The sequence below is a fragment of the Rhinoderma darwinii genome, chromosome 3, assembly GCF_050947455.1.
Source record: "Rhinoderma darwinii isolate aRhiDar2 chromosome 3, aRhiDar2.hap1, whole genome shotgun sequence".
Taxonomy (NCBI): domain Eukaryota; kingdom Metazoa; phylum Chordata; class Amphibia; order Anura; family Rhinodermatidae; genus Rhinoderma; species Rhinoderma darwinii.
The window spans coordinates 328,752,914-328,825,002 of NC_134689.1; the positions used below are offsets into that span (position 1 = coordinate 328,752,914).

The window sequence follows — 72,089 nt, forward strand, 5'->3', positions numbered from 1 at the left end:
GTATGGAAGTGCTTCAGTGTGCCGTGCGTTGTTTTCACGCACCCATTGACTTCAATGGGTGCGTGATGCGTGGAAAACGCCCAAAGAACGGACATGTCGTGACTTTTTCGCAACGGACCAACGCTGCGTAAAAATCACGCACATGTCTGCAAGGCCCCATAGACTAATATAGGTCCGTGCGACGCGCGTGAAAAGCACGCGCGTTGTACGGACGTGATTCCCGTTTGTCTGAATAAAGCCTAACTGTGACATTTGTATAAGCAATTCTATGGCTGGCACATCTGAATGGGATTGTTTTAGCCGTCACAACGCTGTGGGCACTGCTATGTGATCACATTGGCCAGTTTGCGCAATATTCTGGGTAATATAGGTAACTCTGCATGATCCATATTATGTCCACAAGACACAGATCTCCCGCAGATGAATTGAATTTTATTAACAGCTTTTATGTATCCTGTACACATAGAAGCTGTATTGTTCCGTCAAAGCCGATTCCATCAGGCCAGCTGAACTGACGGCTTGGCTAAAAGCCAGCCTGCGTGTCTCTGAGACACAGGATCCAGCTAATATCCATCGAAACTAAGTTCAGATCTTAGATGTGATCATTATTAGCTGGATCCTGTGTGTCAGAGATACGCAATACCAGCTTTCAGCTGAGCCGTAAAGTAAAAGAGGAGCAGTTGCCCATAGCAACCTGACAGACTCCAACTCTGTAGAGGCCTAATTGTAAATAAAATAATGAATCAGATAAGTTGCTATGGGCAACTGCTCCACATTTCCTTGACACTATTTTTAATAAATCTCCCCTAGTGTCTTGCTCTCTAATGGGCAACGAGCTCTCCAAATAGAGATTTTGGGACTGGGTAGTACCTGTTTTTGATTTCCAGCTGGTGGTGGGTAAGACTCTGCTGCGTTTCCAAATTTGTTGCTGAAATAACACTTTTTAAAATAGAGCCATCGGGAATTTGTGCATTTATTTGAAGGTATTCACCATATCCACTCACACTTTCTGAAAACCCTTCCTTTTAATATTCTGATTTGTACAATTTGTATACCTGACTCCAATAGTATTTAGACAATTCTGTCTTTGAAAATGAAAAAACATGTGTTTAAGTAGGCATTTAATAATCAAATTAAATTTAAATATATTATGGAGATTGTATCAACAAAATTCTGTCTTTATAATGAAGGAAAAAAAAAACATTAGGTTCCACCGAGATTTGAACTCGGATCGCTGGATTCAGAGTCCAGAGTGCTAACCATTACACCATGGAACCGCTTAAGTTTTACTGTTAGTTTTCCACTAACGTCTCTGACGTGACATCCCTAACTATGATGTATGAATTCCTATGAAATGCACGGATTATCATTTTCAATTCCCTTTGTGGAACAGCGCGCAACGCGGTGCAGCTCATGTATCTGCCTGCAGTGTCATAGCGGACTGCCCACACCCCGCTATAGTGCAACACCCTCTGCAGAACAAAGCGCCGCCATTTTGCACCTCTTGCAACGCTCTGTGCTATCGCCGTTGCGGCCACTGTAGGTTATTAATTTTACAAACTAAACATGTAAACGAACTCTATCCCATAATAAACCGACAAAATAAACGGTACACCAGAACAAAGCCTAAATTGACTCCGTCACGAGGTGTACCAAGATGGCGTCGCTTTGCTCCATTGAACCCGGAAGTGCTGCATCCCTGTTTCCGGTTGGGACTGGGCGGAAGCGTTGTTCCTGTTTCAGGGAGGGGTTCGGTCACAGCCGGGCTTCCTGGAGATTTGTCGGTTGTTGCCGATAGCTGCAGATCCGGAGCACTACAAGAAGCGCCAGCATGGGAACCAGGGACGACGAATATGACTATCTGTTCAAAGGTAGTAGCGGGAGGGGCGGCAGACAGTCGCGGGGGATCTTGGTTTATAATGGCGTCGGGTATGGGGTGCAGATGACGGATTCTTGGCCGCGGGGATATAACGACGAATGCGGGGGTTATGGATGTGGTTTGAAGCAGAGACCCCTGTCACTGTACAGAATAGGGGTTGACGGGGGGTGGATTGCGTCAGGGCGAGGTATGATGAGACGTCGGGGTGCAGGCAGCGAGAGGAGATCGGTGTAAATGTAGAGGATGCAGCTCACTAGAGGGAAGATCCGCAGCCTGGGCCGGGTGTCAGCGGCAATGGCTACTACACAGCAGCGCAATATATCATATACATTGTGGAGAAATGTTATATATGTGTATGAGAGAGAGATTATTGTAATAAATACATATTCAGATGCAGCAGGGCTGAGTTTGTCATTTGGCTCAACTTATTGTCAGATTCTGATGTGATATGTGTGGTGTTATACAGGACTGCAGGTAAACCTACTTCATTAGTGTTCAAAATGAACAGGTGAATGACAAATTGAGCTCTGCTACATCTGTATACATACGGTTTGGATGCCGTAGTGCCTGCGCTGTCTCGTACAATGCAGCAATGTCAGTCAGAGTAGGCCTCAGCTGAACGCAGTAGAGCGCCTAGGAAATCCACCATACCTGGAGCACACTGCACTGCTGGTTATTAACCCCATGTTACACTGGTAATTCTCTGCTAGGTTATCCTGGTCATCCACGGGGTTAATCAATCACTTGAAGTCTGATGTCACATCCTAGAGCAGTGGCCTGTGGCTCTCCAGCTGTGGTCAAACTACAACCCAGCACGTGACCTGATAGCCGCAGGCTGGGAGCTGTACTGTAGTAGCTGGCGGGTTGTAGGTCACTTCTTTAGAACAGTGGACTTCAATCCGTGGCTCTTCGGCTGTTGGGAAACTGTGACTGCCATCATGTGTTGTAGTTTTACACAATATATTTATATAATGTGTGTGTGCACACCCTATTCATACTAGTATGTATTAGTGTCCTCACTTCCTATGAAACATAACCCGTATCTGATGACCTTTCTATCTGGTTTCCTCCCAGGAACTTTTTGGTGTTATTCACTGGTATACTCTTCAGTTACCCACAATGCCGATTCCTGTCAGGCTTTTTTCCTATTTCCTCTGAAAAAAATAATGAGGAATGAATGGGATCTGAATGCATAAAATTCATATTCCTGCACAAAAGTGAATGGATAAGCGGCTAACCGAAGCTGACGTTTTAGAAAACCTAATTTTCTCTCCGATTCCTAGTCTAACATCTACAATGCACTTAAAAATAAATAATCGTCTCCATTCCAGCACCAAAAGGCCCCATTCACACGAGCATGGACAACTTTCAATGGGGCCGTTCACACATGCGTGAGTTTTCACGCAGCGACAGTCCGCTGCGTGAAACTCACTCCTTTTTCAATATTGGTGCGTTTTTCCGCATCTACGCGCCCATTGATGTCTATGGGTGTGTGAAAACCACGTACTGCACAGGGATGTACATCCGTGCGTGATTTGCGCACCAATTCGATTGAAAATAAAATAAGATGTGCTTTGCGAGTGCGTTAATAACGCATGCCACTCGCACAGCAGACTGATGCATAACTCAACACACGGACCAGATTCACAGGAGTTTTTTTTACGAGCGTGAATCTGATATGCCTGTGTGAATGAGGCCTAATGCAGGTGAATAGTACAAGTGAAGTTGGCATGTCCGCAATACATGCTACCAGCTCTTGTTATATAGAAGGTGACCATCTAATCTCAAGAGGAAAGTGGAAGTCCAGGTGGTCACCTATGGCGGCCGGGCCGGTTACTAGGCTACCACATGCATAGGTTTGGGGATCATCCTAACATGCTCGGCACTTGCATAGATTATTTCTTACGGATAGTGGATGACTCAGTAAGAAGTATTGTAGGATACGCTGGGTGTCATTTAAGTTTGCCTTTAGGACCAAATGGAACTTTAAAATACGTTGGTCTCCATACTCGTTTTCCCACCTGTAATATTTTTCTTTTCCTTCAGGGCCATTAAGGCCTAGAACCTTTTATTGTTCCCTGTTATCAGTCATTTGAGGCTGACTAGTGGGATTACTGCCAGAAAGAAACACGCCAGGGACTGTGAGCACTACATTATATCACCCGTGATTTCAGTTTCGTCAACCGGAAGATGCATTTCTTTACATATGTGTGAATAATATTAACTTGTATTATAAGCTGTCATCTTTAGGTATAGCGCTCCTTCAAATACCAGGTCTTTTGGGGGGAACAAACAAGTTTACATGTCTACTTTGTGTCTATATTACATATTAACGCTGACATACTGTACGTTTTGCCTGTCAGCCACTAAATGGGGCACTGAACCGAAGGCCTGCGATTCACAGAGCTGCTAATAAATGTATGTGGAGGTTCCCCTAACTGGAGATGAAGTAGTGATCATGGGGCACACGTTGTTCTGGACTTCCTGTTCCTAATCCCATTATAGAACACCACAGTCATCCTCTACCCACTCTGAAATGGCTGATAACAGGGATAATAGATTGCATATACTTGCAGATAAGAGCCGTTACATCTAGTGTCCCTTTTAGTGAGTAAATGTCCTATTGTCTGTCACGCAGGATCAGTGCAGCGTTGTGCTGCCGTGTCACCCGTCACCTCCAGTGCGGCTTAATAATCGGAGAAGTTTGCCTGTAAGGGGACTTTGAGCTGAGTTGTGTTCAGGGTCAGTAGTCGGAGCGCAGTGTGACCTCTCAGGAGTCAGGAATGTTGGGTGGGGAGTGGGGGGTGAGTACAGACTTGTACCAGACTGCTATTTATTTCTTATCACTGTGCAGTCCTCCAGACCTCCCAGGTCTTCTGTTCTATACATATAGATGTCTGGTGAGTGGCAGGTTATGTATTACATACTCTCTGCTGATTGACGCCATGTCTTAAAAAAACTCCACAAAAAAACTCTTCTAAATGTGGCGCTGCAGGAAACGTCTTCAGTGCATTTGCGATGTATTGGAAACTAATTGGGCCTAGTATGTGGTCAGCCTTGGTGCTGCTTCTGGTAATGTACATTGCTCTTATAAAGCCCTGTTCACATTCATCAGATTTGACGGAAAGAAAAGCTTTGCATGCAGCGCTACTCTTCTTGTAAAAATGACAGGCCTTATTTTAATACAATGTCATCCGTCGTATAACAGAGCCAGGACTGCATTGTGGTTTCTGTTCTAAACGTAAACACCACACCACAGATATGGAGAGAACCGTATATACTTATGCAAAATGATCTGTGGCCAAGCATGCGTTATGTGCTAATACCCTGTATGGTGATATCCAGGTAGTCCGTTAGTGACATCACTAGTCATTCACCTATACAGTTCAGTATGAGCACTCAATGTAGTGGTGTTTCACTTTAACGCCCGTTCACACGTTCCGGATTTGACAAGGATTCCGGTGGCGATTCCTTGCCGAAATCCACATTAAATCTGTCTCCAATGCAAGTGAATTAGGTTTCCGTAACCCTGTTCACACAGAATAAAAAATATCTGCAAATTTCTTTCCACGCTACAGAACAAAATAAGTGGCACGAAATGCCTCTATTTGAATTCGCCTCATTGACTGGGGCTGATCGGAGTGCGGATCTGTGGCAGATACCCAAGTGTCAGCCTCGCAATTCTGCCTCCGATCCTCTAGTATATTCCTGACACGTGTGGACAGTCTCAATTCACTTTTAGGCCTTATTTACACAAACGTATAATATGTACGTGCTACGCGTGTGTTTTTCACGTGCGTCGCACCGACTTATGTTAATGAATGGGGCCGTTCAGACTGTCAGTGAATTTCACGCAGTGTATGTGCGTTGCGTGAAACTCATGACATGTCCTGTCCTATATTTGCCCGTGTTTCGCGCTGCACGCACCCATTTAAGTCAATGGGTGCGTGCAAATCGCGCTCGGCACATGGAAGCACTTCCGGGTGATGCGCGCTACAGTAGTAAAAACGAATGAAAACATAAAAGCACCACGTGCTTTTCTGTTTTGTAAACATAAAACCAGAGTGTCATCATGATGCCGGCTGCGCGAAAATCACGCAGCCGCGCACCATATGCTGATGACACACGGACCTTTTGCGCGCGCAAAACGGACATGTCCTTGTGAATAAGGCCTTAGGGTAAGTCCACACGTATCGTAAACACTTCGGATTTCATTGCGGAAAATCGGCAGCATAATACAGTAGCAACAAAGTGGATGAGATTTGAACAAATCTTATCCACAAGCTGCGTAACAAACCCGCCGGAAAAAAACGGTCATAAATTGACCTGCGGTGCGTCTTTATAAACCGTAGCATGTCCATTTATGCTGCGGAATCGCTGCTTTTCTGTTGCGGGTTTTCCCCATTGAATTCAATGGGGAGATAAAACCCACAACAAATAGCGGATGTTGAGCTATTTGCGGGGTAAAGCTGCGATTCCACCGCGAAAATCTCAGCTCAGAAAAAAAATAAAATAAATCTACGCTTACTCAGATCTCTATACTTCTGCATCCAGCCCAGGGATGCAGCGGTCACATGGGATGAAGCATCACCCTAGGATGCCGGGCTGCAGGATGTCAAGAGGGATGTGTCGTCATGACTACGGGTAAGTATGTGGGTTTTTTTTTACACGCTGTTTTCCGTAGCTGGCATTCCGGACGAAAAACTGCATCACAATTTGGTGCGGTTTTTTGGCCGGAATTCCCTTCGGGGACCAGGGCGGATGCGCTGTGTACTTTTATGCAGCGTATCTGCCCTGCGTGAACATAGCTAATTGCTTGTCCACACGTAACGGAATTGCTGCATATTTTCCACCCAGAATGGCAGGAAATACGCAACGGAATACGGTAGCAGCAAAGTGGGTGCGATTTAACAAATGTCATCCACACGCTGCGGAAATATTCTGTCCAGAAATTCACCTGCTGTGCATAATTTTTATTCCGCATCATGTCAATTATTGCTGCAGAACGTGGTCTGATTTCCTGCGTTTTTCCCCATAGAAATCAATGAGGAAAAAGAATTCCGCAGTGAACTACAATGTACTGCGACATTTTCTCTGGAAACGCTGCAGAATTTCTTATGGGGGGGGGGGGGTCGAAATTATATCACAGAACAGATCTCACCATCACACAGCCCTTGAAAAAACGCACCAAAAAACTGCACCAAAAATCCACAATATTTTCTGCAGTAAAAAATACGCATGAAATGGTGTGGACTTCTTGCAGCGGGTCGTCTGCTAGTTGATGCGTAGGTGCTGTGGATATTTTCCGCAGCGAATCCGTTACATATGGACAAGCCCTTAAAGGGAACTCCCCAGAAAATACAGAGGTCAGTAGATGTCCAGCAGCAGGGAACCCCGCTAATCATAAGCCAAACCCCTCTACTCTCGTACACTAGGTAAAGTGGTGGCTGTTGCAGTCCTTATGACCCCCATTCATTTTAAGGCTGGATTCAAACATCCAGTTTTTATTGCCGCCTTTAGCCAAATGCAGGAGGGGATAGAAAAGAGAGGAGACATTCATTTGTACCTAAAAGGGAAGGGGTTGCCCACGACCGGATAACTCATGACCTATCCACAGGATAGGACATCAATATATGATCGGTGATGGTCCGACACCTGCGCCGATTAGCTGATCCGGATGTTTTGAACGGTAGGCAGTAGTTGGACCTTGAAGCAGATGGCGCCGTACACTGCATAGTGTCCGTTCTGCAGCTCTGCTCCTATTCTGCTCCGCTATGCAGTTGTTGCCATCTGCTTCCATCTGCACCCCTTGCTTTGGGTAACAAAAAACAAAACAAAAACATGCATCGAAAACTATGTATTAGGCTGGATTCGCACGCTGCGTTTTGCTGCCTTTTTCAAGGTGTTTTAACAGCGTTTTTTAGGTGGTTTTCGGTGCGCCCAAATGTTACCCTTTAAGTCTGTAGTGAAATATAAAATGCATTGCACACAAACTGCGTTTTGGTTTGCAGCTTTTTTTGAGGCAATTTTGTGGTCAGTGGAATTTTTTCCCGAACCTCAGCATTCTCTGGTTATGGTATTTTTCCTATAGGCTTCTCTATAGGACTTCATAAACGCCTTAAAATGCAACAAGAGTTTTTTAAGAACGCTGGCATTTTTAAGCATGTTTTTCTTGCAGTTTAAATTGCCAGAAAAATTCTTGGTGTGACGGAGGCATTAAGGGTATGTGCACACACACTAATTACGTCCGTAATTGACGGACGTATTTCGGCCGCAAGTACTGGACCGAACACAGTGCAGGGAGCCGGGCTCCTAGCATCATAGTTATGTACGACGCTAGGAGTCCCTGCCTCTCTGTGGAACTACTGTCCCGTACTGAAAACATGATTACAGTACGGGACAGTTGTCCTGCAGAGAGGCAGGGACTCCTAGCATCGTACATAACTATGATTATAGGAGCCCGGCTCCCTGCACTGTGTTCGGTCCGGGACTTGCGGCCGAATTACGTCCGTAAATTACGGACGTAATTAGTGTGTGTGCACATACCCTAAAGGGAACCTATCAGCGGTTTTGAGGCATTATAACTGCTGACACGGTGCTTTTCCCATAATCATTACTTATCATCTATCTGCAGAATAGGTGATAATATCTGATTGGTCGATCATGAGAACGGGCTTACCTTGCCGTTTCTGGGAACCCCGTAGGAATGGATGGTCAACCAAGCTTCCATGGGGCTGCTGAGCGCCATGTTTGACTTCCCCCATAGTAATGAATGGAGCAGTTGCAGGGCATGTACCCTGCTGCTACATTCCTATGGGGCTCCCAGGAGCAGCAAGGAGTCAGGATTCAGCGTAAGATAAACACTGGGATAGAGAGAGAGATTTTCATAGCCTTTAAACTTCGGTTTCTCTTCGTAATGCAAGTTGCATGGCTGAGACATTTGATTTCCCCCGACAAATAGTCGCAGTTTTGCAATGAGATTATTGGCCACACGGTTTTTACAAGTGGAACAAATATTTTTAACGAGTTTCACCTGTAAAAACCATGTGACCAAAAACCGTATAGCAAAACTGATGCGGCAAACTAGCGGCCCATGTGATTAAACCCTATTCACACCTGTTCAGTGTTTCTAATACTTGCTATATATTCTTTAGTTTATCATCTTGGCTAGTTTCAGAGTTTTGTTTCCTTTCTGCTGCAGTTTGCATGTCATGGTTTTATGTGTTATTTATGCTTGAAGAACTATTTGTTTCTATATTTGTCTCATGAGCTGTTTTTTTATTTAATTTAACTCTGGTCAAAAAGTCACCAGTAAATATAGAACCTTGAATTATCAAATTGTTCAGCCACCTCCTAAGTGGACCACACGTGCCTCAATTCCGACTATCAAACCGCGGAGGGATGAAGCGAAGCAGAGTTTCCATTACATGTTGTAGATCTTTGACGATATAAACTGACCTTATTCTCTCGTTCCCATACAAGTCGCCAGGACTATTCACACATCCGTTATTGTGTGAGCCTGAGCCTGTTGCTAGGAACTTACAGCAGGCCCTATTCTGGTTTGTTTTTGACATCTGTGTGCTCTCCGTTTTTCACTGATCAGTTGCTAAGAAATACAGCGAAAGAAAAGTGAAACCAGGCAGTGCTTGCAGAGGAGAAAAACGGATGACACACGGACGCAACAGACAATTATATGCATGAAAAAAACATTTTTTTTGCGGCCTAGAATCGGACACGCTCGTTGTAAGGCCTTGTAGAGATTGGTCATTCAGGGCTCTACCACTTGGTGACAACCCCTCTTGGATTTATATCTGGTGTCCTTCTTGGTTGTCACTCCAGAAAAGGTGACCGTAGAGGACAAGGGAAGCGCTTGTGTTTACTGGTGAATTTTTCAGTTAAAGCGGATTTTCTCTGTAATATTGATTTAGGTGTAGCCCTCTCTGGAATAGATACGACGGGTAATAATATTTTTTTATGTCCCCCTCCCCCACCCCCTTCTACTGTATGGAATGTGGGGCAAGTTGTTTCCTTGTGCTAAGATGTGACTGGAGCTCTGAGCTCATAGCCGCGCTGCACCTTTCTGTGTGGGTGTCATCACACTGTTACTTAAGGGATTCACGCAACACGCCCTGTGAAATCCCTGAAGTCTTTTGTAGCCGGTATATTGCGTCACAGAAAACTTTCACCGCAAGCTATGGAGAGTGATACGTGTAAAACCCAGTGTTAAGGGCAAGAGTCGGGTGGCTCTCCTTATACTATACTACATTATACTATATTATACTACAGTAAGCTCTTGGCGGCGCCATGTTCTTTAGGACGTCTTCCTTTGATGCAGTGAGGGTAGAATTGTGTACGTCCTTGTCTAGGAGATCTCCGCACACCTCTGTAATCTGTTTACGTGTACACTATTCTCCATACATGACTTCCTCCCATTATTGAATGGAATGTCTGACTCTTGGCAGGACAACGCACTTCACTGCTCTGTACAGCACGGGCCGTATAACGAGCAGCCCTAGGGGTAAAATGAGCGAGCTCCCTCTAGATTGTCTCTACTTGTCCTGGCATGCTTGAATTTCTGTTGTGGGCTCACTCACTCTTATCTTTTCTTCTTGGCTACCCTGTGGTGTAACTGTAGGTTTGTCTCCGGACCTAAAATCAATCCCTTTGTAGGAGAGAGAGAATGCTGCGGTACTAAAGTCGGCTGCTACTGCATACCTTTATCATGAGTAGGTCCAAGATTGGGGGGAGGGGAACTGGAATGAAAATTCCTCTCTAAATCTACCCTGATAACCCAAAATATGCCGGGTTGTTTATCGTCTAAATTTCGTCTATTGCTCAGACTCAAAGCCCTTTTACAGGGGCCAATGATCGGCCAAACGAGCGTTCATATCAACACTCGTTTTCCATCATTGCCCTTTAAACTGTGCAGCGATCAGTCAATGAATGGGAATACGCTCGTTTATCTGCTGATTGCATCTTTAATGCAGCAATACATTTTATTGTTGTCCCTGTGTACACAGGGAGATGTGATGCAAATGCATGGGGTCAAGCGATCGTAGGAACCATCGCTCGTCCCCATACAAGACAGACCATTGCGCCTTGTGAAAGGAGCAAACGAGCGCCCATCCATGAGCTGTCTCGTTGATCTGCCCTCGTTTTTAAGACCCATATGGGCCAGTGTAATAGGACCTTCAGTCTTCTGTACTATTTTCGCACCTGCAAGTCCACAGGAGGTTAATCCCAAGGCTGCTCCGACTACTGGAATTGTGGAAAAGGTTCAGATTGAGCAATACTGTCAGTGATGCAGACTTTGGTGCAATGTAAAAACTGTCGTTGATTTGATCGATGTCTGCAACAGATTTTTTAAAAGTCTCACAGCTCATAATAAATGTCTTCAATATTAACAACTGTTGTGAAACGGGCTCTGCGCTAGGTCTGACTTGTCGTACATGTTCTCTTGTTTTATACATTGACAAATCTGTCTGATAGCTTCTACTAACAAGCCACGCCAATGCCACACCCCTGAAATTTAGTGTCGGCTCTTTGATCAACATTGGGACCCACGTTTGTGGTTTTTAAAGTGGTATATCTGCCCCTCTGTTTTTGATGTTAACATATGCCTGGCAGTGGGTGTAATAAATGTACTTTTTAATTGCGGTTTGTGCGTTGGATTCAGGTGTCCAGTCAGGTAAAGGTTAAACACTGTGCTGACATAGACCTCTCCCTTTTCCTCCCTTTTTGAAAGCATTCAAGCTTGCTGAAGGGCAGGTCTCTTTCAGACGTCATCTTATTAGGAAGTGTCCCAAGAGTAAGGAGACCTGTCGGACGGGTACACCTGGGTGTATGTAATGACTTCTGATCATGATGCAATGCTGATTCACCATCGGGCAAAACTATTCCCACCCTTCTCTCTGCAAGTTCTCTTTTAGGCTAAGTGTACAGAACTGGAATGTGTGCAGATGTGACTATCCTTTCCCTTTAAGACAGTATCAGAGTTTGTAGAACTGCTTCTTTACTGGAATCCATATGTAGAAACGGGACATGAGATTACAGTTGGTTTTCGTCACCGTTGAAGCCAATGGGCAAAATGTCCCTGAAGAACCAGAGACAGGGCAGAGGGTGAAAAGAAAAAACCAACATACGTTCAGATTCATTCACACCACGTCTGCGGTGCCCGGTCAACCTATACGCTAACAAAAATCTTCAAACCTATACACTGGCATGCCCGTAGACTTTTAGGCCTCATTCACACGAGCGTATCAGATTCACACGCATGAATCTGGTCCGTGTGCGTCGCGTTATTCACGCACTGGCAAAGCACTCACGCATGTGTGAATAGCCCCATTTAAAACAATGGGTCTGTGTGCTGTGCGTTGTTTCAACTCACAGCACCAGCACAGGGACATGATTCAAGCTTGTGTGAATGGGGCATTACTGACGAGAGGGTTCCCTTGTGGAATACATTTGTCCAGTATACGCCAGGATTTTGCAGCCCCAACTGTGACAAAAAAAATCAGTGTACTGTACTTTCCAATACAACTGTATACAGTTCTATACTTTTTATTATACACTCAGTGGCAGACATATTCAACTGTATGAGTAAACAGTTGTACAAATCTGGCCATAGGTTCAGCACTACCCTTAAAATATAAACTCCAATTGTAGTATAAATTAAAGAGGCTCTGTCTCCAGATTATAAGTGTCCTATCTCCTACATAATCTGATCGGCGCTATAATGTAGATAACAGTGGTTTTTATTTTGAAAAACGATCATTTTTGAGCAATTTATGAACCATTTATATTTATGCTAATTAGTTTCTTAATAGAAAACTGGGTGTGTTTTTACTTTTTACCAACTGGGCCAATCGGGGTCATACACTTCTCATTGTTACAGCCCAGCTTCTTTCACTGCACAATCACACTGGAACAATGAGAAGTGTATGATGCTGATTGGTCACTGATTGGTCAGCGTCTTACACTCCTCTGTACAACGCCCAGTTGGTAAAAAGTAAAAATACACCCAGTTGTCTAATTTATAACATTTCCATGTGCTGGCCACTAGAGGGAGCAGTTCCCAAAACTGCAGCATGGTCAATGTGGTAAAGCAACCTCATTGCTTTATGCTGCAAATTTGGGGTAGACACACTCGCTCTAGTGTCCACACAGAATCCCCCCTCCCTTATTCTGGCTAGTGCCAGGAGAAGGAGGGGTTTGAATCTTCAAACCTCCTACACTGTGTGCCGCCATTTTCTGAGCGACTGCACAATGTAGGAGGATTAGATACAGGGCTCAGCAGACCGTATAACACGAACATAATTACCTGCTCCTGCCGCCTCTGCTCCTATTCCTTGCGCCTGAGCATATGGTCGGAAGCTGCGGCCGGAAGTCGTCATCTTACTGTCTGGCAGCGGCTTCCGGTACACGTGAAAATGGCGCCGGATTTCGCTCTGCGAACGAGCTTAGTTTTGGTATGCGTGGAAGCGGCGCATGCGGCGTTCCCACACAGACGGTGTACGCTTCGTAGAATGGAACGGCTCCCGTTCACATTCTCTATGGGGTTGTATGTGCCGTATTCCATCTCTGTATGTGTCGTTAATTGACACATACAGAGATGGAAAAAAAATAATGGCAGCCCCCATAGAGAAGTAAAAGTAAGAACAATGTAAAAAGTAGAACATGAGAACACAAATAAATAAAATTTATGTTCTCATATTAAAAGCAATATGATAAAAAAAAAAAAATCATGACACCTTCCCTTTAAGTTTTACCAGTGCTGGATTTTTGGCCATGTTCACATGGGGCTTTTCCTGATTTTTTTTTTTTTTTTTTTAAAGGGGGGGGGGGGGGCTTTCATGTGTTACTATGGTATACATCACTTTGTTTAGCTGTCACCAGCAACTTGTAATTTAGTGATCTCCCGTCTCATTTCCTCATCATAAAGAATTATACTGTAAGTGTTAATATAATTAGAGTTTTTTTTAATAGTCGCCTTTAATTTCACATTCTAGTTTCTAGTTTTCGAGTATCTGCACTTTCCAAAAACTTTTGATATGTCGTAGAGACATTTAGAAGTTTTGATCGGTGGGGGTCCAGGTGCTGAGACTGCCAACATTGCTGAGCTCTTCTCTTTCAGAGATAGTGGGGTCTTAGCACCCGGACCCCACCGATCAAAACATTTTTTAATGTCTCTGCCATATTTATTTATTTTTTCTTATAGTACAATCATTTATTGTTAAAACATTTTTCCTCCTTCCTACAGTGGTGCTCATTGGAGATTCTGGAGTTGGAAAAAGTAACTTGCTGTCTCGATTCACTCGCAATGAGTTTAACTTAGAGAGTAAAAGCACCATTGGGGTGGAGTTTGCCACAAGAAGCATCCAGGTGGATGGGAAAACAATCAAAGCTCAAATATGGGACACGGCTGGACAGGAACGATACCGTGCAATCACCTCCGCGTAAGTCATCCATATGTAATAGGGTTGCATAAAACCTGACTGTATATGAGTCCGAGCCCCTTCAGGGAAAAAACAGCCACAGGCAATTTTCACTAAGGAGCAGTAGGGGGGGAACAGAATATATTAAGAAGCTTATTAAAGAAGTTGTCCCAATTGCATTAGGACAAATGGATGTTTTAGAAGGGGAGAGTGTCTATGACCACCCATTGTCTTTAATGGGAGCTGTATAATACCACATTCCCTCTTCAGCGTCACTGCGGTGGAAATGCGTACAGGCTGGCAGCATCCCTTAGTGATAACCAATGACTATCTGGGGTTTCACCAGCTGGACCTCAGGCGATCAGCTCAATTTATGAGGAGCTCTTGGCCTAAAGTTTGTTGTCCTGATGAAGCTTGCTTCTGAGATAGTGTCATGCGCATAGTTTTGAATGCTGTAATGTGTTCTCTCTCGTTCTCGTCTTCACCCATGTCTGATTTTTTTTTTTTTCTTCCTACAGGTATTATCGAGGCGCTGTGGGTGCTTTGCTGGTGTATGATATTGCCAAGCACCTCACCTATGAGAATGTTGAAAGGTGGCTAAAAGAGTTGAGGGACCATGCAGACAACAACATAGTCATCATGCTTGTGGGCAACAAGAGCGACTTGCGTCACCTGAGAGCTGTGCCCACCGATGAAGCCCGAGCTTTTGCAGGTTATTATCATTGTAGCATGTTACCTGTCTTCCCATGAAGTAGTTATGTCATTGTGTTCCCTCAAACTTACAAGAAGATAAATAGATGTGAGGTGTTGCTGGGTTCTACACACCATAGTGATGGGCATGTAGCCATGTGATTTCATATACATCTGTTAAAAATGAAAGGCTCCCGTCCCCTGACCATTACATGCATATAAAACCCTTTCTCCTACCATGCGTATAGGGTCTAATAACGTCCGGAGCTCTGGATCTATTAGTAAACCGTCCATACAGTACATTTCAGGCATGCCATGTCTGCAGAGCCCACTTCCTGTAAACTTACACAACATAACTGGCATTTTACATAAATATATTTCTAGGCTTCTGCTCTGCTGCTAGCACTTCCATGGAAATCGCTTGTTTTATTTGTCATGTGGCTTCACTTGCTTTTTGACCTACATGTGATCATATTCTTCAGTCCGTAGCTTTACAACAGAAGATCTTTGTGTCAAACTATAGAAAAGTTTAATTCAAGTAAACAGTGAAGTTTTACATATATACATTCATCCATACGTACTCTTACACTCCTATTTCAAAGCCATTTACAAGCCTCCATTTAATTCTTGTTAAAGCGGTAATCCGGGTTATTCGATTTGATGGCCTGTCCTTAGGACCGGCCATGAATATTGGGTCAGTAGGGGTCCAGCTGTCGATCAGTTGTCGGCAAACCCCACTGATCAGCTGTTTGGAGGGGCCACGTCGCTTGCATGAGCGCTGCAGCCTCTTCATTGTTTACATGGTTCTCCTTCCCAATCTTACTTGCATGCGCCGTTACATTTGTAGCGGCCGTGCAAGGTATTGCACAATTCACGGCTGCTACAAAGAGAACGACGCATGCAAGTACGAACGGAGGGGAGAAACGTGAACAATGAAGAGTCGGGCCCCCACAGATCTAATATTGATGGCCTATCTTAAGAATAGGCCATCAATTTTAACCCAGATAACCCTATTAATGCTTACATTTCAATACTATTTTACAGTATGTTTGTCGATATGGTAGGTTCACAAAGGTCATATTATTGTAAAGCCTCATTCACATGATCGTGTCCGATTTATGTGCATAAAAAGCACAGCATATTTCTTGCATTTCAGGTCAGTGTACGTTGCGTATGGCATCGGTGTGCTTTGCGTGCGAGCACTTCCTCTTTTTTTTTTTTTCTTCTCTGCATTTGATGTGTGAAACATGGACCTCACACGGATGTCGTCTGTGTGCTGTCAGTGTTTTTCACGCACCCATAGACTTCAATTGGCAACGATGTGCGCAAAAAACGCACCAATATAGGACATACAGTGAGTTTCACGCAACGGGCAATTGCTGCCTGAAAACGCACGCGTGTCAGAATAGCCCCATTGAAATTAATGGGTCCGTATGTTGTCCATTGTTTTAACGGACAGCACATGGACAAGGATTGCGCTCATCTGAATGAGCCATAACTGTTCTAGTAATGTTTTTGCAGTACGAAGCAATTTCTCATGGATATTATCGTTTTACATTATTTAATGCTGAGCAGGTTATGTTGTTGTACATATGTTGAAGGGGTTGTCCAGTGTTTATTTGTTTGTAGAATAGGAAATCATAAGTTTTTCTAATATACATGCATTAGGGAGTCTGTTCTCATATCTTTAATTTACCAGTGCGATAACGTCTGTCTAAATTATGGATGCACGGTGCATCGAAACTTCGATAGTGTTTCGATACTGTGTATCCCCAAACGGTTCATTACCATTGTTTCATGTATTTTGATACTAAGCTCTGCAGTCGCACAGCTCAGTATAGTAACACATGAATGTATGAGAGCGGGGCTGCCGCTATGTAATACAGTCATTGCCCCGCTCCTGAGTCCTGACAAGTGTGCGGCGTCAGGATGATGTGATGCGGCCAGCGCTGCACTATTGAGCGGTGGCACTGAAAACCGAACATGGCGGGCGCACTGCAAAACACCCAAATGGTCTGTCTTCAGTGCCTGCGCCGCCGCTCATTAGTGCAGCGCCAGCCGCATCACCTCATGCTGACCGCGCACTTCCTGTCAGGAGCGGGGCAATGGCAGTATTAGACAACCGCAGCCCCGCTCTATAACGGCCGAGATCAGAGAAACCTCTCATCTCCACCGCTATTCTCCTGAATGCTGCGATCAAAGCTGACTGGAGCATTCAGGGGAAAATGAGAAGGGGGATGCCCCTGGATTGCGTGTCAGGGAATTCCTGTGATGTGATTGCAGGACACACCATATATGGGCAGACAGCCCAGGGTCTATTAAAGGACCCCAGGGCTGTCTTACCATATTTCCTGTTAGGGCATACTTAGGTATGTCCTAACAACTGCCTATGTACTAGACATACACAGGCTAATCTGATATATGCCAGTACATTAAAGTTTAAAAATACAGTAAAAACAAAGTAATATTAAATGTAAAAAAAATACACATACACCTTTTTTTACAATAAAGATTAAAATAAGTCTCAATACATAAAACATACACATATTCGGTATTGGTGCGGCCGTAGTAACCTTCACAACAATTGTTTTGCGTCTTATGATGTGTACGCTGTAAAAAACAAAAACAAACTTCTTTCACTTATTAATGTGGGGCACGAGGTGTTATGAATTTAACCTCCATGTGCCTCACACTAATAGTAATTAACCCCATCATGTACCTCCCACATTAACACATTATGACTGAGAAACATGATGGGGTTAATTACTATTAATGTGAGGCACGTGGAGGTTAAATTCATCATCACACCTCGCGCCTCACATCAGAAAATGGAAGAACTTTTTTTTAATTATTATTATTACTGTTGGCAAAGTATCGTTTTGGCCTCAAAATCGCAATACTACACAAAGTATCAGTATCAAAGTCCAAATTCTGGTATCGTGACAACCCTGGCGTAAATCATGTGACCCCTGGCATTAAGGTAACAATGTCCAGGTATCTAACAGGTTAATAGTATTTTACTATGAGGTATTTCTACCTACAGCAGAATATTGTCAGTATCTGTGTATGAGCAACTCTTCCATTATCTCCTCTGTGTGTGTTGTGTTTTGCTTTTTTTTCCCCACAGATAACTTTTGGCCCTGTTCACATCTGCGTTGAAGGCTTCTCTAGTGGCCTCTGTCGCATATCCGGCAGGGATTACTAGAACCATTGGTTCCGTTATTACCTAACACACGAAGCAGATGGGAACATAGCCATAGAGACAGGCAGACATTTTATACAAGTAAATAAACGCACAGTGAAGAAGATGTTCATCATTATTTCACCATTAGCCCTATTCACATGGCCCATCGATGTGTTCTCTATGTGGCCCCGACACGTGTCATGTAACCCTATTTCTAACTGCATGTTAGGGGTCGTGTGTGTTCACGTGACTGACTATGTTTAGTCCTGGTTAGTCCTTGGATGCATAACACAGGACTAATCTGTGGGCTATATAATTCTACTGTGGAGAGACAGGACCCTACCACACTGGTATAAGAAATATACGTGGGCAGAATTTATAATGCATGTATATTAGATAGCTGTATGACTTCTTATTCTATAAATACATATAAAAAGGCGGGCGAACCCTTGAACTCTATTCCCACACTTTGCAGGGACAACTATGATGATTCCCGCTGGGCATTGTCTCATTCTGTATTAGTTCTGGTATTCTCCGTTTCCCAGTGATGCAATAACCAGTAGTCTGAAAAGTGATCATTCCTCTTCATTGTTAATCTAGTCTGAAGCTAGAAAGGAAGAACACGTTATACGTTCGGCATCAAGACATTTAGGTGGAATGACCATTAGATTTTCCTCCTTCCAGGTTGACCGATGTTGAACCCTATGCAGGAGCAGAATTTAGTGTACAGGTTTTTCAATATTTTGACAAGTGATGTCTTGATAGGGTTGTAAGGGAAAAAGTGGATAATCTTTAAGGCCTCTTGCACACGCCGTAGCTGTGTCTCTGGTCCGTGATTACGGCACGGACGGGCCACGGTGTGTCTTCCGCAGGCCGTCCGCAATCATTGACCATGCACACACAAGATGCTCATTCATTTCAATGAGCCCGGACCGCAATTGCGGACCATATAATGACGTGTCCTATTTATTTATTTTTTGAGGTCCAGTCTTCGGGCAATGCACGAACTCTGGAAACACGGTCGTGTGCATTGGCCTATAGGTTAGCATGTGTTTTATACTTTCCGCAATTGCGGATAGTATGTGGCCACAAAACCACGGTCGTGCGCATGACGCCTTGGAGCATCTGTGCTCGCTTGCTCCACAAATCCATCTGGTCTCCGATGCTTACGTGAAATGCAGGTACACCTGTACATCCATATTTAGAGGGGTTATACCTACATAGGACCTAACCAACTAAGACCAGATGGGTTACTGCACAGCAATGGCCACAACTCCGGCTCATAAGTAACCCCTTAATCTGTCATATTTACTGCAGTTGTGATTGTAATGGATATTGCAGATATGGACAACAAACAGCAGGGCTGGATTATATAATGAACAGATATCCAGGGGGTGCACCAAACTCCCCATCCCTACCTATGAAGTCTCATTAGCTACCCGCAGGCAGAAAAGCTTAACATAATTGTGCCATCTGTGTCTGCCCTGTTTTGGGGGCATCTATGTTTCTTATGCATTCCTCCTATATAGCACTTCTGTATTTGCTTTATCATTTAGGCTCTTATATTTGGGAATTGTATGTCGCTATTATTTAGGCACCGTGTGGTGGTATTAGGCAATGTAGCACTTTTATTTGGGCACTGTTATGGCACGATGTCCTCCACCAACCTTAGCCATACTAAAGAACATTTAGACTGTGATTTGTCCATGTCACGGTATTTCTAGCATCGTCGCAAAATACAGAGTGGGTGACCGATACAGAATTCTTGTCGTCATTTATGGAAATATTTCTTAAATCTTACTGCAATGTATTCTTGAGTAAATCTAGATTTTACATTCTCTCATAAAGAGGAAGTGCTGGTTTATGTAAATCAGGAGGGCATGTCCCTCCTATAGAAAGCTTCAGCGAGGCAAAAATATATGGCCTGATGTCTGCTTTAAAACCAGGGAGGTGTGTAAATGAAGAGCTCACCGTATATACAGAGCAATGGTGTATAGAAATGGCTATTTGTGCTGGTTTGTAGCCCGGTGAGCTCGGTGTTGTTTCTACAGAGGCTTTTTACTTCATTTATTCGGGTGCTAGATTTCATTCACTGATGAAGCGTCTTTAGTCTGGGCCCATACATCGGATTAACCCCTTAGTGACCAGCCCATTTTAGGCCCTAATGACCAAGCTATTTTATTTGTTTTTCTATAGTCGCATTCAAAGAGCTATAACGTTTTTATTTTTTCGTCTACATAGCTGTATGAGGACTTGTTTTTTGCGGGATTAGTTGTGCTTTTTAATGACACCATTTTTGGGTACATATAATTTTTATATTAACTTTTATTAACCTTTTTGGGGGGGATTATAAAAAAAAAACTGAAATTCCGCCATTGTTCTATGCGTTTTTAAATTGACGCCGTTCACTGTGCGACGTAATTAACATGTGACCTTTATTCTATGGGTCGGTACGATTACGGCGATACCACATATGTGGAGGTTTTTTTATGTTTTACGACTTTTGCACAATAAAAACACTTTTGAACTAAAATTATTTGTTTTTGCATCGTCTCTTTCCAAGAGCCGTAATTTTTTTATTTTTCCATCAATGTAGTGATTTTTTGGGCTTGTTTTCTGCGGGACGAGACGTAGTTTTGAATGGTACTGTTTTGGGGTGCATGGGACTTATTGATTCATTTTTATTATGACTTTTTTGGGGGGCAATGGAAAAAAATTGCAATTTCGCCATAGTTTTTTGCGTTTTTTTTTTACGGTGTTCACTGCGGTTTAAATTACATATTAACTTTATTAATGGAGTCATTACGGTCGCGGCGATACCACATATGTGTACTTTTTTTTTTTTTTACACTTTTACTAAATAAAACCACTTTTTATGGAAAAAAATGGTTTTATTTATTTTTTTACTGTACTTTTTATTAATAATCTTTATTTCACTTTGATGACTGATTTTATTAGTCCCACTAGGGGACTTTACTGTGCGATGTTCCGATCGCTGCTATAATGCTCTGGTATACTTCGTATACCAGAGCATTATTGCCTGTCAGTGTAAATCTGACAGGCAATCTGTTAGGACGTGCCTCCGGCGCGTCCTAACAGGCATATGTCCAGGGCAGACCTGGGGGCTTTTATCAAGCCCCCGGCTGCCATGACACCCCATCGGAGACCCGCGATTGCATTCGCGGGCTGCCGATGGGTGACAGAGGGAGCGCACTCCCTCTGTAAACAAAGTTAAATGCCGCGGTCGCTATTGACGGCGGCATTTAACGGGTTAAACGGCCGCGATCGAAGTAAACTTCGATCGCGGGCGTTGGAGCAGGAGCTCAGCTGTCATCAGACAGCAGAGCCCCGGCTCCTGCCTGCACGGGAGACCCGTGCAGGACTTAGACTATGCTGACGTGAAAAGGCGTCAGCCTAGCCTAAAGCCCATTAGTGAATCACGTAAAAAGGCGTATTGGTGGTCACTAAGGGGTTAATGCCATAGTTTTGCCATAAGCGGATGGATAGGCAATGTTCGTTTAACTGATATAGGAACATTTCCTATTCCTCTTCCACACAATCGCAGCAAAAAGCTCACGTCACATACTAGACTCTTGGTTCATAAAGGGAGTCTGTCACCAGAATGTCCGTATTAAACTAGTAACAGTGTATTGTAGGGAAGACTAACCTGTTTCTAAAGTTTCTTTTCAATTTCTGCTTACTTCCTTCTTTGTAGAGAAATACGTTTATTAACTTTATGCTAATGATTATTTAGGTGCAACGAGGGCATCACCGTTGCTCCTAAATGCTCTTACGTCGCTCCCCAATTCAGCCACCCTCCTTCCCTTCTTACATTGATTTACAGGGGCCAGGCAGCTTAATCGGCGCGTTCATGCCCGGCCCCGTACTGTCTGTAACGCGCGTGTCCCTGCTCTTTATACACACACAGTAATTGGATATACGTATATATCGTATGTATGTATGTATGTATGGACACACAGATGTATTTGAGAATTTGGATAAAACACAACGTCTCAATGACTTACTGTACTTGACAAAATCCAAAGTGGGCATACTGACATCAGAAACGTATCTTAAAGTGGAGCTAAACGTTTGACAAACTTTTGACATGTCCTAGTGTCATGTCAGAAGTTTTGATTGGTGGGGGTCCGAGCACTGAGACCCCCACCAATCGCTATAACGAAGCAGCTGAAGCACTCATGTGAGCGCTCAGCCGCTTCGTGTCTGTTCGGCTTTTTCCGGAAATCTGATGTATCGGAGTACTGGCTCATAGACTTTATATTGAGTCCGTACAGATACATTTATTTCCGGAATAAGCCGAACAGACATGAAGCGGCTGAGCGATCACACGAGTGCTTCAGCTGCTTCGTTATAGCGATTGGTGGGGGTCTCAGCGCTCGGACCCCCACCAATCCAAATTTCTGACATGTCACTATGACGTGACAGAAGATTGTCAAACAGCTACACGTTAAGCTTTATTATTATTACTTTATGCAGGCGTGAAAACGTGTCAAATGCTCCAGCAATTTTGTGAAGCGCTATTTAAAATACAGGTGTTTGACGCATTTTACACATTTTGTGAGCGATTTTTGCACGTTTTTTACTTGAGAAAGGTCCTGTTGAGAGGACTGAAACGTAGCATTTGACATGGATCAATAAACCACATTTTCTATTTTGGAACTACTTTTTGAGTGCTGCGATTATTTAGTTGTTGGTATATCTGAAGGACCGTGTGGATTATGGTCAAGTTCGCATGGCACCCTATGCTTTATCTTTTTGAAGTGCTGATTTTTTTCTACCTACTATATACACAGTGGATATAAAAAGTCTAAACACCCCTGTTAAAATGCCAGGTTTTTGTCACGTTACAAAAACAGTTCAAGATGAATAATTTCAGAACTTTTTCCAGCTTTAATGTGACCCATAATCGGTACAATTCCATTGAAACATAAAGTGAAATCATTTAGAGGGTAAAAATTAAATTAATTAAATATGCACACCCTTACCTTTTTGGGTAGAAGTCTATCAGCATGGCACAACTTGACTTGGCAATTGTTGTCCACTCTTTGCAAAAGCGCTCCAAATCTGTCAGTTTGCGAGGGCATCTCCTGTGTACAACCCTCTTCAGGTCACCCCACAGATTGTCAATGGGATTCAGGTCTGGGCTTTGACTGGGCCATTCCAAAACATTGATTTTCTTCTGGTGAAGCCATTCTTTTGTTGATTTGGTGGTATGCTTTGGGTTGTTCAGTGCTCCAAAGTCCTGTTTTCCTATGAAAGTAAATGTTGCCTTACATTTGGAAATCTCGGTCCCAGAGTCTGGGGGAAGAGTGGAGAGGCATCAATCCAAGTTGCTTGCGGTCCAGTGTGAAGTTTCCACAGTCAGTGATGGTTTCGGGGGCCATGTCATCTGCTGGTGTTGGTTCACTGTGTTACATAAAGTCCAGAGTCAACGCAGCCGTCTACCGGGAAATTTTATAGCACTTTGTGTGTTTTTGTTAGGGCCGGACAGGAAGTAGATGTATTTCGTGATTTGGATCCACTAAAGCTCTCTATGATGGATATCAGAAGTGCAGTCTCGGATGATGGATCATTCTGCTTGGATGCACAAAATAACAAGGGACTAAATGGGAAGTACTTCAAGGATCTGTGGAGTCACATGATGCGTCACATGCCTCTCAGCCAGTCAGAATCTCTGAAAAGTATCATGTTGTGACGGTTTCTGAGTTTTGAAGTGTCATGTGATCATTTCTAAACGGCTAACTGGCTGAAGACTGACTCCACACAAAACTAAAAGGCTTTTTTTTTTTTTGCTTTCTCCCGCTCCCACTCAAAAACATAGCTGTACTAGTACATGACATTAAAGAGGCCTGTCCTAGTGACAAGTCCTCTTTATGCCTTATGCACATGGCTATATTAGCGGTCTGTGTTGTAAGAAGATGTAATACGAAGCATACAGCCTGTTAGGACCAACATGGAGGCACTACGGGTCTGTAATACGGACCCATAGGGATACTGCGTTCCGCCGTATAGGGTCTGTGTGGACAGATTTGAGACCACTCTATACTCCTGGAGGACTGTACTTCCATCAGTATGCACCCATTGATTTTAATGGGTGTTTATTGCTGTAGGAAAAATAAACCTATTGCTGTGCTTTCTTCTGGCAGTAACTGCTGATCGGGTGGATGGGGATCACCAGTGGGACCCTTCACATTCGGCTAAACACCAGGGAACCTGCAGTCTAAAAACTGGTGAATTTAAAGCTACCTTATGTGGAATCCCACTTTTCAGAGACCTCGCCTCACACAACTTCCCGTTTAAGCATCTTTTCTGGAGATCACTTCAATAATGCCTCAGTTTACATGAAGGAAACTGCCAGCAAGCAGTAATAAACCTGCTGATGAATCACATTGACAGAGCAGAAAGGAAGAACCCTTACACCTCTCTATCCACTGTGCACGCTCCATATCCGGTGACTTTTCACAGTAACTATGCGTCATGTTGTATTCGTGCTCCCCGTAGGTAATTTCTTATTCGTCCGCGTGGCTATCTATCGTCATTCATTCTGGTGGCTGCAGTCTGATAAATATTATTCACCTCTCCCCTTTTATAGATCCGGTTTGCTCTTTGTCCCCAGTTTAGACATAGAGGAGAATATTTATCAGTGTGTTAACAGTCATCGATTTGTAGCAATTTCTGTGACGTATCATAAACTCTACTTCACAGGACCTGCACACCTCGCCATAGTCTTCTGCGGTGTCAAAAGCCGTGTGGTTAAACCATGGTTTTACAACAAATTGCCCCAGTTTTTGTTCACTGTTTTTACAGGCAACACAGTTGTTTGTAATGTTTTATCTTTACAACCCATGCATCAAAAACCCGCTGTAAGGGCCCTTTTACACGGGTAGACTTCCTGCCCAGTGAACGAGTGCCAAACGACAATACATCATGGTGATCGGCGCTCGTGCTCCATTTAAACATAGCAATGATCAGAATGTATGGGGACGATCGGTTGTTAATCTGAGCCTTTGTCCCCATATATTTGCATCTTGTCGGCAGCATATCAGGGAGGACTGATACCTCATGTGGAGCAGAAGGGCAAACAAGCGACCATATTTTTTGGGATTTGCATGAAAGATCCAATCAGCCCGCACACAAGCTTATTTGCTGACTGATAGATGCCCTGTTTACACATCGGGAACAGGCGTACGTACAATCATTGGCCTGCGTAAAAGGGCCTTCATTCACCACATGGGTATTGACAACATGGTTATTGACTGTGAGGCACACATAATTTTTCCTTTGTTGCATACACATAGAAAATCTCCTGGCATATATATACACCTAATGTATACCCCCGATGTGTGCAACAGTTGCATACAAGACTATACTTTTTTTTTTTTTTTTTTTTTATCCGCTTCATTTTTTTTTTTTATTATTAAAAAGCAAAACATACAAAAATTTAACATCCCTCAATTACCCCCTCACCCAGGGACAAAATAGAGTACAGAACCACAATGTAGGTACAAAATACAATTGTGGATATTTACAATGAAGACTGGAGCTAAAAGGCATAGGCAAGATAGGCCAAAATACATTCTCTGCACATAACAGTAATCGTAACCGTTTTATCTCTGTCTAGGCAATATGCACCATAAATAATAAAAATCTTCTAATAGTTCAAATATCATCAAATAGAGTTCTTTGGAGAGGGGAGACCAGGGGTATCTCTTCATGGACCCCAGATATTTTAAAAAATATTTCTTTTTTTACATGTTTTGTATAACCCCCTTTAGAGTCTAATTATAGTATTCATTATTGTAATAAATTCTGATGTAGTAGGGTTCGTGGATCGAAGCCATTGCAGGGCAATTCACTTTCTGTCCTGGTAACTCTTTTAAATGTAGAAAATGTCAATTTTTGTAAAAAAAATGTTTGCAAAAAATGTTGCAGCTCGTAGGTTTTCAGAGCCCTCTTACGTCCGTTTTGAAGATGCAACACATTGGTACAGCTCCTCTTTAGTGTGTACACAATTTGGTGTTTTAAATGAGTTATCCAGGATTTTAATATTGATGACCTATCCTTAGAATAGGCCATCAATAGTAAATCGGTGAGGGTCTGACTCTGAGCACCCCGCCGATCAGCTGTCTGCAGGGCCGCGGTGCTTGTATGAGCGCTGCAGCCTCTTCATTGTGTACATAGGTTTCATTCCTGTTCGTACCTTCACTCGAAAGGGACAACACTGCAATACCAGGCACAGCCGCTACGAGAGTAACAGCGTCCGCTAGTAAGAACAGCCTAAAACCCGATGTAAACCATGCAGAGGCTGCAGCAATCTTACGAGCACCGCAGCCCCTTCAAACAGCTGATCGGTGGGGACGCCGAGACAATCTTACGATGATGGTCTAAGGATAAGCCATCAATTTTAAAATCGTGGTTAACTCCTTTAATTGTCCAAAGCATGTATCCATGTATTAGCTGTAACCCCTTGTTTAATGCTGTTTTAAATCTCTTGTTACAGAAAAGAATGGTTTGTCCTTCATTGAGACATCAGCCCTGGACTCTACAAATGTGGAGGCTGCTTTTCAGACTATCCTGACAGGTGAGAAATGGCTGCAGTTTATCTGACCTAAAGTTTTGTGTGGTAACCGGTCCTTATGGTCTCTGATAGAACAGCGGCTGCATTCACTGTACCCACTTCTGTAACATGGCGGCTATGAGCACTACTTTTCCCTGTGATGTAGGCCAAAGACTTTCACTATGGTTTTTCATGAAAGAAATGGCAATGTCTTGGGGTATAGTGATTGGATGTGCCTGAAATACTATCAGCGTCTTTCCAAGTATTGCAAAATCTTGTCTCTAATTGAATGAATTTGTTCCACTCCTACATTCCTACCTAAAATAAGTTGGCTCTGTCCACCGCCAATATTTCCAAGGTCATAAGATAATGATAACAATATCGAGGTTGCTGGCGTCACGCTGTGTATGCCGGATACTGGCTCTGCTTGTGTGGATTTTCTGATTCCTCATAAATCCTACGCTAATGGATGTTCGATACCACTGAGATGATATGCTAAAGACGTCTTGGTGTTATGGATCAGTTTTATACATCTTCCCTGGATACTTGTAAAAGTTCCTAGTTGTCTCTTTAAATATAAATGTCTGCACCTACAAGATTACCACAAGTAGGCTAATGTGGCTGACGGCAATACAGTGATCACCTATTAAAAATAGGACTTTTTGACTGATGGAAATCTGGGCCGTGAGTTGGACATTTTACCAGGCCATTTGTCTTTGCACCGGTTTGTTATTGGAGTCAACGTCTCCCATGTATATAATGCAAGTGCTGCAATGGGAAGGGGTTTTATGAAGTGTATATGGCTTCCTATACTATTGTGCTTCGAGGAGATGTCATAGCTTTACTGAAACTTTGCACCAGGGTCACAACCACCTCTCTGGCAGTTGATACCAAGCCAAGAACCATATCACTGGCACTTGGCTCCTGAGTCCGTATCATATAACAGTCACTTGGCACTACAGTCTGCTATGTAGAAAGCGACTTCACTCAAGCACAATATCATTGCTACTTGGCATTTGAGCTTGAGATCCATATTCTTATAAGTGTTTAGAATAATTTTGTAAAAAAAAAGATAAGAAACATTCTGCACTATGTATTGGTAAAAACGTCCCCATAATGCCACTGACCTACCCACTCCGGGCACTGTTTGTTTGGTCTCAAAGTAATACAGGCCATAGACCGCTCTTGTCCCTCTCCCCCATAAATATGCATGTTCAGATCATCCAAGTGTATATGTTTAATTCACTAGGTAGAGATGGCCGAGCGGCTGCCGGGCACCTCTGGCATTGTTCTTACAGGGAAATAATGAATCGAACGTGTTAATATCCAACCCGCCTTATCCTTCTTTCCCAGATTATTTGGCAGGCGGCATAGACATGGGATTGTCTGTGGATTTAGCCAAGAAACATCTCATGTCTAAGTCCATCTTGATGCTTTTCAGTTGTTGCTTGTCATTGGTCCACCATAGTAACCTCTTGGAGCCACATGAGGCGTACGATCCATGATCGGGAAACTCTGACGTAATATGTTCACACTGTGACATGCACTGTATCCTTTCCGTCCTCCCCTTATTCTATCTGTAGCCACGTGTCCTGTGCTGCTGTTCTTCCACCATTCTTATCTGCCTCCATTTCTTTTTCAGAGATTTACCGCATTGTTTCTCAGAAGCAGATGTCTGACAGACGTGAGAATGACATGTCCCCCAGTAACAACGTAGTTCCCATACATGTCCCACCCACCACTGAAAATAAACCAAAGATGCAATGCTGTCAGAACATATAACGGCTGCTGCCTGCAATGTGTCAGGCCTTGAATCCCTGTGTCCAGCTCTGGAGGGGCCAGGCTCTGTACCTGTCCAGTTCTAGAGGTGCCAGGCTCTGTATATTCCCCACGTCCTGCACTGGACTCTTTGGAATTCTTCTTTTTTTTTTTTTTTTTTTTTTCTCCCCCTTTTTTTTTTTGTTAATATATTTTTTTTGAGTGTATGTGTGTAAGAACTTTAATTTTACTATTCCATCTGGATTTTTACATGTCTTAAATTCTTATGATTTTCCAAATTCCTATATATTAAAGAAACAATCTAATTCTTTCTCCTTCTCTCTAACTTTGCTCTGCCTCCTTCTTCCTCCTTTCTTCTCTAAAGATAAGATGATTCCAGGTCTGCCCTATTCCCCACCTCCTCCTCTTCTCCACTCAGAGATGTCTGTATAATATATGAAATAAAAGCATGTTGTCTGCTGGAGGCGTATTCTCCTCATACCTTGTGACTCAACAGATCTTTTTTCTGTTTATGGGTTGTTTTTCTCACTCTAATCTAGTAATAGGTAATGTCACTTGTATGTCACTCATTGCTAGAACTGCTGTTTTGATCTATAGAAGCTACATGGAAAAAAACAGGTGTGATGTGTAATAAAGTGTTTATACTGTTAAACCTTCCGTCCGTTTTTCTCTTCGCGCTCTGCTCTCAATCTGAAGACATTTGACAGTGGTAATGAAACGACATGTTTTATAAACATTTCTATATACATGGAGGTTTTGATAAATTTCCTGACCTTAAGCTGAACACAACCAATGTAAAATGTGTAGGAACCTGTAGCATCTTAAATAGGCACACCCTCTATTAAGAGGCTCTGTACCACATTATAAGTGGCCTATCTTGTACATGATGTGATCGGCGCTGTAATGTAGATTACAGCAGTGTTTTTTTTTATTTAGAAAAACGATCATTTTTGACGGAGTTATGACCTATATTAGCTTTATGATGAGTTTCTCAATGGACAACTGGACGTGTTTTACTATATGACCAAGTGGGCGTTGTACAGAGGAGTGTATGACGCTGACCAATCAGTGACCAATCGGCGTCATACACTTCTCTCCATTCATTTACACTGCAGATAGCAATATAGCTATATCGCTATCTGCAGCCTCATACACACACACACTAACATTACTGCAGTGTCCTGACAGTGAATATACATTACCACCAGCCAGGACGTGATGTGTATTCAGAATCCTGACCACTTTTCTATGATTTACAGCATAGCAGGCGTAGTCTCGCGAGATTACGCTGTAAACTGTCATTTACAGCGAGATCTCGCTGTGCTGTAAATCACAGAGAAGTAGTCAGGATTCTGAATACACATCACGTCCTGGCTGGAGGTAATGTATATTCATGGTCAGGACACATGAGTAGCGTTAGTGTGTTTATGTGGCTGCACATAGCAATATAGCTATATCGCTATCTGCAGTGTAAATGAATGGAGAGAAGTGTATGACGCTGATTGGTCAGCGTCATACACTCCTCTGTACAACGCCCACTTGGTCATATAGTAAAACACGCCCAGTTGTCCATTGAGAAACTCATCATAAAGCTAATATAGGTCATAACTCCGTCAAAAATGATCGTTTTTCTAAATAAAAAAACACTGCTGTAATCTACATTACAACGCTGATCACATCATGTACAATATAGGCCACTTATAATGTGGTACAGAGCCTCTTTAATAGACGGTGTGCCTATTTAAGATGCTACAGGTTCCTACACATTTTACATTGGTTGTGTTCAGCTTATGGTAATGTATATTCATGGTCAGGACACATGAGTAGCGTTAGTGTGTTTATGTGGCTGCACATAGCGATATAGCAATATCGCTATCTGCAGAGTAAATGAATGGAGAGAAGTGTATGACGCTGATTGGTCAGCGTCATACACTCCTCTGTACAACGCCCACTTGGCCATATAGTAAAACACGCCCAGTTGTCCATAGAGAAACTCATTAGCATAAAGCTAATATAGGTCATAACTCCGTCAAAAATGATCGCTTTTCTAAATAAAAAACACTGCTGTAATCTACATTACAGCGCCGATCACATCATGTACAAGATAGGCCACTTATAATGTGGTACAGAGCCTTTTTAACTAAGAATTTCCTAAGTCCCATCTGCTGCAGACATTTGGTTGATTTTGGTGTATCCTTTTGTTTTTTAGTAGATCTGTCAATGATTTACTTTGTATAAATGGCTGACAGGAGTGATGAATTAAAGGGTGTCCACTACTGGACAACTGATGACCTATCCATGTCATCAGTACATGATCTGTGGGGGTCCGACACCCAGACCCCGCACCGTTAAGCCGCTCTGGCTACATCGGACGTACATGCCGGAAGCAGTTGGCTCCGGCCATGAAATAGCGGCCGAGCTGCAATAATGCAGCTCTGCTCCTATTCAAATGAAGAGTAGCAGAGCTGCGGTTCGGCAACACGGCCACTATGCATTGTACGGAGCCAACTGCTTCCGGGCTCCGTACATCGTATAATGGGCCATAACATCCGGTGCCCGGAGGCAGCTGGAGCAGCTTAACGGTGTGGGCTCCGGGTGTTGGACCCGCACCAATGATATACTGATTATCTATCCGGTGAATAGTTCATCAGTAGTGAACAATCCCTTTAATTGTCTTTTTTTGTTAACCTCTTTTGATTCTGTTGTGTTCCTGAACTTGTCGTTACTCTTGCCTTACCCACCCTCCTAAGGCAAAGTGACAACCGCTTCTCTCTACTGGTTTAGGCTACATTCGAGACAGATTCTGTCACATTTGACAGAAAAACATAGAGCAGCACGCAGGGCTATTTTTTTCCGATAAACCGACGGACCCCAATATAAGTCAAATGGGTCTGTTGGGCGCTGCTGGCGCCAATTATGCGAAAAATCCATCAGAGCTTCAATTTAATTTTTCTGCTATAATGGAACTGAGAAACGGAATTCACAACACTGATGCGTGTAGAGGCGTTTGTAACGTGAGACCGAGGAGGGTGGGGGAAGTGCTGGGCTAATTTATGCAGTGGGCTCCAAAGCAAGAGTTTTCCATTGTCAGAAAAAAATAAAGTCTGCCTTTTTCCCCCAAAAAAACAGCCCTACATGTGTCCACGGGCTGTCTGGTATTGAAGTTCTGCCCCATTCACTTGGGGACCCTCTGTAACACCAATATGCCCCGATGGAAAATATGGAAACTGTCCATTAGGAACTCCAGGCTAATGGGTCTAAGTACTGTAAGCTCTGCATTGAGACGGGTTGCACATGTATTTGTTTTTTGTACCTTTTAAGATAGCCCCATTAAAAACAATTCAACCAAAAGCATATACAGATCGGATTATCCAGTGTTCATAAAGAGACAGAAATAATGTTATATAGCCGCAGTCAAGCAAATTGGAAACCCTTTTTTAATGAAAGTGCATTTATTGTGTACACGGCAGACGTCCTTGATACAATCATAAAATTCTCCCTGCTGAAAAAACAGTAACATTTTAGAGGTCTCATGGAAGTACATTGTCTGCTATGCAGAATGCTGTGACAACTTGTTTCCTGTCCCTTTAAGTTCCTTATATGGACAGTTCTGAACATGGAGCTGATATCTGCCGCTATTCACATGGCCACGTGTGTGTGTGTGTGTATATATATATATAATCAATATTTCAAGTTTCAGACCGTTCTATGGTCGTCCAGATTGTATCGTATTTTCCCTGTAGAAGTCAATGGACCCGGATAATATATGCATCCACTTTATATAGGCCCATATAGACACCGGTTTGTGGCTGGACAATGGGAAAAAATATGAATGATAAAATACAGACACAACATTGAGCTTCAAATTCATTGCGGACATAAACATTGAGGTGAATGACAATATGATCTGCATCCGTATTTTCTCCTTTTAATAAGGTTGCGCGAATGAGTCAAGCAGTGTAAAGCAGTCGTCTCCAACGTGTGGCTCCCCCGCTCTTGCAGAGGTAGCTGGGAGTTGTTGTCTTGCAATAGCTGGAGAACTAGAGATTGGGAGACCCCTGCTGTGAAGGGGAACTGTGTGAGAAGCCCCCCACTTACATGTTGCCCGCCGGTTTTGTTGCTAATCTTTTTTTTACTAGTTGACTTTATAAATAGTAGGTTTTTCACTGATGATCTTGAAGGACTCACTAGACTTGCTCCTCTAATTGGCGGGTGTTACTTGTCAACAATATCATTTGTTCTTCAATAATACGAGCTATATGATATTTGTTTCTAATTTGCAATTGCATTATTCTAGATATTGTAATGGAGTAGGTGTATTGTGCTTTTAAATACAGGCTGTGTAAAAAAAAAAAAAAAAGTCACACTAATTTTCTGCCATTTTGCCTGCCATTTTTTTTTAGATCCGTGTTTGCAGTCAGTGAATGTTTATATCCTAGTGCTTCCCACAATTGTGTTAGTGTTGCGGTTTCTTACGCAGACGTGTACTTTTAGCACCAATGATGGGATTGGGCAACTAAGAGTGCAGTTTACCTTTCCCAATCCCAGCCTTTGGATATAAACAAGAATGTTTCAATTAACTGACAGCAAGCAGAGAATTTAAGTGCAAAGTCGCAGAACTTTTCATTGTACAAGCTTTGACAATCTTAAATTTAAAGCTTTAATCTTGCTGATTTTTACAGGTAAACTAGTGAAATTGTTGTAGATAGAGGTGTTAACTTGCACTAACTGCATGGGGCTGCATTGTTGGACCGAGAAACGACATGATGATAAAAGATGGGCACTCACTAAGACCAAGGGGGACATGTATTTAGACACTGCCATTCTTAATGAAACAACCAGCTGCAGTAAGATGCGACAAACTTCTAAAGAGGCACACCAATACGGGTCCATTGTCATCCGTATTCCACCCTTATTTGCGGACCCGTAAAAAAAGGCTGGAAATGTCACAGGATCGCTCAGACGCCGTTTTCTCTGCTTCACTATACAAAAATTGAAATCCCCTGACGTCGCTTAGCAACGCTCCCGTAATTACGGGTGCACACACGTAGCACCATGTTCTATTTTTTTCAACGGCCCGGGCGCCTTCCCGTACGCAAACGGGAAGGTACCCGTGGGCCAATAGAAGTCTATGGGCCTGTAATGGGTGTTTTTACGGTCGTTTCATGGGGCCTAAGACTGCTTGAATGTCCCAAAGTCTTTTCATATGGCTGTATATTTATTTCCAAAACGGGATTGAACCCTACCCCCCCCCCAACCCCCCCGAAAAAAGAAAAATAACTGAAAAAAACACCAACTTTTGGTAATGGTTTTTCTTTTGTTTCCTTGATGGGGACCAGTCCAGTTTTTGGTGCTAAATGCTAGTCCTCAATGAATTAGAATATCATCAAAAAGTTAATTTCAGTAATTCAATTCAAAAAGTGAAACTCATATATTATATAGATTCATTACACACAGAGTGATCTATTTCCAGCATCTTTTTCTTGTAATGTTGATGATTATGGTAACCGTTAATGAAAACCCAAAATTTAGTCTCAGGAAATTAGAATATCAAATAGACCCAATTTCAAAAATGATTTTTGATACCGAAATGTTGGTCTACTGAAAAGTATGTACAGTATGTGTCCTCAATACTTGGTCGGGGTCCGACTCTGCATGAATTACTGCATCAATGCGGCGTGGCATGGAAGCGATCAGCCTGTGGCACTGCTGAGGCGTTATCAATGCGGCGTGGCATGGAGCCGATCAGCCTGTGGCACTGCTGAGGTGTTATAAATGCGGCGTGGCATGGAGGCGATCAGCCTGTGGCACTGCTGAGTTATCAATGCGGCGTGGCATGGAAGCGATCAGCCTGTGGCACTGCTGAGGTGTTATCAATGCGGCGTGGCATGGAGGCGATCAGCTTGTGGCACTGCTGAGGTGTTATCAATGCGGCGTGGCATGGAGGCGATCAGCCTGTGGCACTGCTGAGGTGTTATGGCAGCCCAGGTTGCTTTGATAGCGGCCTTCAGCTCGTCTGCATTGTTGGGTCTGGTGTTTCTCATCTTCCTCTTGACAATACCCTACAGATTCTTCATGGGGTTTAGGTCAGGCGAGTTTGCTGGCCAATCAAGCGCAGTGATACTGTGGTTAGTAAACCAGGTATTGGTACTTTTGGCAGTGTGGGCAGGTGCCAAGTCCTGCAGGAAAATGAAATCAGCATCTCCATAAAGCTTGTCAGCAGAGGGAAGCATGTAGTGCTATAAAATTTCCCGGTAGACGGCTGCGTTGACTCTGGACTTGATATAACACAGTGGACCAACACCAGCAGATGACATGGCTCCTCAAACCATCACTGACTGTGGAAACTTCACACTGGACCGCAAGCAACTTGGATTGATGCCTCTCCACTCTTCCTCCAGACTCTGGGACCAAGATTTCCAAATGAAATGCAACATTTACTTTCATCTGAAAACAGGACTTTGCACCACTGAGCAGCAGACCAGTCCTTTTAAAGGAACAGTGTCACCCCAAAAAATTTTTTTATATCAGTTTGATTTTAGTGTTTTATTAAAAACTTTTATATTTATTTGTGTGTTGTGTTTTACTTTTTTTTATTTTTTTACTTTTTCTTCCCTATGGGGGCTGCCATTTTTTTTTTCCATTTCTGTATGTGTCGATTAACGACACATACAGACATGGAATACGGCACATACAGTCCCATAGTGAATGCGAACGGGGCCCGTTCCATTCACTATGCTGTACGCCGCCTGTGTGGGAACGGCGCATGCGCCGCTCCCACACAGTCCAAGTTGAACTGTGCGCCGTCCGGCGCCATTTTCCTGTGGACCGGAAGTCGCGGCCGGACAGTAAGATTACTACTTCCGGTCGCGGCTTCCGGACTTGTGCACTTGGAGCAGCGGCAGCAGACGGAGCGGACGGACTGGAGGGAGCGGCGGCGGCAGCAGGAGCAGGTTAGTTATTTCTATGTATGTTCGTGTTTCAGTGTGTGTTTACTACTGTATGCAAACCTACTACACTGCGTGTTAGCTCAAAAAATGGCGACACACAGTGTAGGAGGTTTGACCGTTCAATCCCCTCGTTTCTCCCGGCACTAGCCAGGATAAAGGAGGGGGGGATTCTGTGAGCTCACTAAAGCGAGTGAGTTTTTTCCAATTTTGCAGCATAAAGCAATGTCGTTGCTTTACCACATGCAATGCTGCAATTTTGGGAATTGCTCCATCTAGTGACCAGCACTGGGAAATATTATAAATTAGAATCTAATTTATAATATTTCGTGACTCGTGAAAAAAAATTAGAACAATGTTTAATCACCTATACACTAATTGTTTAACTAAAAAAAAAAAAAAATTTTTTGCTAGCAACACATTCCCTTTAACCCCTTTAGGACGCAGCCTGTTTTGGCCTTGTGGACACAGACGACGTGTTGCTTTATGGTAATAACTTTGGAATGCTTTACCTATCCAAGCGATTCTGAGCTTGTTTTCTCGTTACATATTGTACTTTATCTTAGTGAAAAAGCTTGGTCGATAAATTCAGTATTGATTTGTGAAAAACGTCACATTTTAGAGAAAATTTGCAAAAATTTGCATTTTTCTCAATTTAAATGTATACTTGTAAAACAGATAGTAATACCACACAAAATACTTACTAGTTAACATTTCCCATAGGTCTACTTTATCTTTGCATCGTTTTTTGAACATCCTTTTATTTTTCTAGGACGTTACAAGGTTTAGAACTTTAGCAGCAATTTCTCACATTTTCAAGAACATTTCAAAAGGCTATTTTTTCAGGGACCAGTTCAGTTCTGAAGTGGCTTTGAGGGCCTTATATATTAGAAAGTTTCCATAAATATTTTTTTGCACCCCATCATTTGTAAAGCAATTTCTCCCGATTACGGCAATACCCCATATGTGGTCATAAACTGATGTTTGGACCCACAGCAAGGCTCAAAAGGGAGGGAGCACCTTTTGGAGTGAGGATTTTGCTGGAATGGTTTTTGGTGCCATGTCACGTTTGCAACACCCTGGAGGTACCAAAACAGTGGAAACTCCCCAAAAGTGACCCCATTTTGGAAACTACACCCCTCAAGGAATTTTTCTAGGGGTATAGTTAGCCTTTTGACCCCACACGTTTTTTGTAGAACTTAGTGGAATTAGGCAGTGAAAATTAATATCAACATTTTTGTCCACTAAAATGTGGGGAATTTTTCATTTTCACAAGGGATAAAAGAGATAAATCCTCCGAATATTTGTAAAGCAACTTCTCCCGAGTACGACAACACCCCACATGTGGTCATAAATGGTTTTTTATTTGAAATTAATTAACTCTTTCAGGACTGACCCTTTTTTGCTTTTTCATTTTCGTTTTTCACTCCACGCCTTCCATGAGCCATAACTTTTTAACTTTTCCGTCAATAGAGCGGTGTGAGGGCTTATTTTTTGCAGGAGGAGTTGTAGTTTCTATTGACACAATTTAAAGTACCATAAAATGTACTGGGAAAAAAAATTTCCGGCCTGAAATTGGGAAAAACTGATTCCTCCATTGTTTTTGCAGTTTTGCTTTTACGTCTTTCACCATGCGGTAAAAATGGCAACTTTATATAGGTTTTCTATATTTTACTACTTTTACAAAGAAAAGACTCATTTGTTAAAAAAAAGAAACATTTTGTATTATCACATTCTGTGAGCCATAACTTTTTTTATATTTTGGTCGATTGAGCGGTTTGGGAGCTTATTTTTGGTGGGACGAGCTGTAGCTTTTATTGGTTTTAGAGCTAAGGTGACTAAAAAAACTGCGATTTTGGAATTTTAAATTCTTTCTTACGGCCTTCACCGTGCGCAATAAATTAAGTTTTACTTTATTCTGCGGGTCGGTACGATTATGGCGATACCATATGTAAATAGTTTTTTTTTATGTTTTGCAGCGTTTGCACAATAAAATCACTTTTCTACAAAATAATTTTTCTGTGTCACCATATTCTGAGAGCCATAACTTTTAGTCAAAAAAGCTGTGGGAGGTCTTGTTTTTGGTCGAACGGGTTGTAGTTTTTATTGGTACTATTTTGCGGTACATGCAAATTTTTGATCACTTTTTAGTCTATATCTTGGGAGGGGTGGTGACCAAAAAATAGCAATGCTGGCATAGTTTTTCATTTATTTTGTTTGCGGTGTTCACCGTGCGGGACAAATAACATTACAGTTTTATAGTTTGGGTTGTTACGAACGCTGTTATACCAAATATGTGTACTGTTTTTTAAAGTTTTCATTTTTTTCCTATAATAAGGGCTTATTCAGACAAACAGGATATACGTCTGTGCAATGCGCGTGATTTTCACGCGCGTCGCACGAACCTATATTAGTCTATGGGGCCGTGCAGACATGTGCGTGATTTTTACGCAGCGTTGGTCCGCTGCGTCAAAGTCACGACATGTCCGTTCTTTGAGCGTTTTTCGCACATCATGCACCCATTGAAGTCAATGGGTGCGTGAAAACCACGCATGCCACACGGAAGCACTTCCGTGGGACAAGCGTGATTCGCGCAACAGCTGTGAAAAGGATGAATGAAAACAGAAAAGCACCACGTCTACAAACATCCAAACGGAGTGTCATAATGATGGCGGCTGCGCGAAAAGCACGCAGCCGCGCATCCTACGGGGCTGACACACACAGCTGTCAAGTGCCTTTTGCGCGCACAAAACGCTGCGTTTTTTGCGAGCGCAAATGCACACGCTCGTGTGAATCCGGCCTAAGACTTATTGGAAAAAAAAAACTTTTATTTTTACACTTTTATAAAACATTTGTATTAACTTTACTTTTTACACTTTCTTTTTTTACCTGCAGCACTAATCGCTGTTACAATACATTACTCTACCTAGTAGTGTAATGTGTTCCAACTGTCAGTGTGACGTCAGGGTATGTTCACACGGAGTGTTTTCAGGCGTATTTCTGGGGGGTTAAAGTCTCGAAAAACGCCTGAAAAAACTGAAGCAGAATGACAGGGTGTTTTTTTTTACGGCATTTAAAAAGAAGCCCGCAAAAAAGAAGTGCATGTCACTTCTTGGGACGTTTTTGGAGCCGTTTTTCATTGACTCTAACAGCCATAAAAAAAGCAGCAAAAATCGCAAGTGGCTTATAAAACTTCTGAAAATCAGGAGCGGTTTTTCTCTTGAAAACAGCTCCGTATTTTCAGACGTTTTTGTGTGTGCACATACCCTCACTCTAAGGGCGGATTTACACGAGCGTGTGCGTTTTGCGCACGCAAAAAAACGTGGTGTTTTGCGTGCGCAAAAGGCACTTAACAGCTCCGTGTGTCATTACATAGGATGTGCGGCTGCGTGATTTTCGCGCAGCCGCCATCATTATGACACTCTGTTTGGATGTTTGTAAACAGAAAAGCACGTGGTGCTTTTCTGTTTGCATGCATACTTTTGACTGCTGTTTCGCGAATAACGCGCATCCCACGGAAGTGCTTCTGTGTGGTGCGCGTGATTTTCACGCACCCATTGACTTCAATGGGTGCGTGATGCCCAAAAAACGCAGAAATATCGGATATGTCGTGAGTTTTACGCAGCGGACTCACGCTGCGCAAAAATCACTGACAGTCTGCACTGCCCCATAGACTAGCATAGGTCCGTGCGACGTGTGGGTAGGGGTGAAAGGCTTAGAAAACCTTTGCAGGTGTTTTCCGTTGATTAGAGTGTCACACCATGAGTCTACAGTCTTCAACTTTTACCCAATATTCTAATTTTCTGAGACACTAAATTTTGGGTTTTCATTAACTGTTAGCCATAATCATCCACATTAAAAGAATAAAATGCTGGAAATAGATCACTCTGTGTGTAATGGATCTGTATAATATATGAGTTTCTTTTTTTGAATTGAATTACTGAAATAAATTTACTTTTTGATGATATTCTAATTCATTGAGAAGGACTAGCATATGAGCATGTGAATCTTGAACTGAATTCGTTCCTACCGGTATTTGAAGCGGACTGTCGCCCACTGCAATCGCCGTTTTCTCTGGAGCATGTGGCTGACAGTCCTGACCGACTTGGCCGTTCCAAAACACAAATCTTCTAGTACAGAGTCCTGACCTTCATCCTGTGGCATGACCTGAAGAAGGCTGTGGACGCAGAAACGGTCCAAAATTCCTCTTCAACTTTGTGCAAATCTTATTTTCAGCAACAGGAAATGTTTGTTGGAGGTGATTGCTGCTAAAGTTGGGATCTACGGGAGTTCACTTACTTCATTGTTTACTCAATGTGATCAATAAATGAACAGTATGACAGTTTGGGTGTTAGTTTAGTTAGTGTGGGTTTGTCTATAATTGTAACTTAGAAAACAATCAGTCAACATTTTAATAATTCGTGCAGAAATCCAGTTAATTCCAAAGGGTTCACTTACTTTTCCTTACAATAGTAAGTCACCCTTTTCACTAATCATCAGGAAGTTGCCATTCCAATGCATTGTTGTGCCGCTTGCTATTCCTCAACCACTTCAGATTGCAGTTGGCTATTGGGCCTGTGACTACGGACAAATGGTAAGTCTGTAGTCGGTGGGGGATAGTCGCAGTAATTTTTTATTCCTGCCGATACAGTGCATTGGAATAGTTCCATTGCAGAAACCAAGCATATCTGCTAATAAACTCATACTCGGAAACTGCTGACTTCAGGATTATTGATGAAATAGTTTGAAAGTTTCTAAAAATCCTGTAGAACTATAGATAAGCCCTCAGTGTGGTCTGGATTCAGAATGTCTGCACTTACTACTTTCTTCATGAGCATTATCTGCAAATTGCTCATTATAAACTGGGGGAGGGGACAGCGTTTGTTTATTATACATATCTATATAGCAACTACATGGGCAGAATGTAAGATAGATCAATATACATATCCTGTGTGTATGGGCTGTAGTAGGGACTAGATATATGTTAACAACCCCCTCCCCCAACCAAATACATAGATGCCATACAGAGGTAACTGCGCCTAGTTAACAATTCTGGTCGGGTCGAATAATAGTGATCTCTCCATGAGCCGCCTATGTCCTTTGTGTGATTTCACTTGCAGGAAGGTTGCTCCTTTCCTGTTTGCGAGGCCTATTTTGCAATGTGGTTGTTAAAGCTGAAATCATGAATTACTACATGACTTACACGACAATGTCATGAAAAAAACCAAATATAATTTAATTCAGACTTCCGATAATGGCTCTCCACTGAGGATAAATCATTGAATAGTGTGGAAACTTTTAAAAAATCTAGTTGAATAGATTTTTTTGTAAAATTATGGTCACTTTCTAATGTACACTTTGGGGGAAATTTGACCGCTATTCTACAGCGGATTTCTGGTGTAGAAAAGTTTCAAATGGTGCAAAAATTATGATGTTTGAGCCGTTTATGCCGCTTCTAAATAGTGGGCAGGGCTTAGTGGAAGGGGCGGGGCCACCAACGGCCTGACGCATTAACTATACAGAAACCGGTGGAAATTATAGCAGAATTCGACGTCTGCTCCAGGCTGATGCAAATTTTACACAGTGGTGCACAGACAGCGAAGATGCGACAAATTTATTGAGGCGTGCTCCTCTTAATACATTTGATCCATTTGACTCCAGCTCGTTCTCATTAGGACTGGCGTATGAAATGCTAGTCTTAATAAATGTCCCCCTTTGTTTTTTCAACAAAGTTTTTTATTTAAATTTTCATAATAAAACAAAATACCAACGGACCACTGCTCCAATGTTAATTTCCCCCTTTGTTTTGCTTTTTTCTCCTGATCTCCAAAGCAGCTTTTACATCAAATACGAAGTTCCGCGCTCTCGTAAGCTTTTTAGATCGAAAGGAGGGGGAAACTTTATGGGAGAGCGGATCCCCGGTACATTATGTGAAGGGGCCTATATCCTGCAGTAATATAAATATTGCTTACACTACTACTTGCTATTGGGTTGCCATGGTAACATCATCACACTAAGGCCTCATGCACACGAACGTGTTTTTGCAGCCGCAACTCGACTGCAGATCTGCGGGTGAATTGCGGACCCATTCATTCATTTGCACACTGGGCTCATTGGCCGGGAGCCCGTACCACAAAAAGATAGGACATGTTATTATACAGGCCGCATTTGCAGTCCGGGCTCATTGAAATTAATGTGTCCCCGACTACGGTCGTTTGCATGAGGCGTTAGGCCTCATTAACTGTCTGTATTCCAGATGTAACTCTGGAGTTCTGCACATCTACCATAGATCCCTATTTTGCTGTACGTTTGGTTCAAAAGAACCGTGGGAAGTCCCGGTGTTACATCCACTATATGGACAATTTAGATTTTTTTAAAAAAAAAAGTGTAATTCACATGACGCAAAGATGTAGAGACTGTATAATCTGTTGTGAAGGAATGTGTCATATTGAGTTTACTAACTAAAAGTATATACTGAAACATAATTTTTAATCTGTTTGTTCTAATTGTAGATTTTTAAAATACTATATTCTTTACATGATTATCAGAGCAGCCATCTTGTCTTAGCTGATGCAAGAGCATTTAGGGTATATGCACACACAAACTCAAAAACGTCTGAAAATGCGGAGCTGTTTTAAAGGGAAACCAGCTCCTGATTTTCAGACGTTTTTTAAGCCACCCGCAATTTTCGCAGCGTTTTTTACGGCCATTTTTTGTAGCTGTTTTTCTATAAAGTCTATAGAAAAACGACTCCAATAACGGCTCAAGAAGTGACATGCACTTCTTTTTTTGCGGACGTTTTTTTACGTGGCCATTTTGAAAAACGGCCAGGAAAAAAACGGCCTGTCAGACCAGAACGCCATTTTTCCCATTGATATCAATGGGCAGATGTTTGGAGGCGTTCTGCTTCTGATTTTTCAGGCGTTTTTGGGACGTTTACGGCCCGAATAACGTCTGAAAACACTCCGTGTGAACATACCCTTACAGATATTTGCTTTGTAGCAGGCACCTGGACATAAGAAAACTAAGGCTCCATGCACACGAGCATAAAATCGCCTGTAATTACGGTCCCATTCATTTATATTGCCGACGGACACCTTCCCATATACTTACATGAAGGTGTCTGTGCCATAGAAACTTTCCGAAAAAAATAGGCACCATGCACACGACATGTCCTACGTCAGAAAACAACTTGACTTGGGAGTGTGTTGTGGGCATGCTCTGTGACATGTACAGAGGTCACTGTGCAGGAGGAGGAGATGGCATCTTCCCTTCACCTATTGTCAAGTGTTCCTGTGTTATCTGACTCCAGCTGTATAATGGACTCCAGCTGTATAATAGAGGCATTACCTTTTACTGTAATTCTGCACTTTGAGGATAATGAAATCACGGTAGACACTGCACCCATTGTACAAATCACATGCTGAAAAGTGATCACTACAAAATAGTCAGCCGTGTGAGGGCTCCGTAGCCCGTTATTCTTTAAAATAGCAACATAGACATTAAATACCATCAAAATGTTTAAAATATATGTTAAACATAAAAAGTATTTTTCTAGTTAATCAGGTCTAAAATCAATATCAACATATTTTTAAAGAAATTTTATTCATGATTTATCGTGTTCCAAAAATAAATACAGTAATATTTCTTGCAGCAGCAGGACCAAGGCTCACTTATTTTTCAGAATATTTCAAGCTTTTCTCATCCAATGAAAATACAAGAAAACAACTTCTGGAGTCACAAATTCTCCCAAGTTCATCTTCAGTCGCTTCAAAGAAGTTCTTAAAGGGGTTTTCCCACGAGGGACATTTATGACATAGCCACAGGATATGGCATAAATGGCAGATAGATGCGGTCCCACCTCTGGGACCCGCACCTATCTCTGGAACGGGGCCCCTAAACCCCGTTCTTCCTCTGTGTGTGTCGGCTGATTTCCGACCATGAAGGTGAAAACAGCGTAGCTCGCTGAGCTACGCTGTTTTCGTAAGCCCCATAGAACTGAATGGTTGTTACGGAAACGGCATAGCTCGCATGATACGCTGCTTCTGTAACTGCTATTCACTACTATGGGAGTTACAGAAACAGCGTAGCTCAGCGGGCTACGCTGTTTTCGTAACTCCCGACCATAAAGTCAGGAAGTGGCCGTGAATCCGTCATAGCAAACAAAGCTAGAACAGGGTTTAGGGGGCCCCGTTCTAGAGATAGGTGCGGGTTCCAGAGGTGGGACCTGCATCTATCTGACATTTATGACATATCCTGCGGATATGTCATAAACGTCCCTCGTGGGAAAACCCCTTTAAGTTATTCCTGCGTTATTACTTTTGGGTTAAAATGCTGAACGTTCTGGACCTGGAAAGTTCTATTGGTGAATCTGGATTTGCGTACTGTATGGGCCTATAATACTTTCTAGACTATTTGGGAGAAATGGCAGAAGTTTACTTTAGCATGTCAGATCCTTGTCACATCCTGACTGTCACTAATGTTCTGTCTTGAATAACAAGGGCAAAATTTATTATCATATTTAGAGCAGAAGGCAAAATCACGCAAAAAAAGAAGGCTGGAATACACCACTGCCTGTCTGAAATAGCAAAACGATGACGTTGGATATAATGGAAATAATACTGATGGTCTTTGATTTTTCCATGGACTTCCCTTCATTTAATTTGTTAATTGCAAGTCAGTAGTTATTTCTACACATTGGTATGAAACGTAAATGCTCCACCAACCATGAACAGACTTGTACCAAAAATAATTAGTGACCACTCAGGGCACTGCTATATACAAACTAACAGACATCATGCACACAGCAGTCATGAGGAGCACAGAGTACTTCCCTATTCGAGCACCGCCATATTGTGCCTCCATACGACAATGTATTACAGAAGTATTCTCTTCTAGAAGAGAATCTCCGTAATATAATTTCCAATGGAATGTGGTACAATTTTTTCATACAAGCCCCATATGCCTTTGTATAAAATTGGGGGGCACGCAGAGCTACCGTAGTGTGCGTCACCAGAGATGTTAACCTGGGAGAGCCCTTCACAGGGTGATACTTGAGCAGTGAGTCACAGTCACAACAAAAATAAGAGTGGTGTTTTTGACAGGGTGTGGCTTACATAAAAGGACATGGCTAAATATATTTCAACCCTACCAAACCCCATTTTTGGCCCCCCACTGGCAACCGAGTGAAAACTATATATCAATGGATAACCGGGCGAGGGAGGTTAAAAATAGGGTCATGAACCGCTCAGGATTCTGCATAGGAAATGCTCTAATTACTAGATAGTACATGACCCAGCAGAGGGAGGATTGCTGGCCATACACGTGAGATAACAGTCAGCCATCTACCCTGACTTCCGCATAAAGATACATGGTCAGAGCTGAAAGCATGCAACTATAGGGAGAGGGGGTGAGCTGAACTGAAATCCAACAGTTAATACCAAACACATTGTTGATGGGATTGGGCCACATTGGTCTCTAATTTGGCTCATGATGGTGGTGCTCAGAAATGATACTCTGACTGTATCCTGAGTAGCTGTGAAGGTCTTGGGAATCGGGTCTTCAATTTATGTATTAATTTATTTGCCATCAGTCTCTCAGTGTAGACGAGTTGTACAGAAGAAAACATACTGCGAAATAAGAAAAAAATTGAACTTCGCCTATAGCTGGCCACTCACATAAGACTGCGTTCACACACACACACAGCTAGAAAATTATGCAGTGGAACCAGCCTAAAAAACCTGCACCAAAATGTGTTACATGCAGGTTTTGTTGTGGATTTGGTTGTGGATTTGGTTGTGGATATAGCCACGGATTTCACTCTTTGGCTGGGTTCACACGACCTATTTTCAGACGTATACGAGGCGTTTTTTGCCTCGTTTTACGTCTGAAAATACGTCTCAAATACGTTGTCAAACATCTGCCCATTACTTTCTATGGGTATAACGCTGTATTGTTCCCACGACGCGTAATTTTATGCGTCGTACGGCAATTATGACGCGTAAAATTACGCCTCATAAAAAGAAGTGCAGGACACTTCATTGGACGTTTTTGGAGGCGTTTTCTCATAGACTCCAATGAAAACAGCTCCAAAAACGGACGTAAAAAACGCAGCGAAAACGGCGCGAAAAACTCAGCGAAAAATGCGAGTTGCTCAAAAAACGTCTGAAAATCAGGGGCTGTTTTTCCTTGAAAACAGCTCTGTATTTTCAGACGTTTTTGGTCACTACGTGTGCACATACCCTTTGCATGAATAAAATCCATGGTGAATATCTGCTGCATTTCATAGGGAATGCCGCAAATTTAAATCTGCAGCATGCCTAGAATCTGCTATCCTCTTACCCCATTGACCTACATCGTACTGTACTTTGCTGCAACAACAAATGCCATAACAAATTTGCGATGTGTGAACAAAGCCTTAGATAGCTGTTAGCTCAACACTCATTCGGCTCAGAGAATTCTTCCATGATCTCCCCATAAACCTAAAAGTTTGGTTCGGCCATGTATGCATTTTTATTTTAATAGGCAGAGGGAGACAAGCCGGATTTCCTCGTTGCGCCCACATAAATTTGGAGCATTTCTAATACTAACATAAACGATTATTGCTATTAAAGCAATTTCAACAAACATAATCAAATTGGAGCTATAGTATGCTTTAACCCAGCCGTGCCACTAAAACTGCCGAGTGTTACACTACACCTGTGCCTATTATACAGGGTGGAGGACTGATGATGGGAAAATAAAACAGCATACCAAAATTCTCTGGAGATTTCCGCCCTCCAGCAGAATGCAAGCTGTAGTTCTGAGCTTCCCTGCGCTCTGCTGAGGTACACAGCCGGCTTATAGACCATTCACCCACAGTAAAGTTACACCTTGTAGTAATGTCCAGGGTACAAAAGGCATCTTATAGTATTGCTGTAATGATGTCAGGCCGACTCCTCGTCACTCCTCCCCCTTTGTTTTGGGTGTTTTATGTCAGACAGGTAGATCAACTTCTGTTTTCATGAATGAACGGCTGCTTATTGCTTCATAATAAAGGTATAAGAGATGTTATCAGTGCAACATACGATGTGGATCTCCCATGAGAATGAAACAAATGCTGACTCATAGGAATCACTCGGAAGTAAAGGTTATTTTCCAGATGATGCAAACAATGCACTCAAATCTGAAAATTCAGGTGAATGTACTCGATCACCATCTCCTGCTCCTTCATCACACTCACAAGGGTCCAGGAAGCTGACATATAGAGGTCCCCACATTATAGAACAGGTGGTCCATACCCCCCAACATTTTAATCCTCATTTGTGGGACATTTATGATTTATGCCCCACCCAGGAACAAACACAAAACCTCCCAGATACACCCATTTTGTGGCACATGGTGGCTAAGCACTGCCCCCTGTAATATCCATTTTGTGGAAAAATCCTTGAAAAAAAAACAGATTAGTTGGGAAGCATGGTGGTCTACACGGATTTCCTTTACAGGATTAAATCAAATCTTCATTTGTGGGCTTAAAAATATATAATTCGCCTGTGCCCACCTGCTATTTCACTGTCGGCTGCAATTCGCCTACCATTGGCTTCCATTATTTTTGCTGTATGCTTACTTGTATGCCAATGTATGCTTTTTTGACATATAGTTGGCCATTGGTGTTGATAGGACAGAGCGCCATCGCCACCTTCAATTGTAGATGCGTTCTTAGGTCACGGCTGCTTTCCTGTTTTTAAGTAACTTATGTCAGTGCCAACCTCACTTACTGCGTCTGTGCTGCATATGTCACTCATAAAGAGAAGCCTACCCACAGTAGGAAAGCACGGTTGTACATATACAACAGAGGGGGGGGGGGGGAGGATGTGGCTAACAAGGCGGACTTAGAGGCTGTCATATGGCATTTTGACTGGCATGGTGTTTTGTGGCTGGCATAGGGGTCATTGTGGCTAGCATAGGGGTCATTGTGGCAGGAAAAAGGGACATTGTGGCCATTATGGTGGCAATCTGTGGTTGTCAGAAGAGGCATGTGGTGTAAAAGTGAGTAACCTGGGCAGCATAGTCGTAGCTAGAAGAAGCCTTAGGCTGGGTTCACACGACCTATTTTCAGGCATAAACGAGGCATATTATGCCTCGATTTACGTCTGAAAATACGGCTCCAATACATCGGCAAACATCTGACGATTCATTTGAATGGGTTTGCCGACGACCTGTCATTTACGCGTCGTAGTTTGACAGTTTGACAGCAGGACACTTCTTTGAAACTTAATTTGAGCCGTTCTTCATTGAATTCAATGAAGAACAGCTCAAATGATCGGCCATCAAAGACGCCTCGCATAATGCGAGGAGCTTTTACGTCTGAAACGACGCAGCTGTTTTCTCCCGAAAACAGTCTGTCTTTTCAGACGTAAAAGGAAGCTAGCGTGTGCACATACCCTTAGGGTATGTTCACACGACCTATTTTCAGCCGTTTTTCAGGCCGTAAGTGCCCCGAAAAACGGCAAAAAATGCGGGGGCTTTTTTAAATCGGCCGCGTAAAAAAATGCCCCGTAAAAAAGAAGTGCATGTCACTTCTTGAGCAGTTTTTTCATTGACTCAATAGAAAAACAGCTCCAAAAAACGACCGTAAAAAATGCTGCAACAAACGCAAGTTGCTTAAAAAACTGCTGAAAATCAGAGGCTGTTTTCCCTTGAAAACAGCTCCGTATTTTCAGCTGTTTTTTGTTAAGCGTGTGAACATACCCTTAGGGTATGTGCACACGATGAGAGGCTTTTACGTCTGAAAAGACAGACTGTTTTCAGGAGAAAACAGCTGCCTCGTTTCAGACGTAAAAGCTCCTCCTCGCATTATGCGAGGCGTTTGTGACGCTCGGAAATCTTGAGCTGCTCTTCATTGACTTCAATGAAGAACGGCTCAAATTACGTTGCAAAGAAGTGCCCTGCACTTCTTTGCCGAGGCAGTCAATTTACGCGTAAATTACAGGTCGTCTGCACGGTACGTCAGCAAACCCATTCAAATGAATGGGCAGATGTTTGCCGACGTATTGTAGCCCTATTTTCAGGCGTAAATCGAGGCATAATACGCCTCGTTTACGCCTGAAAATAGGTCGTGTGAACTCAGCCTAAGGGTATGTTCACAGGGCTTAGCAAAATATGTCTGAAAATACGGAGCTGTTTTCAAGCGAAAACAGCTCCTGATTTTCAGACATTTTTGTAGCAACTCGCGTTTTTCACTGCACATTTTACGGACGTTTTTTGGAGCTGTTTTTCAATGGAGTCAATGAAAAACGACTGCAAAAACGTCCCAAGAAATGACCTGCACTTCTTTTTACGCGGCGTCTTTTTACACGCCGTATTTTGAAAACGACACGTAAAATTACGCCTCGTGGGAACAGCACAATGTAAATCCTATTGCACGCAGTGGACAGATCTTTGGAGGCGTAATGGTGCCGTTTTTTCAGGCGTAATTCGAGCCGTAAACGGGCCGAATTACGTCTGAAAACACATCGTGTGAACATGCCCTAAATGTTAGTCCGGGCTTAATAAAAAATAACAGGGAAAGTGAACGATTACAATCAGAATTCAGGAAACACTGGAACATGTACAGTGAAGGAAATAAGTATTTGATCCCTTGCTGATTTTGTAAGTTTGCCCACTGTCAAAGACATGAACAGTCTAGAATTTTTAGGCTAGGTTAATTTTACCAGTGAGAGATAGATTATATAAAAAAAACAAAAACAGAAGATCACATAGTCAAAATTATATATATTTATTTGCATTGTGCACAGAGAAATAAGTATTTGATCCCCTACCAACCATTAAGAGTTCAGCCTCCTCCAGACCAGTTACACGCTCCAAATCAACTTGGTGCCTGCATTAAAGACAGCTGTCTTAAATGGTCACCTGTATAAAAGACTCCTGTCCACAGACTCAATTAATCAGTCTGACTCTAACCTCTACAACATGGGCAAGACCAAAGAGCTTTCTAAGGATGTCAGGGACAAGATCATAGACCTGCACATGGCTGGAATGGGCTACAAAACCATAAGACGCTGGGTGAGAAGGAGACAACTGTTGGTGCAATAGTAAGAAAATGGACGACATACAAAATGACTGTCAATCGACATCGATCTGGGGCTCTCCATGCAAAATCTCACCTCGTGGGGTATCCTTGATCCTGAGGAAGGTGAGAGCTCAGCTGAAAACTACACAGGGGGAACTTGTTAATGATCTCAAGGCAGCTGGGACCACAGTCACCAAGAAAACCATTGGTAACACATTACGCCGTAATGGATTAAAATCCTGCAGTGCCCGCAAGGTCCCCCTGTTCAAGAAGTTTGAAAATGAACATCTGGATGATTCTGAGAGTGATTGGGAGAAGGTGCTGTGGTCAGATGAGACTAAAATTTAGCTCTTTGGCATTAACTCAACTCGCCGTGTTTGGAGGAAGAGAAATGCTGCCTATGACCCAAAGAACACCGTCCCCACTGTCAAGCATAGAGGTGGAAACATTATGTTTTGCGGGTGTTTCTCTGCTAAGGGCACAGGACTACTTCACCGCATCAATGGGAGAATGGATGGAGCCATGGACCGTCAAATCCTGAGTGACAACCTCCTTCCCTCCACCAGGACATTAAAAATGGCTCGTGGCTGGGTTTCCAGCACGACATTGACCCGAAACATACAGCCAAGGCAACAAAGGAGTGGCTCAAAAAGAAGCAAATTAAGGTCATGGAGTGTCCTAGCCAGTCTCCAGACCTTAATCCCATCGAAAACTTATGGAGGGAGCTGAAGATCCGAGTTGCCAAGCGACAGCCTCGAAATCTTAATGATTTACAGATGATCTGCAAAGAGGAGTGGGCCAAAATTCCATCTAACATGTGTGCAAACCTCATCCTCAACTACAAAAAACATCTGACTGCTGTGCTTGCCAACAAGGGTTTTGCCACCAAGTATTAAGTCTTGTTTGCCAAAGGGATCAAATACTTATTTCTCTGTGCACAATGCAAATAAATATATATAATTTTGACAATGTGATTTTCAGTTTTTTTTTAAAATATAATCTATCTCTCACTGGTAAAATTAACCTAGCCTAAAAATTCTAGACTGTTCATGTCTTTGACAGTGGGCAAACTTACAAAATCAGCAAGGGATCAAATACTTATTTCCTTCACTGTATATTGTAATAGATATCCGTGGAGAATTTCCATTGACTGTAATACCTGTAACATTAGAGCTTTCAGAAATGAATGATTGGTGTAGCACGGGTTCTGCACATTGTATAATACTTGATAATAGAGTCCTATCCCTGACAGTAAGGGTATGTTCACATGCTAGACTAAAAATGTCTGAAAATAAGGACCTGTTTTCAAGGGAAAACAGCTCCTGATTTTCAGACGTTTTTTAAGCCACTCGCGATTTCTGCAGTGTTTTTCGCAGCGTTTTTTTACGGCCGTTTTTGGAGCTGTTTTCAATAGAGTCAATAAAAACCGGCTCCAAAAACGTCCCAAAAAGTGTCCTGCACTTCTTTTTCACGGCCGTTTTTTTTACGCGGCCGTTTTTCAAAACGGTCCATTGGAACAGAACGCCGTTTTTCCAATTGAAATAATGGGCAGATGTTTGGAGGAGTTCTGCTTCCAATTTTTTGACCGTTTATGGCCCGAAAAACGGCCGAAAATAGCCTGTGTGAACATACCCTTACCATGGTGCCCCCAAATGTTTTCTCCTTGGGTTCTCCTCCAACTCATCCTTCCGGATCGCCAATAGTGATTGACATGAATGTTACGATGTTATGTGATATCCCAATGCATTATTCTTCACAAAAAGTATCACCCATAAATAAGAAAATCGCATGTAAACTCACGTCTTTCAAAGAATGCGATTTACTGTTATGCAATATCACATAACATCACAATGTAAATATCACGTGATAAGTCACTGTTTACCCAAGGGAGTAATTTTGCAGCTGATGTAGCAAGGTGCTGTATATTACACACCACAAAAACACCGAAAAAGGCCATACTTACAAATGGACACAGCCAGGTCAGAAATGCTGATGAAAGGGCGAGCAGGTGCTTTAAATAATAATAGCCACTCCCACTAGTCTTGAGGGGAGTGGTGTGGCTATTATTATTTAAAGCACCTGCTCGCCCTTTCATCAGCATTTCTGACCTGGCTGTGTCCATTTGTAAGTATGGCCTTTTTCGGTGTTTTTGTATATGTCCCTGTGTTTTTATCGGTTCTGTATATTACACACCACAGCTGCTTCAGAACCTCCCTTCTTTTTTTTTTTTTTTCAAAAGAAAAAAAAGGAAAGCTATATGTCTGTTACTAATTGATTGACGTGAAGCCCCTTTCTCTTCTTAAAGATCCTCCGCATCAGCTGGAGTATATATTGTTCAGTACATTGACCAAACTACTGCAGAATCCCTTTGAGCGGAGAACTGTCATGTTAGTGAATAAATCTATTTTTGAACAAAATGAAACCCGACCTTCCTCTTCAAAGAGGTTCTGCAGCTGCAGTGTGTATTATATATACATAATGTACCACCTATTGTAAATGATAAGAATATTATAAAGTTCACTAACCTGTCTAAATGTTCTAGGCCGTAGCCTCATATTTAATGTGGTCTAAGATCTGCTCCGTGACTTGAAATATTTTTATAAACTCCATAAAGGGTTCCATTATTATATATAGTATAGAATTGTCATATGTTGCGTATGTCTGTTCTTACCGGTATGATACAGAACAGCACTGCAGCCCCTGTCAATTACATGTTCTATGTACATTGTGAAAGGATAACCGAAATCTCAAGGGATGGAATGAGGCAAAGGATAAAAAGCCTGTTTTTATTTCCAGTAACTGAACGGCTTTGTTCTCTTTGGAACTGTGCCGTTTGGGCTATTTTTGTGATGCATTTTGTTACAAAAGCAAATTGCGACTTAATGCCTAAAGGTGGCTGAAAGCTTTCCCGGAGCCTTCCTCTCTTATCCTATAGCCGTACTTTCCCATTCTTACCTCCCTCCACATACGTATTGTTAGCATTTCTTTCTCAAGCAGAGCAAGTGACCCAGCACTGTACGTCGTCTGTCTGTAGGAGACACATTTAAGGATTAATAGCCCCTGACCAGAAGATGATCGAAAGCGTATGGACCAGGAGAAAATACTCTCAGGATAATCTCTGCAGCATATACCTTCCCCATCATTATTTAAAGTGCATTTCCCACTAAAACCCTGAATATATAAGTCCCCGAGTAGTCGTCTCGTGTGGAGTCTTTAATATTTAATTTAGCCATTCTAAGTTATCTTGGTCTAACAGATGCTGCACTTCCAAAAGTGACAACAATTAATGGCAGCCATTACAGTATCCATAGGTATTGTCACTATCCACACAAACTGAATGGCGTAAAAATCTGCACTGTAATTCACAGCTACATTCCCTGCGGCTGCCTGTGTGTCACAGTAGTTCAGGCAGTTCTGTCGTTTTGGCGTTCGATACCAGAACCAGGAGGATCAGGATGAAAAGAGCTATAGGTCCTGCCTACATAGGAGAGTGCTGCGATGTGCGGAATTGAGAGAGGCCATTAAAAATGAAATAATTTTTTTTATAATAAAATTTGAGATCATCAGTAAGCACTAGGGCATCTATGGTTGCAATCTATGGCAACTCCAGGAATAGACCTTTGACTATAACACGTACACGGCCCTCAACCATTAAGAACTTGGGACAGGCACATGTTAATAAATAAGTAATACTGAGTTGTATTTACCAGCAATCCATTAACGCATTGATCGTTGCCATCTACACACCAGCTCTTGTCTGAGTATGACATATATACTTTATAGAAAGCTGCTCTATATACATGTATTTACATATATTATATGTCATTGTGTGTAAACTGCAATTTCCAAAGCTGACTCATCGCTGTGACATTGCCTGGACTAGTCCCTGTTCACATGTGTACCTTATAGGAGGATGAGTGGTATCTGGCCATACACAGTGTATACACACACATATACATATATACACACAGTGACTTGTCCTATAGATACATCCTATTCGTATAAAAAAAAAAGTCTCCTAATGACATCATGCATGTGTCCAGTGCTGCCGGCTCCCCCACAGAATGGGCATATTGCAGAACGAGAGCGCTCTCTGTCATTGTCCTCATACTTCTATAAAGATTGCTTATCCCAGAATGTCCCATGCAAGGGGCTGTGCCGGACAGGGAGGATGTCGTAGTGGCTGGGGATGTGGCTGTTCCTTGGCAAGTCGTACGGGTTCTGCATGTAGTTGGGGATCTGATGTTGGGCATCCTGAAGCAAGCTGAGTTTCGGCTCTGTGGAGAGACAAAGGGGTACATAAGGCACTCGCTTATCATAATACCACACCCTGCCTCGTTCCTGCTCAGCTTGTTATGTATTGCTTCCACCTACTCCACCTCAATTCATCCACATTGTTCTTCACGTCAACCCAGGGAAATATATTCCAAACTGAAGCTGACATGATATATATGGGAAACAATAATACCCAAGCAGTTACCTGCTAAGCCATGACTTGGTTATTATGACAAAGTGTTAATGAGAAGGGGATAAGATACAATTAGGTCATTTATCACTGTCTTGAATACTTAAAAGGAAAGTAAAAAAATGCAATTTCCATTGTTATTGCCAATTAGGTACTTCTTTTGACTGGGCCCTGCACCAAATATGTTCAGGCGGTTACCTAGCAACATGCACAGCAAGAGTGGGTGACCATGATGGTACGCGTTAAGCTGGCCACATACATTAGATAAAAGTCGGCCAAACCTGCACATGTGCATGGGCGCAACCTGACTGTCCCCCGATTTCTGACATGAAATCCAATATGCCCAATCCTTTGTTACCTAGGTGATAAGCTATTAAGCTATGCCACTGACAGACACTTATTTCCCTACTGAAATAAACTGCTGAGGCCTCATCCACACAGCACTCCATGTGCCACCGTATGGTGCTCCCTTAGGTGCTATAAGCTGCAAATATTCTCCCCTAGAAGCAATGCCTCTAGGGAAATATACTTCCATAATACGAAATCCGGCAGACAAAAACTTCCCTATACAATTGGGGACATATGGAGGTACAGTAAGGCCCTATGCAACTCTACGAGTGCCCTATTACATCTTCATACAAGGAACAGTAATACGGCTGTGTGCATGAGGCCTAAAAATCAGTGGCAATAATCTGATGTACGTTACCATTAGGAACCCAGGTTCTGGCTTTCTAATAATCAACAGGGACAGAAGAGGGAAACATTGAGTGAGGGCAAGTCTTCCAAACAGCATTGTTCTACAACCTGCTTTGCAAATTTTACAGCAACAGCCAAATCACTGTAGCCTTTTGCATTGGTAGCACTGAAATGTAACCCAGTGCCTTAGATCAATGACCTGCTTTCATAGAATAAGGAACTTTCTAAGACAGTGCAGTCTATTGTCTGACCTAATGATAACAGAAATATTGTGGCTAACGAATTTACTAGGAATAATTAACATCACTAAGCCATAAGGAATGCTGAACCCAATGCTTCGGTGATGTCACCATCAGTGGGGGATTAAAATATAAGCAATTTGGGCGGTGGCCGCAAGGGCCAAAGGCCTCTGGAGGGCCCATGGCCGCCCAAACTATCCATCATCTGATATGCCACAACTGACGTATTTTCGATCCAATAAATAGGGGCCAATAAAATTTACCCACCTTGCTCCCATGGTTCCTCTTCCTCTCCGGGCGCCGCTTCACTGGTTCCTGTGGCCATCCAGCAATAGGACCTAGTGTGCAGTGCACACAAATCATCCTGCCGCTGATGGCGCCTGGAGCTGAAGAAGAGACTGGGAGCGAGTTTGTTAATTATATGGAGGAGCCCGTCTGGGGTCTGAATTTAGGGGTCTGGTCTGGAGTCTGAATGTAGGGGTCTGGGTCTTAATTAATTTAGGGACATGGTCTGGGGTTTGAATTTATTTAGGGGTCTGCGATCTAAATTTATTAAGAGGTCTTGTCTGGGGTCTGAATCTTAGGAGTCTGGTCTTGGGTATGCATTAGTTTAGGAGTCTGGTCTGGGATCTGCATTACTTTATGGGTCTGGTCTGGGGTCTGGATTAATTTAGGGGTCTAGTCTAGGGTCTGGATTCATTTAGGAGTTTGGTCTAGGGTCTGGATTCATTTAGGGGTCTGAGGTTTGAATTTATTTGTTTTGAATAAGAGTAGGGATGGGCTGCAGAAGCGAAGGGCCAAAGATGTATCAGCAGCAAACTATGTAGTGGTCAGGAGAAGTCATCATAGCAGTCTGGGCCGGATGGGGAAGACAAGGAATGAGAATCAGACAAAATGTCACCTGTGAGTCACTTAAAAAGAACATGTCTGTTTTAGTAAATACTTGTATTGCCCATGGTATCGATCCAGCAGCACTACAAAAATTCTTTGTGTAGCCCAGGCCTAATTGACAACTGGATGTCAAGAGGATGTGTCCCGACACAGTGTGATACTATCAGCAAATATTGGACACTGTCAGATTGTACACCTATTTATCAATTTATGCATAGAAGCTGAAGAAGAACATACTGTTTAACCAGAATTAAACTTGTTTGCACAGAAAAGTGATAGTGACTATAGACACGGCGTGACGGGGCGGTAGTGGGGAAAGTGGGGGACCCAAGTTTGGGACCTATAGTCTACTTAATTTGCCACTGGTCAACATTAGTGCATTATACAGTTGACTGTTGTATGAGCCCACAGAAATGGTTACTGCTATACTGTGTAAGCTACAGTTTCACACTGATTCTGCCACTGATATTCAGAAAAAATATCTATATCTAACCTCAATGGATATGTAAGAGATAAGCAGATCTTACACAGCAGTTAAATTTCAGCATGCTCAGATCAAAAAATATGAATGCACGTTTTATATTAGCGGTTCTTCCATTGACGCTAATTGAAGTATGATCCTTGTTTTATGCTATGTTAATGAAACTTTTAATTTGCTACAGAGGTTCCTCTGTGTTTGGTTTCTCCATGACCTCCCATGATTATAGCAGCAATTGATGTTACTGCAGACAATTTTCTTAAGTATTCAACCAAATCCTATTTGCGTTAAGCTATTAAAGGGCAGGAAAATCATGGCTGGCTGACAGGAACGAAAGGTAATAATAATTACTTGTATTGGGTAGAGCTTCACCTGCAGCCTCGCTAAATATTAAAGGGGTTGTATGAGATCAGGAAAAATGGCTGTTTCTCGCCCACCTCCCCCCCCCCCCACACCCAGAAGTCCTGAAGTGAGGGCAGAGACAGGGCAACAAGGTTTGTCAGTACTCAGAACTCTTACTGCCTTATTAATCAGATTTTTGTAAACACACATGGTTTATAAAAGCTTTCAGTCCTTATATTAGGGATATCCAATGGATCTTTCATACAATAAATGTCTTTAATACAATATTGTTCCCTACATCTGCTCCCCCATGTTCTCCTCATTGCCCGATTTGCTCCCACAATCAATAATGGAGTGATTTGGGCAATGGGTATTTATTGGGAACGGCTAAGTAATTTCCACATAAAAGTTAAAGCGCACAGAATAGAATCTTATCAATTATTTTTATTTTTGACAAACATTGTTATTACATATATGCGCCCCCATCAGGTAAATATTTGGACAGTACAAGTTTTTATGATCTTTCTGTAGGTCTATATTAAGTCATTTTTCTTATACCATTTATATGGCACATAGACTTGAAACATACTTTAATACATGGACGGAAGCAACATAAAAAGTGCATAAAGTAATTGTGACTTGTAGGTGAGGATATTTTATTTCACAAGAGACAGAATAGAGGAGGACGTGACAGACACAGAAGTAGACTGGAGAGACCCTTGATAGAGATGTTTCAAGAAGAAAAAAATGATGATGTTTTTGATTTACAGAGAGAAATAGCAGCTTGCAACTACAAATAAGGCCCCTCTACACCTTTTTTTAAAAAAAATTTTTTTTTTCTTTTTAGGAAAATTTCCAAAAGGCATAGAGAAAAAACATGGAGTGAAAGGGCCTTTACCTGCAAGTTTTTGAAGGTGAACACACTGACCACCCACTATGGAGGCAGCTGTTTCATAGTCTAGCCACTAATCTGAACCTCAAATGTTTTTTGCATAACCACAGACACAATATAGCAAACGAGTGAGGGTCCCATACCAAAAACATAAAATGGAACCATCTTTCTGGAACTGGATCAAACAACTCTCCCCCTCCCCTCTCCATCATGGAGCAGGAAGGAACAGTGTTTTTTTGTTTTTTTACTAAACCCTACTTACTTCTTGTAGGAGAATAGCTGGGTAGTGCATTCCACTTTTTCTGATGATGTGTTGCCTGTGGAGAGTGGCAGGCCCATGTAGGTTTGCACAACTCAAGGAAAACAGTAAAAAATGGAGTTCCAATCTTTACAGGTTTCATAGGGACTGCCTCTAAAGTTTGCACACCATATACCATGGTGAGCAGGAAACAAGTATACTTTAAGCAATCTGACAGGGGGAATGAGATTATCGGGTCACTTGAATGAATGCAGCAAGCAATGTTTGTCAGCAGGTCATGCAAACTGGTCGGTGCTGGCATCAAGCAGAGTCTGGCAGTGCTACAGTGTCATGCATGTGTGCAGCTGGCATGGAAACTGACACTTACCCACGTCATATACATTTTTGTTAGCTTTTGATGAGGGTGGTATATCTGAGTATGGGGCATCTGTATGGACAGGTGAGGTCATTTCCACGTAGCTGTTCTCTGAGTGTTTGGAGTGCTGCGCGGGGGGGTCTGTAATGGTGGCATAAGGGTTCTCACTGCTGCTCAGAGAGCAGGTGCTGGAACTGCACCCTGACTCTTTCATACAATCTGCAAAAAGCAACAAACACAAGTCAAAAAATCTGGGGGAGAGCTAAGGAGGCAGCAGGAAAATGTCAGGAAGGGGGAAGCCCTGGAGGTTAAAAAAACAATAAACTTATATCCTAAGAGCTGGTAAGTGAGGGACAACAATGTGAAGGATGTTAGGGGAGAGCTGGAATCTGTTACAGAGCTTCAAGGGCAGAGCTACACGACGCATGACCTTGTGTTGTTGCAATGTCTCATGCACGTGCATGTGACAATAACACCGTTTTTTCTCCTCATAATATAGTTCTATTTTACCCATATTCCTTCAATATCTGACAGCAGGGGCATAGCTATATTGGGTGCAGAGGTAGCAGTTACACCCAGGTCCTGGTGATTGACAGGGCCCAAAGACACCAGTAGTATAAATGTTGCATGGTAGGTGGGGGGCCCTGGTGCAAATTTTGCATTGGGGCCCAGGAGCTTCACATTACTTTCTGTCTTGATTCTACACAATAATTTATTTTGAGTCTACAAAAAAAACAACTTTTTTTAAAATTGGAAAACTAGAAAATTTGATCCATCGAGGCAGTGAAATCATTGGTTTCAGACTTTTACATTTTGTTTCCTCTATAAAGAATAATGACTATACACAGAAAACCAGAGGCATTACTTGAAGGTCCTGAGTCCCATTTCAAAGCTTTACTGGGGTCCACTACCTAACCATGGTGCCTTCATGTTCTGCCACGTATGATGACATCTATATAAATATTCATTTGTGTAGTTACATAGTTAGTACGGTTGAAAAAAGACACATGTCCATCAAGTTCAACCAAGGAATGGGAAAAAGGGAAGGAAAGGATGTGAGCTAGCACATTGCAAAGTAGGTTTAACATGCCCAACTTAAGGTGCCACTGCTCTCTTTTATTTTCCCATGTGTATATATTGCAGTATAATTGGAGAAAATACATCCATGCAGTTCTACACATGAACTATATCTGACTATAACTACAAATTATGGGTTTATCAACCCATTATTGGGTTAAACCACCAGAGCAATAAGAATTGAGTAGGTCTCTGGTTAGATTGCCTCTGTATTAACACTTTCATGAGCTAGAAAAGTGAAAAAGAAAAAACGTCGTCATGTGGAATATACAATCAATTATTGTATACCGGGAAAAAGTGAACTACATTGGACCAATTGATATGCATTCTATATGGTCAGCATAGGAACAATTATGGAAAATATGTGGATTGAGTAATTAGAGTAAACTCAAGGCCTGAAGTTTCAATGCCCTGTATAGACAGTTCAGAGATGGCTTGGTGTTAATGAGGACCTTAAAGCAGAAACAATGAGAAGCAGTGAATGGGGGCATAAAGTAGCATGCATGGGATGAGGGATGAGCAGGATAGCTCTGTTCAGAGGCGAGGATGTGAGCAAGCAAAGAGTGGCACACACAGGCAGGAGGAAACAGAGGCTTTCTGTGTCTGTCCCTTCCCAATACAACAGCATGACTGTCCAGTTGTTTCTCGGCCAAACCACTGGCAAGCATCCATATACAACATCATTAACATGGACAACGTCTATCCTTCTCAAACATACATGAACAGAATACTCATTTCCAAAAATATAAAAAAGTAATGCATCAGTAATAGCATAATACAAAACACATCCCAAAATAAATGTATACAAAGTAAACGTATGGATGTACTGTACATCCATGAAGATTATTTCTATTAACGGTGCTTGATAATGTTGATTTGTATTGACCTGGAATATTTATCCATTATACTAACAGTCTTCTGCTGCATAGAATAAGGACAATAAAAGCTAGTGTTCAATTTGTGCCCATTCAATGGCATCTAATATCCTTATAATAAACATTAGAGGAGCTTTAATCGGTACATAACATGAACTATGGAGATGCACTGTCCTATATGATGCATGATCCACATTTATTTGTACCAGCATTGTACTAAAAAAGCAATGCAATCTTACAATGGTTCGAAATGGGTTACACAATTTTCGGAGGTTTTGGCTTTTATAAATGCGTAATACAATTTTATGCAATTAAGGATATCCACATTACATTGTTACACTGTAGGTCAGTTAGAACTATTTGACAAGTCGCCAGCTTTGGGCATTTAGATGTAAATTAAAGTAGATTATGTTTTTATTTAGTATTTTTATATTCTATAGATTATATATATAGCTAAAAATATAAAACTTCCAGGCTAAAGCATTATGAATGCTACTATATTCATAATCCTGACAATGCAGTAGAAATTAGTATGAACATATCCAACCTTAGCAATTCCCTTATACATCTATTACCCGAATGGCTCAGTACACTAGAACTAAGTATTGGTCTGGCACATAGGGGAACTAGCAAAAGTGTGGTCAAAAATAGCGTTTCACAAGTACCCCCCAACAGGTCATGTTTGAAGATCTCTCAGACAGAGTACACCGTCGACAAGTACTGATACATAGAAACTAATGTCACCTCACCAGAATTAAGGATATCCACATTACATGACCTGCTGGAGGTACTTGAGGACTAATGTTGAAAAACGCTGCTCTAGAGCAAAGCAGAGCTGGCGAATAACAGGCCTAGTACATAATAGAGCTGGGGGAAGGAGTGGCCTAAGACATAGAATTGCTGGGTAAGGAGTGGACTGGCACATAGGAGAACTAGAGAGGGAGTGGCCTAACAAATAGGAGAGCTTGGGAAGGAGTGGCTTGGTAGACAGTGGCGCTAAAGAGGAATAGTATCCATTCCATTTCAATAAAAATCTCAAAAAATACAAAAAGGACTCACTGCAGACTTTTCCAGCGGTATTTCCTAAGGCATCTGTAAACTGTGGCAACATAGTGTTTTTTGTAGGCAAATTACTCCAGATGACCTGTCATTGTAGCTATAGCCTTATGATTACCTTCATTAGAGTTCCCCTGCGGCTATAGGGGCCACTGCACATGGCTCCCCAGCTATTGGAAGCTACATATACCATTTTGCACCAATGGCACCAGGGATTTAGATGTTTAGAGAAACTTGGCCCCAGGGTCAGTACATGTTACTTGCAGTTGAAACCAGTCGAAGAACCATATTGCCAGCCTCTTGTTGGTGCCAAATCAGGATTATAATACAGGCATTTGACACTACTCTCATAGCTGAAGAGCTTTATATTGCATCAACCTAAAATCACTGCCACTTGGCATGGTTTTCACATCTGACCTGCATAAAGAAAACCCCTTTTCATATAAGCTATTAGGGTATATAGATGTCATTTGGCTCATGTATGTCATATATCTCCCATTACAATACCAAAAATCTATTTCTAAATAACTGTGATAAGATACTTGAAAAGACATAACAAAGAAAGAAGAGGTCGCTGTAACATTACACCAAGAAACATTTCTGGCCTATCTCTAGATGTGTTGATGCATATTCCTTTATGATTTACCAGTTCATATACTTCTACTTGCTGGATAGCCAGAGAAATGTCCTAGGTCTGACATAACATGCATCAAATTACCAAAGCAAACGTTTCATTACAAATAATCGATCTTGTTGGGGATAGAGTGGTGTGGATATGGTCCAAGGGTCAACTATAGGAAGAACAGCAAACAATGCACAATCATTCCTTATAGACATGTGAATAATATGTTTTCTCTGAGGGATAACACAGAAAAGTATGAAAATCACTGCATCTATGGTGACAAATAATCTGTTCCTTTAGCTGGTCGCTTGTCCTTATCACTACAAGTGAAGAGTTTTAAGGGTCTTTTCCATATGGCATTTTGATTAGAAATGGCATGCACCTTGACAAAGTTTGCTATAGAAGCAGTTGTAGAAAATGTTCCTTCTTGAAAACAAGCAATTTCAGCAAAAATTATTTATCAAAATTGTGTAAAAGTGTAATTGTTGGCACCATTTTTATATTCTGTAGTGACTGCTCTCTGTTCTACCACTACAACGATTTGAGAACATACACTTGGTCTGCTAAGAATCCCCTCCTGTTTGCATGCTAAAATGGTGAGGGACTACTCATACTATTAACCAAATGTGCGAGTAGAGTTGCAGAGCTACCATTGGTTATAGTTCCACATCATCTGCCAGTAACGTGCTGTTCAGACCTGTCAGTAGTGGAAAAACATGGTGTCAATATATGAATTACATGCATTCTAAATTGCATTCTTTTGGCTCCCTCAGGTACCAGGGCCCAGGTGCAACTGCTACCTCTGCACCCCCCTCAGCTATGCCCCTTGCCACTTGGCATTGAGAGGTTGCACTGCTCTTGAGCTGTGATCCACATGTTAATGGTGGTAAAATTCGATTTATAATATCTTTGCTGGTACTGTCTTTTCCATATGGCAAGCAATGTGCTCTGTGCAGTACAGCAAAAGAAAAATAAGAGAGGGATTGACGGAAATCATCCTCCTATTAGGCTATATACACATTAGAATTTGCCTATTTTCTGTCATTCACTCCTGTTTAAGTAAAAAAAAAAATTAAGGCTGTATGTAGACAGGGAAAGTAGGAAGTTCTTTATCATTAATTTACCAACGTGGCTCCTTGCATGTGGCTCCTTCAGTAAAGGGGTTGTCCCCCTCAAGACAACCACTGTCCATATTCTCTATTATGGCATATAAACTATATAGATGGGGTTCCCCCACTTGGGACTTCATCTATGTCCCTGAACTGGGAGCCGCTCTGGCAGACCTGGCACATTCTTGCATTACATGGACGGCCATTTATTTGTATTGCCGGCATGTAATGCTACATGTGAGGCTGGCCGCATCTACCCCCGAGGTGACATGAGCCTAACCTGCCACAATCAGCTAATCACCGCGCCAACTTCTTTTTGAAAATGGTTTGACTTAATGAGACTACGCTTTAACCTTTCCCCCTCCACTGTCATATACAGCATTTTTTTTAAAATTAAAAATAGAAACATATTCAGCAGAGGGAGGAATGGATAGGTGTTTGTATCGCCAGAGTTGGGATAAATTGAGAAGGGGTGGAAGAAAATCTAAAAACGTGTACTAGGTAAAAAGCTGTTGCTACTGGATGGGGAAGGCGTTCTACGCAAAGTTTGTTTACCTACAGGTTTGATCAGCATATATGCAAATACTATAAATGTCACTATAACATAATTCTATCCCATTACAGTGAACAATCATGTACCACAATCACATTCCCGCTGTGGGTGGTTGTGCCTTGTACCTACCTTTGAAGCCATTTTCCATTATGTATGTGTTCTGTCTTCTGTCAGTACTACAGGCGCCTAGAACAAGAGACATGACACAATGGTGACTAGAGACATAACACACGATTTATGTCAGTTTACTAATGCTGGATATACGTGGAAAGATTACTCGGGATCCCAACTGAATATGAACCTGCCATTGAATGTATCCCTTACAGAGTTGCAAACATTATTTTATGTCATTCCATTTATACCACATTATATATCATTTTGATAATATGCTCAAGTTCACCAGAATTGTTGAGCCATATTAGTTATGATGTGTTGGAAATTGCAAATTTCAGTTCTGCACATTGTGTGTAAAAGTGTCCATGGACATAATATTAGATGGTAGTTAAATATAAAAACATTTAAAAGATCTTTTATATTGCAAAATATGTCTTATAGGTATAAGGTGTCACATCTGGGTTTATATAGTTGCATATATCTGCCTTTGACTCAAGTGGAATTTTTTTTTATATGTTTTCTGCAGAATACACTCATCTTGAAAAGCATAGGTTTGGCCAGTGATAGTCTAAGGGCATGGTGATATTTATACCTGGAAGTGCTGGCGCGGATGGTATGACAGAGGGAGCCCACTGTGCAAACTCCTTAGATCCTGCGGTCGCTACTGACCGTGGCATCTAAGGGGTAAACCTGTACCATACATATATGGCGGTTAACAACCTTCCACCCTTTCTGATACATTACTGATTGACAAACGAACATTTGCACATCTACATGCATAGATTCAATCAAGCATGTCGGCACAGCGAGGTGGAAGGTCTAGGGAGGAGGAACCTTTATGATAGAGAAATTAGCCCCATGAGAGCTAGAATGGCTGACAGGAATTAGCAGATCAAGTTTTCATTTTTTGGCTAGAAGTACAACAAACAAATAATTTAAGCAGCTTTAAATAATGCAACATAACATGTCGCTGCTGAAGCTGCGTGGCAATGCTAGAGAAAGAGTATATAAGTAGGTGATGTCATTTTCTACCTATCAGTTGTTTGCAATGAGAGAAGTGTCATAATGGTCACTTAAAAAACGGAAAAAATTCATGTAAAGATTTGAGCAGATATCATTATCTTAGAGAATGGCAGCCGGGACAAATTCCATGTTATAGAGCACTGCCGTAAAAAAAAAAAAGACAAAATGCTGTACAATGCTTCTTGGAGAGGACTGAGAAGCCGAATGTGGGTTATAAGTGACATCATCTTTATTACTCTAGACTTTGTCCCTTCTGGGAGTTGTATTTCCTGGTCATGACTATTAGCCTTAAAGGGAATGTGTCATGATTTTTTTTATTATAGTGCTTTTAATATAATGTAAACAAAATTTTTATTTATTTGTGTTGTCACATTGTACTTCTTTATGTATTCATACTTTTACTTCTCTATGGAATAGATTAACGACACATACAGAGATGGAATATGGCAGCACAATGCATAGGACACAATGAACGGCAGCCGTTCATTGCTTCTGCTATCTGGCTCTATCTGGCTCTGTACTGCGCAGACGCAGCTTAGAGTCACACAGCAGAGAAGCTGGTTTGTAGGGAGATAGCAGGCGCCATTATGAAGACCAGTTGCACTGCAGGTAAGGTGTGTGTCTGTCTGTCTGTCCCTTTCTCTCACAGACCCCCGACAGGCCCCCCCACCCAACGCCCCCCGTCGCTAGATGTATTGTCAGTGTGGACGTTGTGTGGAGCTAAGCTTGTCAGATGTAGTAGAGCTGAGTGTGTGTGTGTGTCTGTGTAGTAGAGCTGAGTGTGTCTGTGTAGTAGAGCTGAGTGTGTGTCTGTGTAGCAGGGCTAAGCGTGTGTGTCTGTATGTAGCAGTGCTGAGTGTGTGTGTGTATGTATGTATGTAGCAGTGCTGAGTGTGTGTATGTATGTAGCAGTGCTGACTGTGTGTGTATGTATGTAGCAGTGCTGACTATGTGTGTATGTATGTAGCAGTACTGAGTGTGAGTATGTATGTAGCAGTGCTGACTGTGTGTGTATGTGTGTAGCAGTACTGTGTGTGTGTGTGTGTGTGTGTGTGTGTCTGAATGTAGCAGTGCTGAGTGTGTATGTAGCAGTGTTGAGTGTGTGTATGTATGTAGCAGTGCTGAGTGTGTGTGTGTGTGTGTGTGTATGTATGTAGCAGTGCTGAGTGTGTGTATGTATGTAGCAGTGCTGACTGCGTTTGTATGTGTGTAGCAGTGCTGTGTGTCTGTATGTAGCAGTGCCGACTGTGTGTGTATGTGTGTAGCAGTACTGTGTGTGTGTGTGCAGCAGAGCGGCGTAAGCACGGGCGCTGCTGATCCTTCATAGCCGCTTATCAGCTGTTTTCAAGAATCCGCGGCGAGCACCCCCCCCCCCCCACACACACACACACACAAATCCCCCCAAACATGCAAAATCAAGTGTAATCAAGCGTTTTTTTCATGCGGTTTTTGGCACGTAAAATGCGGGGAAAAAACTTGTCAAATACACGCCGTGTGAACCTGTTAACTGAAAAGTCATTCACTTCACTTTCATCATTCTAAGGGTATGTTCACACGCAGTGTTTTCAGCCGTTTTTCAGGCCGCAAACGGCCCGAAAAACGGCTGAAAAATCGGAAGCAGAACGCCTACAAACATCTGTCCATTGGTTTCAATGGGAAATACGGCGTTCTGTTCCAATGGGGCGTTTTTTTACGCCGCCGTTTTCCGAAAACAGCACGTAAAAAGACGCCCGCCAAAAAGAAGTGCATATCACTTCTTGGGACTTTTTGGAGCCGTTTTTCATGGACTCTATAGAAAAACAGCTCCAAAAACGGCCGTAAAAAACGAGAGTTTAATTTGTTTAGTAAGCGTGTGAACATACCCTTAGCCTTTTGGTGTTCCTATAGCTTCTGCCAGCTGCCATTTGGACCATCACACCCAAAATGGCAGCCGGACACTGCTGAGCAATTTGAAGACACCTTTTTGCTGGCTTGTAGGAGGGGGGGGGGGGGTGAGATTCCCTCCCAGATTTATGGCAGCTGTGAGTCAGGTTGCTTTGCCTTATTCACCTTGCTGTAATTCTGGGAAGTGCTCCCTCTGGTGGCCAACATAGGAAAACATGTCAAATTATTATTTAATTTGTAATACTTTCCACAATGTGGAAGAAAAAAAAAATACAGCAAAAAACATTAATAATATAATAGAAATAAGTAACTTACTTAAAAAAAAAAAGGTTACTGTGTAATTCGCGACACATTCCCTTTAATGCATAGTCACCTTAAGATAACTGAAGTACTGAGGTCAATTCCACATTCTTGGCCAGATTGTACAAACAACCCCAACATTATAAATTCTAAAAGTTATCAACTGATGGGGAATATTGTTTGCAAGAGCACTGGTGCCCCTTTAATCCCTCAGCCCACATATTCTCATCTCTAAAATGTCTCTAGGACAAGTCAGAAGTTAAAAAAACAAACCAGAGGAACACTTTAACCCAGGCTGGAATAGGCCTTAAATGACCAGCTAAATTTTCAGTTTTTGCCTTTCAGCATAACTTTTTTCTTTTTTTCATTGACGTGGCTGTTTTACACGGGAGAATTGGGTTTTTTTCTGCGCGGTTTGGGGGTAGAAAAAATTTACTGTGTAAGTGATATCATTTATTTTTGAGGCGTAAATATAAGATAAAAAGCGGTTTTCGGCATTGTGTTTTTATTTGTTTTTTTGTTAAGTTACAGCCCCTTTTTAAAGGATGAGCACTCACTAGAGCGCTCAAAAGCTTCTTCTACAGAGATGCCAAAAAGACATTACTGTAGACCGCCTGCTTTCAAAAGACAGTGGGTGGTCGGGAATGGGTTAAGCTTATTTTTTGTGTTATTATATGTGAAGTCCATTTGTTTTTATCAGATGTTCTGATTATCTAAACACAGAGATATTCTGCTTCCAATCTTGTGCCTTTCCCGGTGTGCTCTCGCCACCAGCCCAGCACCCAGATCTGTGGGACAGACTGATCTGGCCAGAGTAAGGGTGTCCATGGTACGGAGTAGTTGTGTTTGGAGCTCCTCAAAGAATCCAGGTATGAATGTAGGTTTCCAATATAGGGCTTGACATGCCACTGCAAATTTTAAAAACGGGAGTGCCTCCTAACAACGTCTGGGCATGCTCCTACTGAGACAGCGCATTGTGTCCTGGGGAATCTCCTTCCAGACCTCGGTCAGGGACACAGTGAGCTCCTATGTAGTCTGTGGCGCTACTTGGCAGCGTTGGACGCACTGCTTCATAATGTACCAGAGGTTCTCAAAGGAATTCACATCTGGAGAATGTGAGAGCCAGTCAATGGCATCAATGCCTTCATCATCCATGTACTGACTACACACTCGGGCCACACGAGGCCAGGCACTGTCCTGCACCAGGAGGAACCCAAAGCCAGCTGCACCAGCTTAAGGTCTGACAGTGAGTCTGAGTATTTCATCCCGGTACCTAACAGCAATCATGGTTGGCTATCATGTAGGGTTTTGTGCGACCCTTCAAGATATGTCTCCCCATACCATCACTTACCCACCACCAAACCAGACATGCTGGATGATGTTCTAGGCAGCATAACACTCCCCACATTATTTCAAGACACTTTCACGACTGTCACATGTGCTCAGTGTGAACCTGCTCTCGACTGTGTAGAGAACTGGGCGCCAATGGTGGACCTGCCAACTCTAGCGTTCTCTGGCAAAGGCCAATTCAGCTGCACGGTGCTGAGCTGTAAACACAGGTCCCACTACAGGACGTCAGGCCCTCATACCACCCTCATGGAGTCTGTTTCTCACAGTTTGGTCAGAAACATGCACAAGAGTAGCCCGCTGGGTCATTTTGTAGCGATCCAGAGGTGCTCCTACTGTTCCTCCTTGCACAAAGGAGCAGATACTAGTTCTGCTGATGGGTTGATGCCCTTCTATGGCCCAGTCTGGCTCTTCTCACGTAATTGCCCGTGTCCTGGTACCTGCACAATGCTCTTGAGACTGTGCTGGGAGACATAGCAAACAGTCCTGAGACAGCACATATGGATGCGCCATCCTAGAGGAGCTGGACTACCTGAGCAACCTGAATGGGTTGCAGGTACTGCCTTATGCTACCAGTAGTGACAAGGACACTAACAAAACTAGAGAAGAATCAGTCAGGCAGGATAAGAAATGAGGGATTGTCTGTGGCCACCACCTGCAAAACTATTTACTTTTTGGGGTTGTCTTGCTGATGCCTCTCCAGTACCTGTTGTCATTTTCATTGGCACCAAAGCAGGTGAAATTGATTCACAATCGTCTATTCTTCCCATCTGCACAGATTGATATCCCTGAAGTTTAATTGACTTGGGGTTATATTGTAATGCTTAAGTGTTCCCTTAATTTTTTTTGAGCAGTGCAGGGCCCTTCCCTTGATCTTAAGGGCCCATGCTTTTTCTCTGTGTGCCTCTGATTTCATATGAAGGCTTATGGAGGATTGTCCCGTAGAAATATTGTGTCTATGGAAGAATACAATGCCGTATGCAGGAGTGTCTATGACTCTGTAATATAGACATAGGCACTCTGCATTGCACCATGTGGCCAAGTAGAGCCTTAGGCCCTATGCACGAGGCCTAAGATAGGCATAATGGTAGCAGAAGCTGAACTTTTATTTTTAGACAAACCTCCAAAGCTCTGCTGAACTTGTGGATATTACTTTACCTTGCATTCTTTGCTGCTTCGTCATGTTTGTCTGTGTAATATAGAGTTACCACCATGAACAGATAATCGATAGTGAGAATAGGAACTATATTATTTTAAGGTACATTTGGGTATTCGGCTTTTTGCAACATCAATTTTATGAACTCCTTTTTATTGCTTTCTATGGCTGGATGTTCGGTCAGGTATTAATAAAGTGAATGGCGTTTGCAGAAACTCCCATGAAAAGTAAGTACAATGAAATATGTCATAATAAAAGGAAGGATAAAAATGCAAGGATACTGAAGTAGAGCGGAATAGCCGCAGGATTACACAAGTACACAAGGAAGAGTGGGCTTTACAGTTGAGCCTTGTTCAGAGCTATTAAGATGATGGGAAGATGATGATTAAGCTTTTAGAGATGACGGTAATTAATTGAGGTTACATCTGAGGGAAACCTTAGTAATGGGAGGGGTGGAAAAAACCCAATGATTGTCGCTCATAAAATCATAATATTAGTGTTATGAGTATGTGTGGTTTTTTCATAGGGTACCGCAAAAGCTTTTTCCTAATACCTGAAGGGGACTAAAGTCACCAGTATTATAAATGGCACTCGGTGGGTGGGGGGGGGGGGGGCCCTGATACAGATTTTGCATTGACGTCCAGGAGCTTCACGTTACAATTGCAGCTCCCACAAGGGTTGTCACCCATCTTTTCCAGACTACTGGAAATCTACGCTTTTCAGGACATGGAAAAAAAAGGATAGAACGTAAGCAAACAAAACGTATGTACAAACTACACCATTAGGGCGTCCGTCCGTCCTGACCATAGAAATCAATGCACACGCTGTGGTACACGTTTTGACACGGCTTTTTAATGTCATAACGTGCACGTCTAACGTATAGTAAAAACGAGATGTGAACTTAGCCTTATTCTGTGATAAATCCCCCTCCTATATCAATGCATAGCGGTAAATATTTAGGATATTCATAAGCCTGAAAAGAACAGGAAAGCTGCAATGGTGACCCTAATGGAAGTCACACAGCTTTTTCAGAAACAGATATAGCTAAGAAAGGGCTGATATATTTTTTGACAACTAGATTTATAATTACCAGTGTAATGGCGGGGGTAGGGAAACGGACAAGTGAGCCCTAATCTACCCGCCACTCTGTCCCTGCCTACTTGCAACGACCCGCCCTAGGCGACGGGGTACAACTGGGCGGCGGTCCCTACGCTCAGTAAGTGCATGAGACAAACAGACAAGGGAACACAAAGCAAAGGGAAATGGGGCAGTTGCCCACGGCAACACCATGAGCAACAAGAGTGGTGAACGAGCCGAGTCAAACCAGGAGTGCACGAGGTACCAAACGCAGAGCAGGAGAGTAGTCAGAAAGCCAGGGTCAGTATGGAGCAGGATCAAATAGTTAGAAGCTGTAGCTGGGCCAGGAAACCACACGAGAAGAATCACAAGCAAAGGAGGAACAGGAAAGGCAGGTATAAATAGACAGAGGGCGGGAGCTAGCTCCGTCTGGCCAGGCTGCGATAGGCTCTCCCACTCCTAAGCCTGCCATCCTGAGTGGTGGAAGATGGAGTCAGTCTCAGAGACATAGACTCAGGTGCAGACTGATTACCTATGGGCGTATACACAGAAGTTGTGCCTGGCAGATCCTTTACAACCAGGTTGTTTTTGGAAATACTTGAGTAGGATTTGGCAGCTGCACCTATCCTGTAAGCTATCAAACATGATGGACATTGATAAAATCTTCTATGTATTGTTATCTCTCCTGTTATATACAGCCTCTGGAGGATTAATAGAGGTTTACCCATGTGTGATATAAATGGAATGTTACCATTGCAAAAAAAAAAAAAAAGTAACGCCCTTTCCAAAAAAAAACAACACAATAATAATATTACACAAATGTAGTTGACTATTAATGTGAGCTCTGGCTCCCCCTACTGTCAACTTAAATTAAGAGCATATATTTAGTAAATCGAACATGAACCCAAAACACGCTCAATGTAAAAAAACAGTTAGGCCCCAAACACACGACTGTAGATTTCGTCTGTAATTACGAACCGATTATTTTCTATATTTACGGGAAGGTGAAAGGTGACATGTCCTATATTTTGCTTTTTATGGACCGTGCTTGCAAATGGACTGTGATTACGGGCACGGTCGTGTGCATGGGGCCTCAGTCAGTATAACTTGTATATATGCTTTCAAGGACCTCTTATTGTGCTCAGGCTGCCACTTCCAGGACTTAGTTTCTGGAGTTTGTAACATTTTGCCTTGGACATTTCTTAGGAATATGTTTCACATTAAAAAAAAAAAAAATGACAATTGAGTAATTTGTAAAATAAGACAAGGAAGTCACGTAGAGAGAAAAAACACCTGTAAAACAAACCTGAAAGAGCGTAATCTGTGTTTGTCATACGCATTGCAGGGGTGTAAGACACATTCGGCATGTCATGATCTTTGTCCTTTTGCCTTTGTCGGTACCACAGGAAAAGTCCCAGTAAAGTCATGATGATCAGCAGGAGAACTATTACCCCAATAATAGCACCTGCAGAGTGTCTTTCAGATCCATGTGCCGGGCTGATTTTAGTGTAAGGGTTTAGTTCCTCCATCATAAGAGCAGCTGTAGTAACAAAGATAAGAACATTAAACTCTGGGATTATACAACCTGAAGCCACATTTTAGCAATCCAAACAAGCAGAGTTCCTGGCGGAGAACACTCGCTAACCTTGGTCACAGCGGATGCCCTTAAAACCAGGGTTGCAGTAGCAGGTTCCAGTAACATGGTCACAGGTTGCATTATTCAGACATTCGCACATCT

General features: G+C 42.4%; 2 protein-coding genes and 1 non-coding gene across 7 annotated transcripts in view; 1 reads left to right on the forward strand and 2 right to left on the reverse strand.

The window, feature by feature from the left end:
* Nucleotides 1-1,205: 1,205 nt before the first annotated feature.
* TRNAQ-CUG (transfer RNA glutamine (anticodon CUG)) lies at nt 1,206-1,277 on the reverse strand. Its single transcript has one exon. It is a non-coding gene; the product is annotated as a tRNA-Gln (tRNA).
* A 419-nt stretch (nt 1,278-1,696) lies between these two features.
* On the forward strand, nt 1,697-29,196 carry RAB11A (RAB11A, member RAS oncogene family). Its single transcript, XM_075858308.1, has 5 exons — nt 1,697-1,871; nt 14,139-14,334; nt 14,832-15,025; nt 26,709-26,789; nt 28,408-29,196. Exons 1-5 carry the CDS (start codon nt 1,832-1,834, stop codon nt 28,545-28,547), a joined length of 651 nt encoding a protein of 216 aa, XP_075714423.1. The 5' UTR covers nt 1,697-1,831; the 3' UTR covers nt 28,548-29,196.
* A 23,111-nt stretch (nt 29,197-52,307) lies between these two features.
* MEGF11 (multiple EGF like domains 11) overlaps nt 52,308-72,089 on the reverse strand; it is a 454,207-nt gene continuing 434,425 nt past the window's right edge. For 4 of the 5 annotated variants that reach the window (XM_075858312.1, XM_075858313.1, XM_075858310.1 and 1 more), the window contains 5 exons: nt 71,997-72,089; nt 71,658-71,891; nt 63,580-63,636; nt 58,171-58,377; nt 52,308-53,818 (listed from right to left, as the gene is read on the reverse strand). The exon at nt 71,997-72,089 is cut by the window's right edge and continues 36 nt beyond it. In XM_075858312.1, the coding sequence (XP_075714427.1) occupies nt 53,655-53,818; nt 58,171-58,377; nt 63,580-63,636; nt 71,658-71,891; nt 71,997-72,089 (755 nt within the window). In that variant the 3' untranslated portion in view covers nt 52,308-53,654. The remainder of the gene's footprint in view (nt 53,819-58,170; nt 58,378-63,579; nt 63,637-71,657; nt 71,892-71,996) is intronic. The other variant, XM_075858314.1, reaches the window with a different exon arrangement.

Bases quoted from the DNA above. Each gene is read 5' to 3' on its own strand.
- RAB11A (XM_075858308.1), top strand. From the start codon at position 1,832: ATGGGAACCAGGGACGACGAATATGACTATCTGTTCAAAG. The intron at 15,026-26,708 runs GTTATTATCATT...CTCTTGTTACAG, and splicing joins TGAAGCCCGAGCTTTTGCAG to AAAAGAATGGTTTGTCCTTC. The intron at 26,790-28,407 runs GTGAGAAATGGC...TTTCTTTTTCAG, and splicing joins TTTTCAGACTATCCTGACAG to AGATTTACCGCATTGTTTCT.